Source organism: Peromyscus eremicus, chromosome 17, assembly GCF_949786415.1.
Source record: "Peromyscus eremicus chromosome 17, PerEre_H2_v1, whole genome shotgun sequence".
NCBI classification, from domain to species: Eukaryota; Metazoa; Chordata; class Mammalia; order Rodentia; family Cricetidae; genus Peromyscus; species Peromyscus eremicus.
The window spans coordinates 39,801,475-39,873,563 of NC_081433.1; positions in this window are offsets into that span (position 1 = coordinate 39,801,475).

Here is a 72,089-nt window from a genome sequence, read left to right on the forward strand (position 1 = left end):
TTTAGATGATTTTTCTTATTCACTCTTCTGATTATCTATACCCCTACACACACACACACACACACACACACACACACACACACACACACACACACAGGGACATACAGACATATGCATACATACAGATATACACAAAGAATCAAATCTCTGTACCCTCATATGTATCATTTAATAAGTTATAGCTGGAAAAGAATCGCTTCAGGAGAAGTATAGATTCTCCGGTCTCCTTCTCTCACATAACAGACGAGAACAACGAACCAAGAAGATTAACTGATTTGTCTGGAATAACACTGGAGTTTGTTTCCCTATCATATTTTGACAGCACAGTTTAGCTGGGATACAAAATCAGCAATAAAAATATGGCATCTCTGTCTAAAGTATCAACAAAACTAGAAAAAAAATCATGCAGTAATTATCATATAAACACAGAACAAAGTATTTACTGACATTTGCAATCATTGGAAACAAACAATAGGACTTGCCAGAATAGGATTACTACACATTTTCCTCCCAATTTCATGTCTCTACATACAAAAAGTTTTACAACAATTAGTATATTGTATTTGTGTTTTCAGACTGTCAATACTGTCTGTATTTACTACTTCATTTGGGAAAATACCTCTGCTGGGTACAAAAGGAGGGACTTTTTTATTTGTTTGTTTTCAGACAGCCCTTCTAAGGCTTGCTAAAATAATTTATATTTTGTGGGGAAAAAAACAAAACAGGTAGCAGTGCTTAACTTTTTCTTAAAGTATGCTCAAGTTTGATTTTATAACATCCTGAAAAATTCTTAAATTACAGAAGTGTTTTCAGTAATAGTGGTACAATCCTTCTTTCACACACAGAACAGTGCCTCTAACTTTAAGCATCAAATATTATTAATGACTATCTAGCCAGTGTAGAAATAAAGCAAAATGATGCTTTCACAGGATAAGATGAAAATGAGAAAAAAGACAAAATTTATCTAGTTCTCCCATCCAAGGAAGGAAAACATCACCCCATTAAAACTTGTACTTCTAAGTTCCCAATCATTAGAACAGGCAAAGGATGAAGGTCACATTTTCAAGTTTTTATAATTTGGATTGGATGGTCAGGAAGCAGGAGTCAATATTTCTTTGTAAAGACCCAACTTCCAGGATACATTAAATGAAATGAATGGCATAAGGAGACAAATTACTAATGCAGAAAACTACAAATTAATGTCCACTTTCCTGGCTTAAAGCAAAATCATACATAGAATAATAACCTTTAATGGCACTCATTTTTGGTATCTTTCCACAATGAATTTGAAGAGAATCATTACTTACCACTATTCAGCAGCCTTCAAATGTGATTAATTGATGGGACTATCTCTATTTCTCAAAAACGTCCTGAAATACAGACTCCACATAGTGAGTAATACCCTCTGTTGCTTGGCTTGTTATGACATGATTTAAAAACATATATGGCATACGTATGTAGTTCAGGAGTTTGAGGCATGACTTATTTCTCATTATCAGTTCTTAAGGTTTATTTCTGAATGTGCGTCAAGTGGAATGGGGAGAAGGCATGATATGTAAAAATAATTTTAAACAAGCTCTACTCTATTAGAGCTTACTCATTTACCTTCTAAGGTATTTTACATTTATGTATATAATGTGAAAATGATTAATCTTATGAAATTATTATAGTGACCTCACCTTTTATTTCACCTTTTATATAAAACAGACAATCTATAAACTAAAAATAAAATTAGGCTTGAAGTTTCTGTTTTTCCCTTCCTCCCTCCATTCCTTCCATCATTTCTTTTTTTGTGTTTCTGTTTTTAGACATCTTCACTGTAGCTCTGTATGTTCTGGAACTCAGGAAGGACCCTAGGCTGGCCGAGAATTTATGTTCTTCGTGCCATTCCTTCCCAAGTACTGGGTCACAGGAATATCCCACTCATTAAGCTTTCTATTGCTTTTGGATAGAAGGACAATAAATTTCAAACCTACATAAAACTTAAAAAAAGTTTCCGTTAATCTATACATTATTTTCTTAAATTCCAGAGTTCTTGACGGTATCTCTGTTATCTTGTTATTTGTGAGGCCCAGCTCACAAATAACAGTCAAAATTAATTTGAAGGATATTACCAAGTAATTTTAATTTTAAGATGCATTAAGTAGCCAGTTTGTTTCATTGAAAAAAAAAACCATAAAATTGCAGTGGGCTAGGGATGGAATGACGGGTGCCTAGAAAATTTCAAGTCACTTGAGATCATGCTACTTGAAAAATCTGAAGACAGATGGAAAATTATTTGCTCCATAGCACAACACCCAGGAGACTCATCAAAGGCGAAAGTTTTACACAGCATACGTCTCATTATAGATTCTCATATTTTAAAAACTGACGTGTGATGATATGCTGATAACAGTAGCAATCATTGTTTATATATATATATATATAAAACACATATATAACATATATATACATATATAAAGTATATATAAACATATAACACATACACATATATATGTAAAACCATTGTTATTATATATGTAATTAATAAGCAAGATGCTCCTGCTGAAATGAGTTTCTGAACTCTGGATGGGAATCATTACAAAGCAGCTATAATTTCTGTAGCTCTTTCTGGAAGTCTATATGTGGACTTCTGTTGATTCTTTCCTTCTGCCCCAGATTAGGGCAATTAACAGTGTGTACTTTCTGAATGGAATATTCTGCCTTATCATCTTCAGCTTTGTCAAGGTAATAATAATGGATGCTGTTTAAGCTCATGAAGATGTTTGCAGTGTTCGAATTGTCCCAGATACATTACTGACTGGATGGATGCCTCGGCACCTCCCTGTGGGCTGTCACAAACTCACAAAGCAGGCAAAGTGGAGCCTGTAGATGGCAAAGTACCATCTGGTGTCACTGTGTATCCCCAGGTATATATTAAAATATTCTCTCATCAAATTGAAGGCAAAAATCTAGTTTATTGGAATATGAAAATATAATCAGAGCTCCACATGTGCTACATTACAAGCTACAAGATTGTGAAGAATTGTATTTAACTTATTATCAGATAAAGTGGGAGTGCTACAAAAATCATTGCTGAAACATATGTGTGCTCCATTGGATAATATAGATATGGAAATTTAACTAAAATATGTGCTATGTTGAGCTGAAAATAAGCCCCTTTATGACATTTTCTGGTTTTATTACAATTAAACCAGGTTTTGAAAGTAAACATAGTTACCTAGGAAATCTTAAAAGATGATAATTTGCTATATGTGAGTTCTAGTCATGCATAGATATATTCACAAACCCAAAACACATGTAGCTTGCTTCTACTATTACCCTATTTCATTGGTGTAGTCAAATATTTTATATAGTGTTTTTCATGTAAATACTCTGGTTTTTCTAGATGGCAGAAATAGAGGCTAGATCAAATGTTCAAATATCTAAGGTAGGGAGTGAGACTGTAAATAAATCATTAAAAGTGAGGGACATATACAATTTTCACTTAAATGGTTTAATTCTCATACTTCTTATAAATTCTCATAAATCACACACACACACACACACACACACACACACACACACACACACACACACATTTGTAGTCAAACATGTGTGCACATTACAAGAGTGCTTTTGTGAGCCCAACCGGGTTTCTCTGTCTATTTCTAAAATTGCATCAGGAACTTACACAGAGCTTTATAATAGCTGTGGCCTACGTGAAATTTGTCTAGTGAAAGGAAACTCAGAATGACTGTAATTAGGGATTTTTTTTTCCTAGAGACAGTAAAACCCTAAGATTCAGTATTGTTCACGGAACAGAGAAGTCATCAGATGAAAGGGGGCTATGTGTTCCCAGAATCATGATGCACTTATCCCCAGATGGATGAATGGCTTTCTCAGCACCCTGCAATGTCTAGTAAGGGTCCCCTCTGGTCACTGCCCACTGGGTCTGGCAGAGTTCTCAAGAGTATATTATAGTAAGGATCTGAGGACTTTGATCTCATCATCAGTGGCTGTGGTGAGAAGGCACAGCTCCTCAGTCTTCATCTCTGCTAGAGAGACCACTCAGCAAGCTTGCTGATGAGGCCACTATCGCTACATGGCAAATATTTCATCTTGACAAATGTGCTGAGGGTAATTTGGTGGTTCAAAAACTGTGCTCTATACACATAGCTTGCAGAATAAGGACCCTGAATGTTACAATGCGCTTGTGTTTGTTAGGACATGCAAACAACTCTGTACAAGCAAAACAGAAATCTAACCAGCAAAGTTGGCTGATTAACTGTAAGTTTCCATGACATCCAGTATAATCTATCATGTTATTTAAAATACCCATTGTTTTTAAATGGTCATTTATGTGGCTACAAATTAACATACCTTCCAGACGGCTTTGCAAATTAGACTAACTCAAGTTAAAACTGACATTTTCTATAGTTTTTTTCTAATTCAGAATTAATTTTCTAGGAAGTGCTTTGTTTACTTGTAAAAGGAATCTTTTAATGAGAAAGATGATTTTTAAGCTCTATTTTGCTTCCCAGAAATCTCTAAAATCCCACTCAGATGATAATGTAAAGGAATAAAAGGTTGGAAGGACTTGGAGACGATCTAATGGAAAAATAAAGATTTACCATTGAATTGAGACATTACCAAACACACCCAAAGGCTGACAGTGTCTCCTTACTTTCTGTACAAAGTGGGTAGTATATTATATGAATGTAACATTTTATCTAGATTCACAAAATCCCAAAACAAGGCTAATATTTTCCACACTTGTAGAAAACAGGTTGAAGAGAATTTAAATATTATTTCAGTTGGAAAACTAAGAATTCAGCAGGGTTATTACTGCACAGCCCAGGTTTACTACACAGCTTTCTTCTAGAGCTCTGCAACTATCTACAATGATCATGAAGTCCTAGACCAGCACATAACTCAAATCTTTGATGACTTTTCAGAGTCAGTATCGCCTTAGGAGATTTAGGAGCCAAACTATCAGAATACGAAATCTTTTGTCCACATTGTTTCTCAAAGGCAACCCATAGAAACACTTTGTAAATTTGGACACCATACTTACCTTGTCCTGGGACCTTTAAGGAGCATTTAAGAATCTGAATATAATGAATCCAGTACAAACGGGGTGAAATCAATGTTGAATGGAATCTCCCAGAATCAATTTTTAGGACTCGGTGTCTTCAGCTGATAGTTACTATAACCATCAAATATTTGAGAGATTTACTGTATTGTTATGGTATTAATGCATATCCCTCCATAAAATTTATATGTTGTAATTCTATCTGCCACTGATATAATATTAGGTATGTCCTTTGGGACAGAGATTAGGACTAGACAGCTAAGCCCTTATGAATAGGATTAGTGCTCTTATGAAAGAGACCCGATAGAGCCCTCTTACCCCATATACAGCTAAATGCGTACTGCAAATGTGCTGTCTATTAATCAGAAAGCTGGCCTTCATCAGACCCTGGACTTTAATCTTTGGTTTCTCAACTTCTAGAAGAGATAGACTTTCTATTGTCTACAAGACAAGCCGGTTTGTGTCATTTGTGACAGCAGCCCCAAAGATTCAGGATTGGTGTTTATCAGAGACCCTCCTGACAGTTCAAACATCACCTTTAAAAAACAAATTCTCAAACAGAAAATGACCATAACGTAATCCACTGAGCTGTGCTCTACATATACATATTATAATCTTGTCATTATTTGACTGTGCATCTTCTGGTTGAAATGTTTTGTATTCTCTAACCATAATACATACACACACACACACATACACACACACCTGAAAAGTTCATGTGATACAGCTTCCCTTTTTTTTCACAATGTTTATATGCTAAGTAACTAATTCATGCACTTCAGGTAATTTATAAATATGATTTTAAACCATTGTCAGCTTCTCCTTCCTTGTTTAGATAAATTTCATCTATTGCGAGTCTTATTTATATTTTTTGTTTTGGTCACAAATTAAAAAAAAATCTCAAAAGCATATATTTTAGAAAAATACATGTAAGTTCCTGTTTGCAGATTATATATTCAAAGCCATCTTAAATCATCAACACAGAGCAGATACAGATATTGGAATTTTCTATTAACTTCAAATTTTAATAATCGAGAATTATGTGGATATTATTTTCAGGCTTATTTTCTGGATATACTCTACCGTAGTGCTTTTCTTTTTAGTCTAGGATAGATTTGTACGTGAAAGAAGCTATGCACCTTTGAAAACAGAGTTGGTAATGAAAACTGTGACAGTATTAGCTGTGGTATTGTAAATGGCAGTGCTACAAACCTACAAAGACCCATCTAATGTAAGTACATAAGAAAGGGCCCCAAAGCTTAAAAAGGCTTAACTTACCCTATTTGATTTTATCTGCAATACGTTTAGCCGAAGATAAGACAAGAGCAAGCTAATGACCTCCTTTTTTATATATCTAATTTTCAGTTATGGTTCAGTATTATCATATACACTTCTAAATGAGCCATATTCTTCACAGCTAATTGGTGGGGCCAGTGAAGTGGATCAGCATGCTACACTACTTTGTCTTATTCCCAGTTTGAGTCCTTACTGGGTATTTAAGCTGACAATGTGAATGCGGCAAGCCTCCAGATTTCAGCTGTGCTGGCAGCGAAGGCCACTCTGAGAGATGGGCAGCATGGCTTCTGTGTGTGCCATTCATCAGAGCAAGCACTAAAGGGAGCCGAGTGTGGTTTTCAACCTTCTGTACCTGGTGTGGACTGCCTTCATGCTGAGGTGTGTTGGGGGAGTGAGGTCTGAGTCCGGTGTATTGTCAAGGTGGTGGAGTCTGAATCGGGTACCTTGTCAAGGAATGAAAGGTTTTTTTTTTTTTCTTTATGCGAAGTCTTTTCACAAAACAGTGTCTTGAATAACCTCACACATGCACAAATTTCTTCTTTCAAGTTTTGGAATGGCATCTTAATGTCTCTTCATATTTAAGAGTTGTAAATCTTAGAACAGAATTCTTCACTCATGGCTCTGTATATAAATTAAACTTTCCAAATAAGAAATGTTTAAATCAAGCATTTTTTTTTTTTAATTTGAGTAAGAATAGGCTTATTTTAAACAGGTCTCTAAATCATTTGGAGTCATAAAGCAGATTCTACTTTTTATTGTTATTCATTATATTAATTTGTGATATTCATTGCTTATATATTTTTCAATGAATTCAATGTTGATGAACACTAAGTGTGTTCCATTTACCCACTGTGATTAGCCATCAACGTAATATGGATGTATTAACTATACTAATTATCTCTTCCTGCCAATTTCAAGGGTTAATGATGTTTTCCACATTACATACCTAAGATATTTTCAGTAAATGAAAATACACACTAAAATATTTAAAGTACCCATATTAAAAACAAATCTCTTCTTTTGTTTCTGGTCATCAAATACATTTTAGTTAGTTTGTTTGTGTTTTACAAAAACTGAAAAATAAAAGTCATACTTACAAAAAAAGAAAAACCAAAAATCCTCCTTTTTTTTTTACCTTCAATCCAGCTGATATAAATTAGACATATGACAGATAGCAAGCTGGGAGAAACCCTTCCTTTCCCACTGGTCTCTCAGTTTTATACAGAAGTATTACTACTTCTATCTTTGGTAACAAAAATGTGTACGAGAGATCTGCTGGAGTATGCACAGGTTAACATGCAGCTTAAAACTGCCATTATTTCAATGGTTAGACAACACTTAGAATAAATTAGGAAAAATTATGAACTAAAATTCAAAGTGTGTTCTGATTTAAATACATAAAAACAGAATATCAGCGATACCATTTCCAATCACTATGGTCAGTTTAAAATTGGTTTACAATTTTCCTTTATAAGCAAATGAATAACTTTGCTGAAAGCCAAACTTTTGAGTGTTGCTTCAAATTAGCTAAAAAAATACTTCATTTGGGGTAATATTTCAGTTTTCCCTCTGTGAAAGAGATTTTGAGCTTTAAGGTAGAGATATACTATTGCTGTTTTTCCATTTGCTAAATAATCCTTGTAGAAATACCATTGACTTTTAATTTTCATAACTCTATATCAATATTTAGCAGGCATAGGCAATCATTTCTAGCATGGCTAGCTTGGCCTTACATGAAATTAGGCAGGGTAGGAAATTACTTTCATTACTGACTCTTTTCCTTATCCTTTTCAAAGAGGAAGGAATTAATTCATCTGTTAGGCTACATATAAAAAAATTAGTTCTGATCTTTATATAGTTGTGTAATTTAAATTAGTACCTGATTCTCCAAAGTCCACAATTTAGGACAGAACAGAATCTACTACAGCAGCTAATTAAACACTTACTGTAAGGTTAAGTTTTTCATTAAATCAATAGGCCCCCAGTGTCAGTTACGAAGCCCTAATTACTATGCAGTAAATTTAGATTGAATTTGAATTAAGGACTGATTTCAATCTAACCGCAGCATGTAAATATTGTAAATTACTAGAATTACAGTTCAATAAAATTGAATGGATTTCACTTTAGATAAACCAAATGCAAATGAGAAGAAAAAAGACCTGATGAAATTCCTCCAAACATCTTGCCAACAAGCGTTACACATCGGATGGAAGAGGTTGTTTTGGCAATGAGCATGTCACAGCTCAATAATTCCACCTCCCTTTACGTTAGCGTGTTTTAATATTTGATTATCTATAGTAAAAATGAGTAAGTTTAATCTCTCCCGAGTGATCAAGTAAAATGATGGTTAATGTGACCGCTTACTGTGTTGCTTTAGTGTGATGACTGTATTATTGTGCTAAAGCACAGTATGATATCAGGTTATCAGGCCATAACTAGCTGGGATAAAACACACACACATATACACACACAGGCACACACACCAGAGCTGCGAAACACAAAACAAGCCACATTCTAAGCATGCCAGATCATTTTAAGTTAAGAAAAAAAGAATGAGAGACAAAAAAAAAATGTGCCCACCCTAGTTCTGTAATTGAAAAACATAAAATTAAAAATAGCTGGGGGTATGTGACCATTATTTTTTTTGTGTGTGTGTGTGCATATTCTATGAAGAGAATGGAAACATGAAAAAAATGAAATCAAGACATCCAGATAAACTTTGACTGTTCAGTGCCGATTGCCATTTGGTTGGTTTTGATAAATAAAGGCTTGCAAGGTATAATAATCACCTTTTGAAATATATTTTGATGAAATGTGTAACATGAGTGAGACTTGTGTAGACACACTCTTAACCTACCTCTGCTGGCATTTGGTCGTAAGAGAAGAGTTAAATCACAATGATCAGATGCTAGATTTTTTTTAAGTACCTCTAGTGGCAATACTTAAAGAATACCCCCATATTTTGTTTTCATATTCTCTATATACTTTGGTAAAACTTTAAAAAAAACTTACTAAGTCCTGTAGGGGAGGCTTAAAGAATTCTACTTTATGAAATCTAAGGATTTAATCCATAAAACAACTATGATTATTTTTTTTCTCTCTTTTTGATGAGGTTCAGCTGATTAGCATCACAGGGTGAACACACTATTTGTACTCACAAATGATAAAGTTGTGCTTTTGATCACATGGAATGTCACAGCAGTCTTGAATGATAAAACTAATAATTAAAAATACTTCACACACAAAAAAGTAGCATTCACCAGCAAGTAAGATACTGTTTCTGGACAATTTAGTCTAAAAGTACCAGAGGGATATTCGTTCAATATCAGCCTAATGATGAAAATTGAATCCTTTGAGGATAAAGACAAAAATTATCTTTACACAAAGAAGAATTTAAGATTTATATACAAATGTAGATTCACATTTTTTTGGTACAATTTTGCCTGAGAAGGTCAATAATACAAAAAATAGCGATCAATATTTTTGGCCATAGGGATACCTTGTGTTTTTCTGGTGTACAAGGTAGATATTTTGTAGGTTAGGTATTGGATCATCAAAGCCAGAATACTCTTTGCTTGTAAATGGCCTTCCTCTAATTCTTTTATACTTAGATTACTCCTTTAGATTCAGTCAAAGGATGGGAATACAAAGAATCAGAAATTGTGCAGACATAAAAAATAAAATGCTACTAAAACATAGAGGCAGGAAATATGTACCAGAACTTCAAGCAAGAACATGGTAAAGAGAGAATAACAACAAAAGATGGGAATGTCTTTGGGGTGAAAGGAAGCCTATTTTAGAGGGTTCAAGGGACAGAGATTTCTGTGCACTCATCAACAAAGCATCTATTTAAGTAAAAAAATTATACATATACATGGACAAATATCTGTTATGTAGGAACTCATAATGCAAAGCAAATCACACATTTCTACATCCAGGGTGCAGCTTACAGTGTAGTATGTGTTACTTTTCAGTGTTGCTGAAAAATGTCGCTGCTTATTTTGTATATAAACTTGAAGATGACCATAAATAACTTATTTATTGGACACAAAAACTAAGACAAACTCCTAAACATTGATAAATTAAGTGGCTATAGGGTAATTAATCTCTGTAAACGTGCCTACATGCAAGAAGGAGAGAATGGCATTTGTTCTTAAAAGATCTCTGTCATATTTTCCCTGTCATGAGAAGGAATCAAGTTGAATTTCTTAAGGACTTGTTATCAGTCATGACTTTCTAGATGTTTTGAGGTTCCTGCAAGTGGGCTTGGTAACTTCTCTTTGAAGACTGACCTCAGAGTAAAATAGATAATGTGAAATATTGTGGCCTGGCCACATTGCTTGTAGGGCTCTATTTACTAGACATTCTTGAAGGAATACAATAGTCTCTATTTGTAAGTGCATTCAAAACCCCTAGTGGATATCTGAAATCTCAGTTAGCAATAAGCTCTCTATAAATTATATCCTTCCTATTCTTAACTATGATGGAATTGTAATATAATAGACATAGTAAGAGGTCAACAAAAAAAGTAAAATAGGACAATTATACTAATATACTCTAATAAAAACTGCAAATGTTCTTTCTTTTTTACATACATCATATAAATATGTGTGAGTTTTTTTTAACATGTGTAGCATATTGTTTTGTTTTGTTAGTTACTCTTTTTCGTTTTGTTGTTTGGTTGCTTTGGGTGTTGTTTGGTTTGGCTTGGTTGAGAACGAGTCCTGTCAGGTAGCTCAGAGCACTAGGATTGCTGGCCCTGAGTTTGCCCAGGAAGTTACCACACTCATTTGCCTCTTTGCCTTGATAGTCTTGAAACTAGTTTTATTTCCAGACTGTGGTCCATTGTGAGAACATGGAGAGCAAGGAGAAGGGGAGCGACTATGCAGAAAGATAAATGCCAAATTAAACTGACAAGTCATCATACATCTGGAGTCGCAGATATTGAGAGGCAAAAGCAGGAATGAGTTCAAGTGGCTCCAGAGTGAGTTCCTGACCAAGCAAGGGTACAATAGTGAGACCTTACCTTTAAAAATAAAGTCAAATGAATTGTAGAGATAGTGAACGCTACCTTTCACTGATGTTTTTGTTACATGCTACATGAGGGTTAATGATGGTCTGGTTCTGCACACAAGAAGACTATGTGTAGAGCGAAGGGATAAACTCGGTGCCTATAGAGCCACAGATGTCCTGAGGTTCCAGCCCCACAGCAGCAGAGAATACTTACTGAGAACACAGATTCTAGAATCACATGGTCTCAATTGCCCACTTTCTGCTTATGGATGTACACAAGTTAGCAAATGAAACAATGGAGGAAGGATCTTCACTGTTAAACTTGGAGGACAACTATATGAGCAGATTTCAGCATATGGCCAGAGCAGGTTCATTGCTATAGATAGAATTAGATTCACCGGACACATCCTTAAAGATATCACAAAGGGAAAATACCTTCCTTCATGGATGTCTATACAAGTAGAAAACAAAACCTTAATATTGTCATATCAAGCCATCTATTCAAAAAAGGGGCCTGGTCAGATGCACTTTGATTGTTCCTGTGTTATCTTTCAGAAGAGTGCTAGGTTTGTGGTGGGAAATTTGACCTTTCCCTTGGAAATTTCTGTAGACTGTTATTTTGATATTTAAGTAAAAATTTATTGTAATAAATCCTAGGAAAAGAAGGGCCACTAACAGCTCCTTTCTAGGTTATTCTCATAAGCCATATTTGTAAACTTTTAAATGTTGTCCGTACTCATGGTTTTACTAAGATATTTAATTTTGCCTCCTTATGGAGAATTTTTAAAGCTAGATTTATTGTAGCAGTTTTATGGTAAATAACTATTACCATATAAAAAGTTTCCAGTTTTGAAGATTACAAACATTTATATATGATATATATTTATATTCTTACTTATATACTATATATAGTAAATTATGTACTCTAAAATTAAAAAGCATATTTATATGTAATTTTATATGTGGCTCTATAGTATATATCTTTGCAGCTATTCTTACATAAAAATAGTATACAGCCATCTATATATAATTCTAAAACTATGTAACTCTATCTGCATTTATATCTGTATATAGATGAAGGTTCCACTCAATTTATAATCTTAGATTAAAATGTTTGAGGGCTCTTTGTACATATGTTAATTTTGGCAGAAAGAAATTAAAAGCCTTCCATTTAAATAATGCAGCCAACTTACTAATAGTAGATGTCTATTCTAGAATAATTCTAACAAATTGCAAATTATCATCCAAATAAAAACTGAATTTTATGTATAATTCACATCAAGCATTGATAACAGGTACCAATAAAAGGTAAAAACCATTTCTCAGTTTCCTTGTTGATTTCTAACATTGTCCAACTTGTTTTTTTTTTTAAATGTACATTTTACCATTGTATACAAAGGGAAACAGAATTAGAAGCCATATCCTCTCTTTCTTTCTCTCTCTTCTTTTGGTGTATGTATGTGACCTTCTGAATAAGGAACTACTTTTTAGTGGATTTCTGAATAGATAATACATATATGCATGCCTGGTGGTGCACACCTTAAATCCCATCAACATTTAGGCAGCTGAGAGTAAAAAACTGGGTCAGAGGCCAGCTTAGGCTATGCAGCAAGTTTGTGGCTAACATAAAATAAAAATACCACATCAACAAAAAAGTATCAAAGCAAAGCCACCAAACAGCAACCCCCATAAAAGCATACCTTTATTATAAATACCAAACAGGAAAAATAAGTAAACAAACATATGTCGCAGGTGCCTCAACAAATTAAACAACTGATTTTGCCTTCTATGTAAAATAATTCTCACCAAGTCATAGCTGGGCCTGTAGGAATCTCAAAATTAGCTCTAAATTGATTTTATTTGTATGAACAAAAGTGATGTTCATAAAATTAAAATGTTATTAGTTATTGCAATTACTGAGTAGAGTTTCAAACCCACAGCGACACTGAACTCAGCTTTTACAAAGCACATCCCTAATTCATTCAGTCTCATACTTACCCTATGAGACATTCTAATTATTCCCGTACCATAGCTGAAGGAACCAAACTTGCATCCTGAAATGTAATTTGCTGTACATAGAATACCCAGTCATAAGAATTAAAAACTATAAGTAGAAAATATGCCAAATGATATCTTCTCAACATTTACAAAGTAGGGAAAAGGCTGATGTTACAAATCCTATTAACTATTTTTCATATGGAATTACATTCCTATTTGCTTTTTGTCAGAGTGTAATAAAGCATGGGAACTTTTATTTTTATTTTAAGAGAAAGGAAGCTAGGGAAGACAGTCTGGGTCTATAATGACTTTTTATTTTAAAGGGGTTTTTATTTCCTTCTGGCAAAGACCGCAGGGTTTCTCTCTAAAACCCTGTTCCTGGTATTCAGAGCCATGCTACGTGTAGGTAATTTGTTATTTGCTTTGTGATGCGTGGTGAATTGAAGCATGGGGTTCTAGGAGGGAATGCTTCCTAGGAATCTCAGCCCTTAGTGACACTTCTACCAAGGCAGATATTATCTACTCCCCCAATTAGCATTTTACAGGATATTCGCTTTGGTTACCTAACATGATATTTGAAAATGTCATGAGCTAGAATAGTGACACCAAATAAAATGTTAATATTAGGAAAGGCTTATTGGAAAAATACATTTAAATCTGGCTCTGAAATTGGTTTTGAAATGAAGTATATTAATTGGATGGTATACAACAGCAATTATTTATTTACTCACAATGTTTTGGCCATCAAATCCTGAATCTTTTCAAATTCCTCTTTCTCTCTACTATGTGCAAAATCTAGAAAAGATAAACTTGGATGAGCTTGTGGAGGGCATTACTTATTTATATGTAAAACCTTTATTCTATTTTGTTATTTTAGATTAAATCCCGTTTCAATTCTATTCTCTCAGGGAAGCATTAACAGTTTGAGCTCAGCGTGAAAACCATCAAACACTTGAGCTGAAATTTAGATTGGGCAATTTTGCCTGGTGAAGTAGAAAAGGACATGTGGAATGGCAGGGAACAGAATGGCTTATGGAAAGGCAGATGTTTTAATAATGTGTCATCTAGTGGGAGCTTCGGATATCTAAATTTAAATCTCTTGATATATTTAAAGAAACTGTGTTGAAGAGAAATAAGTTTCTTTCGCTATGAAAAGTAAGGAAGAGTGGACGACTGAAAATGGACAGAGTATTTCCATACGCAAAAGTTAAAACCCAAGCCACTTAGAGCCAGAAACTAACAAAAGCGACAGACCAGTGTGGCTCAGGATTTTGAGGTCTCTGATGTTGGACAATCTAACCCCAATATCTTGCTACAGAAGGCATGGGGATAGTTGCTGGACATCAAACGCAACAAAGATAGTAAAATTACAAAAGAAATTCTGAGTCCACTTGAAAGATGACATTTTAATGAAACACTGCACTAATGGATGTCTGGAAATGATTATTTTTATAGCTTTTTCAAAAGGAAATAGCGAGGTTATTATAATACCGTATGATAATGTTACATTAAAATAAAACTCCAAGATTGTAGCCCATTTGCATTTTATGAACTGGTTTCCACCACCAACACTATAATTGTTGCTTTTCCAGGAGAATGGCTACACATCAAGTACAAGCCATCTCCCGGTCTGCTCATTTATAAGCTCTGTCCCATTAAGGATAATTGAAATATTTGCTAGTAGCATTTAATTGATATGATTATAATTTTATGGAATGTTTGGAGATAACTTCTAATGCATATCCAGTCCGTTTTTCATGTATATGAGTGAGCTGCAAACATTTTTTTCCATCATTAATGGCTTAAAGATTCTAACCCATTTTCCTACAAACACTGTTTTCAAATCCCTAAACTCACTCTTCAACATGGAACACCAAAACTAGGGATTCTTTTGCCCTTGTAAACGTTCAGATAACTCAGGATTAGAAACACTCATGAGAGTTTGGACCTTTCATTAGTGACAGTGACTCACACACAGCTGCTTCTGTGTTTTGCTTTTCCAATTAGTTGGATCCCAATTTTATTTTTCCTTGTGATCTCAGACAAATTACCTCACCTTTGTCAACTACAAATTTTTCAGCTGGCAGCAATTTTACGAGTGAAGATTCCAAATTCCGATTTAAAAAAATATTTTACCTATATTAGACAATCCTCTCTATAACATTTTCTCCATTTAAGAAGAAATGCCTGATCATATTGGGCATGACTTTAAGCAATAGCCATGGGAAAAGTCATCAAGATAGCTAAAATGTGCATTCATGAATATACGTGCTTTCAAAATATTTTGTCAAACTATCAAAAGAAGTTGGATGGGATTTAATCTTAGTTTCTCTTTAATTATCTGCTGCAGAATAAAAGTAGGGGACACAACTCTGTGAGGTGCATCTCAGTAAATTAATAGGAAGAGGGAAACAGAAAAAATGCAGTAAAATATTATATGCAATGAATATTGTGACTAAAATGGATTACAAAAGATAACTTACCACAGGCCCTAATTTTTAATGTTTTCTAATTTCTAAATCTTCCTATTTAGAGACTTTTAAATTTGATTTTCAGTTTTGATATTTTGAAGGTTGGGTCTCCCTGTCTGTCTTAGTCTGGCCTCGAACTGTGATACTCTTCCCTCAGTCTCTTGAGTTCCGGGATTATAGGCATGTGCCTTGATGCCCAAGCTTCCTCTCCAATTCTTTTTTGAATTAACTGGATTATAGAAAGGTTTCAAAATTTGCTAAGAGCCCCAGAACTACCCAGCTGTAGAAGAAACAGTGTATCTGGCGCAGAACGGAATGGATAAATTTTCTTTGAATTGGTTAAGTGGATGAATGAATGAATGAACAAATTAATTAGATTTTACTGTCTTCTCTTGGGCAAATTACCTGACCTTTGCAAATCACAGTTTTCTTCTTGGTAAAATAAGGCAAATAATGTGGAAACCCCAGTGGCTTCTTAAGTCAGAGCGAGGAAAAGGGTGGGGGTGGGAAGCATGTTTCTATAGAATGTGCTGCACTCACAAAAGCTGTAACGATCATTGTCGGTCTTTATTTTAGAGATGACTTCAAAGTCCTAGGTTGGAACTGTCTTTCTGCAAATGCTTCCCAGAAACAAAAGGCTTTGTTGGGTGTGAGGTTTTTGCCTCAGCTTCTCCACATGAACAGAAGAGGTAATTTTGAAGCTTCAGAAACTTTTAGTGTACCTATCACCAATTCACTGCAACTGTATTTATGGGCACATTCTTTAGGAAAGGGTAACAAATAGTTCTCCAGAATGGCCTGCACATTCTGTGAAGCCGAGCACATAATTCTCTTCCTCCTCTTGAATAGGATGTATAATTTAAGATTATTGCATGCTCTGTAGGGGGGAAGTAAGGCTGTTTCCACTCTCGTTATCCTGCAGCACACTAACCAGAGAGTTTCCAAAGATGGCTACTACATTTCCGCCAGATGTTAATGTCAGGGTCAGAGCGACTCAATGAATAGATTTATCACAAACTAAAAATATGAAGTCATAATGTGATAGCACTGCCTGTCCATAACTCAGTGGAAGGAGAAGCAGACAGTGACGTCCCAATAACCCTCTATTAACAATCAGCCTGGGTGCATGGGCTCAGGAACCATTTGCTGCTGCAGTCCGCGCCAACTTGAATAACATCCATCCCACTTATCTCGCATTTCAATTTAATCTTCGTTGTGCTATGGTTGCCTATATTATCAATGTCAAAAAAAAAAAAAAACAACCTAAAAGTCTTATCTTTAACTTTCATTCCAAGGCTTCAAACAAGCTTTGAATTTGCATCTTACTCTAGGGAAGATGCAGCTTAAAAACATTTTTTTTGCCTAGCTTGCTCCATTAATTTCTGAGGAAAATGCACCTACTGCTGTGACTATGACAGTTCTCAACCTTGGTGTTTTTGCAGGATGTCCCTCCCTAGGGAATAGTCAGCACCACTCTGACTTCCCTTCTGGAACTGAATCGCCTGCTGGGTAATCAGTTTGTGCACTGCAAAGGAAGATCTCTGTGATACGAGCCCAGTGCAGCAAGGGTACCTGGGCAAACGAACAGCAGAAAACTGCCGGCCTTGGCCACATGTTTTAAGTGATCACCTATGTTCAGTTTGAAGGATAATCCACTGGCACCTATATAGTAGCTTGGTAGTTACAAGCATTTAGCCCTTTTTGTGTGCTAGACAGGTTTAACTAAGGGAATTTTCATCATAGATATGAGATATTTTTTCCCAATTACTTCCACAGAGTTGGGAGCCAAATTCATTTTGTAATGATTACCTGACTCAGGTAGAGCCGATTTTCTACGACTCCAGGCTGCAGCCACTGACAAGGGCACAAAAAGGATTAGTTTTCAGCAGTTTTCAGCCAAGCTAAATCAGCAGATAATGGCATCTATGACGCAGAGTGATTCTGACCCGAAGCCCCTCTCATTGTTAATGTGCCTCTCATCTCAAATACACCACACAGGCAAGAAATAGTCTACAGACACTCTACTATGCCTAGGGAGCAAAGGGCCAGACTCAGGAACGCCTGATTTTTATGCATTCAGCCAATTACATGACAGAAGTGCTCAATAAAATCTCCAAAGAACTCTGCTCTTGTCTTCGCAGAATCTCCACGTGGAAGAATACAAGCTAATATATAGGTAGACGGTGGATTTACTTGGATGACTTTGTAACGTTAGGCCCTAACAGCATACAGAGTCCAAAGATAGAGAAAGACACCAAATGGAAATGAGAATGCTACCATTCCCTGATAGTAGGTACTCTAGCATAAACCTGCACCTGTCTCCAGATTTACCACCAAGAGGGGGGAATGCTTTGGGAAACATACAGATTACATTTAAAAATAACCATTACTTCCTCAAAAAATTAAGCATGAGGTAAGCATACATATTTTTATGTGTTTCCATTGTTACATATTTTTACAGGTTAAACACTTATTGATAAAGTGATTTTCCCCCCAAGCATTTGGAGTCCAAAGACTCTTTAGGCTAAATGTGTACATGAAGAAATAGGAATGTACATGAAGATATGGAATTCCTGCCTCTATTTTAATTAAAACAGCCCAGAATTTTTAAATTCTTTTTTTTCTTAATGCATAAATTTGTTTATGTATATATTCACTGTTGAAAGGTATTTTCACAGTATATTTGAAATTTTTAATTTATTATCTCCTTCTCCTCTGGGGAGGGAAGTTTAAGATGGGAAAGAGATGGCAGAGTAGGAAAGGTGAGGTGATGAGGAGAAGGATAACGTAGGATGTTTGAAAAGGCTACATGGGGACCTACTGTTTTCTAAGCCTCCTAAATATATATAACTATATATATATATAAAACTATATATATAACTATATATATAACTATATATATATATATATTCACATAAAAGAGTTTAATTGGAGTTGCTCTACACAGAGAATAATGCTCCCTCCAGAAGCCATAGGTTGTCAGAGAGATAGCCCAGTATCAAGCCCGAGACAATCCCTTTTGAATTGTTCCGGAGTGTCTTAGAGACCCACCAAATCACACAAGCTGTGGCTGGTCATCTTATCTGCCCACTGTAACCTGATGGTGCATCCCTGTTACTGAAGACAGTACAGTTTGTTTACTTGACTTGAACAAAGCAGGTTGGCACTGACCAGCAAGCTTATTTCCTGCAGGCCAATTTTCATAGTACCAGAAGGCACTATTTGGTTGCTAAGGGAAAGAAATCATCAATAATTTTACTCAGCTGTTAACCTAATGAACTATAATAGTGCCTGGCTTGGCAAAATATGCCCATGGGTGCAATATTGGCATCAATATTATGAGGGTAACAAACCACTTTCTGGTTGGATTTAAGGACTGTTTCACAGAAGGAAATGCATGTAGATCTGGCCAGGAAGCCATGATAAGGGAACTCCCAGACCCCAGGGGCCAAGCAACAACTATTATTCTGCTAAATCGACATAACATCAAACTGCCCTCTAAATTTGTATCTCTCTAACTGAAAATTAGTGATACTCTCAGACCTCATTAGGGAAGTTTCCTTGTGCCGTAGACATTCGTTAATGCAGAAACTTAAACCTAGTCAAAGTGGAGAGAATAAGTATCAGTGGAATGCGCAGCCACAAATGGGACTGTTTATCACTCACCCTAAGCCTCCAAAGCCATTGTATAAGAGGGGCTGGAAAGACTGTAAGAGCCAGGTATCAGGGAGTACCAGAGTCAAATAGTGTCTTCTGGACGTGTTAGTACAAGTACACTCATGGACTCAGAACGGCTGTGGTTGCTTGCACAACAAGGTATGTACAAGCTACTCAAAACACTAAGATGGAAAATGAGGGGCTCACAAGTCCCTGCCCCTGACTAAGAAAGTACTGAAAGTTGACGGGATCTAAAACAAGGGGGAGTCAGTTATTTTTAAGGGTATGGCCGCTGGTAGGTCTACCACAACCATGAATCTATGGTTAGTATATTATGAACTAACTTTTTTTTTTTAAAGTCCCTGAAGTTGGAAGGGGTAGGGAAGGTAAGGGTGAATCTGAGAGAGGAGTTATGGGGGGAAATGAGGGTGAATATGATAAAAATACATTGTGTGAAATCCTCCGTTAATAGGAATATTACATTTCCTATTTAATTCATTACAGTGTTTTATGGTAACTTTCTTTTTGTGTAAATGTGTATGCACACCTACACAATCACAATGATGGCAACTCTTAAATGATTAGGAAGGTGTATTAAACTCATCAGCCAGTAGACATGCCAGTTTACTCAGAGAATCTTACTCAAGAAGATCCAGATTGCCCTTCAAGAAGGATATCTTGGGGCCAAGAGATGGCTCAGTGGGTAAGGTCTCCTGAAGCCAGGCCCAAGGAGAAGTGAGTCCCTGGGCCCCACATGGTAGAAAAGGAGAACTGACTCCTGAGAGTGGTGCTCAGATATCCACACATTCCACACTGGCAGTTATGCTTCTACACATAAGGCACATGTGTGCATAGAAACACACCAAACAAAAACAAGTTAAAGCATACAAAAGTATTTAAATTAAATGAGGATGGCTTTCTCATTCAGTATTTCATGACTACGGTAAACATTTTATTTAAATTTTTGTTTTCCATCTTTGTCTTCATTTATAACTTAAATGTTTTTTCCAACATCAACATTTACATGGATCTTTATTTTTATTTCAATCAAATATTGTTTATCCTGTGTCATACACAGTGACTTCTCTCTGGCTGTGAAGAAACACCATAACCAAGGAAACTTACAGAAGAAAGAATTCATTAGGGGCCTACCGTTTCAGAGGGTGAATTCATGAGTCCATGACCATCATTTTGGTCAGCATGTCAGCAGGTAGGCAGACCTGACAAAGGAGCAGTAGCTGAAAGCCTATGTCTTGAGACATCTACTATGAGGCAGAAAGAGAACACTAGGTAATTGTGGGCTTATGAAAGTTCAAGCCCACCTCTAGTGACACATTTTCTCCTGTAAGACCATACATCTGCTAATCCTTCCTAAACAGTTCCACCAACTGGAAATCAATTATTCAAATATATGAGCCTATGGAGGTCATTTTCATTTAGACTACCACATCATGATTACTGACTTAATGACATTACTCTTTCATTTTGTACTTTATACAAGTACCTCAATTAAAATCAAGAATAAGCAAAAAAAAAAAAATGATTTCTGGATTGGTTACAACCTAATTGCTGTTAATATGACAAAGATTTGTGCAAATGCCCCTTTAATACATTAGCACTCATCTAATTTCCATAAGAACTATATTCACGGTAGGTGATATATTACTGCAAGGATCCTTAGGCAAGACTATGTTCATAACTTCCCAGAATATATGTAATTAATTAGTAGGTGGAAGTGACCAGATCCAACAAAGAAAGGCAGAGGCCAACACTCACAATTTGGGCTGTGGCACTTCCATAGTACTCCAAACAAAATGAAACAAACAAACAAAAAACCTGTGGTCCAAAAACTCAAAAAAAATGTGTTTATCCCTCCACTTATCTGCCTAGATGATTCTTCCCTCCTCTTTTTAAGCTCTAGAGGTCACCTCTCCAAAGCTCAGAAAGATGCTTTATAAGTATTTGCTTTAGCCTCTCCCCAAGAGAACCGTACTACTGTAGCAGAGGTCTGTTTGGGATTCTGTGTTCATGTTCTCTATTCTGAATTGAAGAAATCTATGATGGATTCATTGGAATACTCCGTTGTTTCATGGCAGACCATACTTCCCCCTTAGGTGCCTAAATTCTCAGCTATTTGCCTATCTTTTTACAAGGGTCCTCTGACCTTTACACCATCATACTAGTATTTTATCCCTTTTACTTTTCTCTCTTAGCTCTTTCAAGTGTTTGTTAAAAATCCTCTTATGAATCCATGGTGACGTAGATAAACAAACTAACTCTCATGTCTATTAAGTTTTTGATAGATGACTGTAAAGGAAGCCAAGGCCCTTGTCCAGGCTCAGAGCATGATTTTCCATACTACAGACCATTGGAAACTGAGAAAACAAGAGAAGGAAATCGTGTTCTGACCTCCCTCCTTTCTACTGTGAATACCCTCATAGAGTAAGCATAAGGACTCTTGTGCTTTTGGGCCTTGCATGTGAAATGTCCCCCAAATGATTGTATATTGCAATACATGGTCCACAACCAGCAGCCCAATTTAGGACATTGATGCTGCTTTAGGGATGGAGCCTGACTGACAGAAGTGAGTCACAGAGAGTCCTTGAGGTATTATAGCCCAGCCTTACCTTTCCCCTTTCAGCTTCCTGACTGCAGATGTGTGAGCAGCTGCCTTATGTTCCTACTGCTTTGCCTTCCTTGTGGTGGTGGACTCTATCCTTTCTTGAATGGTGAGCCAAAATAAAAACCTTCCTCCCTTGTTTCATTTGGGTATTTTGTCACAGCAATGAGAAAAGCATAAAGGAAAATCCCCAAGGGGAGCCAGGAAGCCAGGCTTTCCTATCCCCCCTCTTGATTGTTACTCCCATTCTCCAATCACACTTTCACATGGATATTAATGAAGGTAACAACTTCCATTGAGCCTTGCATTCTTCATTTCTGGAAGTTCCCATGCTCCACAACTCTAGTTCAACAACTTTCTTATAGTTCGATCATATTAATCTGTTATTACAGTGTATCATTCACCAATCTTTTGATGGGTGAGAAAACATGCATTACTTTTTGTCCCCTAAAGTCTTATATACCAGGCACATATTAGGCTTAGCTGGCCTCTGCACCTGTAAACACCTCAAAGAGGGTGAGGCCAAGAGACAAGAACAGTACTGGCATTCAAAACTTGAAAACAGTTTTCCACAAACTGTATTTAAATATCTTTTAGGATTGACCTCACCACAACTGGAAATAGCCCATGCAACTTCCTATTCTGTAGCTGAAGGGAAGGGAGGTTGGCTCTGAATTTTGAATTTTAGACACTGCCACAAAATAATGCTTCTCATTTGGTACTGTAGAAGGGTGAAAGATATAGAAATAGATTAATCTCTAAAAAAATGTGGATGCGGGATTTGAGGGTCCTATTGAATTATCCATACCATATCTACACATTTCTATACATCTAAGCATCCTATGTTACATGCAGTACCATGCTCCATAGAAGAGTGTTAAAACCAGACTCCAGGAATATTTTTATTTTTTGAGGTAATATTTTTGTCAGTCATCAGATGATGTGATACCTACAGCACTCTGAAACTGAAGGTATGGATGCTAATAAGATAATTTGTCATGCTAGTTAATGAATGGGCACAAGAAAAAAAAATCAATGCAAATGCCTCTGCTTTATTGTCCTGTAGTGAGGAATCATGAAATCTTTCTAATTTCTTTAAAAAAAAAATAAACAGAAAAGCTAAGCGAATTAGGCCATACCAGAAGAAATCAATGAGGTCAAAGGCATGATAGTAGTACAAATAAAAGTAGTTTTGCTTTATCAAAGAGGGAGAATTTCAACCTACTATGCTGCCACGGGGTCAGCATGCACTCTGGGTATGCTGGAGTAGAGGGGTATTTCCTAAGCTAATATTTGCAGATACTGTAAAACACAAAGATAATGATTCCAGCAAATTGTATCACTATAACTTGTTAATTATGACCTATTTTCAAATATTAAAGGTTTAAAAGCTTTAAAACAAAGAATTTTGACAGGTAAAAGAATTTGTTCTTAACCTCCAAATTCAAATACTGATGACAAAACTCTTTAGTGTATTCTCATAACTATAGTCCTGATCACAGGCACACACACACACAGCAGGGGAAGGCACACACAAATCAAAATGCTGGAAAGCTGGGGGATATTTAGGGCAAATATGTTACAGTCTAAAAGAACAGCCTTATAATATCCATTTCAGTGCTTAACCTGTTCCATAGTGATCGAAAATAAATTTTTATAAATGAATAAAATAACTTATCACATATCAAGTACATGTTATAACACACATACATATAAACAAAGACATATATTGTGGTAGCAAAATGATAAGGAACTCATTGGAGGAATAAAGCTGAAATGTGCTTTCTGATGAAATGAAGTTTCTCTTAAAATCTACTTCAAAGCAAGTAACGTATTTTACACATTCTGTCTCTGTGTAAACTAATTTACTGACTCTTTGGAAACTCCATGCGAACTAAGTTATCTTTAGAGGGAATAAGATGTTATTGTCTGCCACTGCACAGCGGGGTGACCATAGATAACAATAATATATAGGATTATGTCAAAAGCTATAGGAAAGGACTTGGAATGTTTACAATTATACATCCAGTCACTGTGACGCACACCTGTACTCCCAGCACTTGGAGACAAGGCAAGGGGATCCAGAATTCAAGGCCATTCTTGGCTCCATGACAAGTATAAAGCCAGCCTGGGCTATGAGATATTTTCTCCAATGAAAAGATAAACACATGGGTAAATGAGTGGCAAATGTGTGAAGAGGTAGATCTATTTGCCCTGATTGGAACACTGTACGAAACATTCACCTCTTGAAATAGTACATTGTGCTCCATAAGCATGCTTATAGTTTTTATGTGAAGCTTAAAAATAAACTTCAATTAAAAATAAAATAAAAAGGAAAACCAACTTGATGTAAATTGTTTAAAACACCTAACGGATTTCCTTTAAAATGATGCTTTAGAGTTTTCCTAACTGAAGCTCTCTGTCACTTTTCTCAACTGGGAAGTCTTGCACTATGAGTTGGCAAAAGGCAGACAGTCACATATTGGGATAAAAATTTTCATCACCTGTGTGACATCTGTGATAATCATATTTAACAGATTGATCAGTATGCTGTGTACTTAATAAGACTTAATAAAAATAATATGTAGGATGTAAGATTTTTGTACTATACATGTTTACAAAATGATTCTGAGGTCATAATTAAGTCATATTTTAAGCATATAAGAGTCCAGGTTTCAGGCATCACATTTAATGAAGCAGACTTTTATTAACTAGCTTGTTATGGGATGAAAATAATACAGTTGAAAGGAAAAATGAAGCATAATGTTATTTAAAGCCAACAGGAAAGGAAGCAGACAAATTAGCTTTTTACTTAATTACTCACAACAATTTTCTGGAATTGCTATTTAGTTATATTCGTACAAAACTACAGTCATTTAGAAATGGCTTCCATTATTTTTCTGTCAGCTTGCTCTTCTGGCCATGAACCATGGCTTGCTACCCTGAACTATAATGTATGGAAAACTGTGCATGGGTCCAATTTCTAAAATCATAAGTATGCAAGTGTATTTCAAATCAAAATTTTAAATTGACTGGTTATAAATAAGCTTCATTTCTGTCCAAATAGAAATATTATAAGATAGTTAAGCCAAAGTTAAAAAACATTGTTCCCTAGATGCCATAATAATTTATAAAAGTAGAGATATCTCAAGTCAAATTATATATAAATATATGGAGGAAGAAGGAAAATGATGACTGGTTATGAGGCTTAATGTAGTTTGTTGCTGTTCAAATATAAATTAGATGATACTGAACTATGATGCCAGCCAGACTATCATTGCACCCCAGTCTAAAGTGTTGATAAAACCAATGGGAAATGTTTGCATGATAGTGGAGAACGGGAAAGACATGTCAATAAAATTCTTTAAATCCTTTGTGTCTAACACAGACTAACTTATCAGTTCTCTAAACACAATGGCTCGATGGCTCTGTTTGTCTTGAAAACCATCTTGACATCACTGCCAGGGCCTTAGATTTACAAATTAAGCGTCACAAGGAAGAGAAAGCCATTTTTTCCCCCCATGGGAGTGTCAAATAGGTTCATCAGAATCAAGAGGTTGGTAAACCTTAGTGACATTTCCAGGAGCCGTGTTTGTAAGGAAAGCTGAGGATTCCCCGGGCAAGCACGTTAAAATCCGCGAAGGCAAAGGGAAATGCTGGCCAAAAAAAGAAAACCCCATAAGAAGCTGAAATTTAGATTGGAATGATAAAGAGGATAGGCTTCCATATCAGGGAACTGGCAGGAGCCTGGAGTGAGAAACAGCCCCAAGGCTTCATTTGTGTGCTCTAGAGCCCGGGCACATAGAGAACACGAAGGCTTGTGCCATCCCCACAAGCCACGGGTGGCCAAGCCCACTAGGAACCAGACGCTGCAGACAGCACAGTACCGTGGGAGGTCCAAAAGATGCTATGAGCAGCGCTTCCGTTTCTTGCTAGTCCGTCCAGGGATGATGTGTACAGAGATGGGAAGTGCCTCACGTTTGTCCTTTATTATATGAAAGAAAATGCAGAGAATCCAGGCACCTTTGTAACAGACAGACCAGATACGACAAAGACGGTGAAGGCAAGGAAATTAAAAGCCCAGGGCTAAGCGACTGCTTTGTTATTCAGGTGCATTTCTAATCTTGTAAACTTCTATGATGGTATAACTGCAAATCGAGCCAAAGGATGGACCAAAGGTCTCATTTTGTTTGTTTTGTTTGTTTGTTTTCCAGGCAGGGTTTCTCTGTGTAGCTTTGGAGCCTTTCCTGGAACTCACTCTTTAGCCCAGGCTGGCTTCGAACTCACAGAGATCCACCTGCCTCTGCTGGGATTAAAGGCGTGCGCCAGCGCCTCCCGGCTTGTCTCACATTTTTTAATCAGAAAAAAAAAAAATCTCTAAAATATGTAATGTAGAATTAATACTATTTCCTGAAACTAATGATAAAAGTACTGAAAATAAAAATATTGTTGCTTGCCGGGCGGTGGTGGCGCACGCCTTTAATCCTAGCACTCGGGAGGCAGAGGCAGGCGGATCTCTGTGAGTTCGAGGCCAGCCTGGTCTACAGAGCGAGATCCAGGAAAGGCACAAAGCTACACAGAGAAACTCTGTCTCGAAAAACCAAACAAAAAAAAAAAAAAACAAAACAAAAAAAAATATTGTTACTTGAAAACACAGACATCACTAACTTACATTTCTAAAATCACTTGCATCCAAACATTTTTAAAACATAAATAAATGCAAATGTGTCCCCAGACTATTTCTCTGTTCCTTTGGGTCATTCACTCACCCTTCTCTGGTGAAGCCACGTCTGTCCTCATTTCTCTGTCTTACACTCATCTTCATATAATATTTTTTTTTTAAAGAAAATATCTTGAACTTGTTATTTTGCTATCCTCTTAAATTGTTTCTCGTCTGTTAGTAAATTTTAATTTGCTACAATAGGACCGTTAATTAGTTGAATAGACAGCTGTCACATGTTCGTCATCTAAGAAGCCTCGACCTTAAATGAAGTGACAATATAAGCCTGGAGCAGTAAAATTTCACCCCATTCTCACATAAAATAGAACATGCTAGGAACTTTTATATAAGATTGATTGCAGGAAGATTGCAGAATGTTAAACAGGGTAAAGTTGATAAATGAAATTAATTACAGAAAAAAAGACCATCTATGGCTTTCTCTAAAATTAAAATAGCACTGATGAAAATTTTTGAGAAAGTTACTAGAGATGAATTACTCTATGAATTACAGATAGATCAAAATAATATAATATAATGCAACCATTGTGTTAATATTAAGTATTTTTGTAAATTTCACTGATATACATCTGAGACTATTTTATTTCAACTTATAAATGTTTAAAGGGCAGTATTTGCATTTTAAGCAACTATTTTCTTAATATCAATATCAAAGTATGTAATAGCATGTTCATTCTCAATTATGAAGTCAGAAAGGCATATAAAATGTGTAAACTACATAATTGTAGAGGGCTTATTTGTCTAATATAGAACAAACTGAGTGATTTAAAACGGTCTAAATAGTTATTACCATCTAGCTGTGAAATGTTCTTCCTTCTAGCTCCCTAAGAATTTCTTGTATTATAATAATGGACTCTAAAGGACTAAATTGCATACACACAATCAGTCACTGAAAAGTGTAGGTGGCCCTCACAGCATGAGGTGATCACACTGTCCCACAGGGTTTCTTGTTGACATTAAGTTCCATGCAACTCAGTAGTCTTATATGTGAACTTGGCCCGCCCACATGTTTAAGGGGATGTCAAGGATTTCAAGTAATTGCTTGGAACAAACTCTGGCATGTAGGCTGCAGCTGATTCACCATCTGAGGGTAAATGCAGAGTTTACTGAGGAGTTTCAGATGAGGCATTTTAGAAGGGAACATGTAATTAATTACCCAAGCAAATACAAAAAGCACAGTGTTGCAGCCTAAGTCCACCTGTGGGCCCTCCTCCCCTCTGCCTTGTGTAGTGACAAGCTGCAATATGTACCGGAGGTCACTTCCTCCTGTGACAGTCCCTCCCTGTGTGCTCAAGTAAGTTTCATGCTGTAGTGATGGAGGGCCTGAGTTTCCCAGACTGGATGCTTTCTTTCTGTATACGGATCCCAGAGAACTTGAAGATATTTAAAAAATACTTTCCTACAAAAACTTTTAAAAGTAGTTTTATGGGCTCTAGAATTTGTGTTGTGAAAATAAACAGTTGCTATATACATATTCCTATATTTTCCTACATATTAATAATAAATACTTGTATGTATTTTAATAATTGTAAGATGGTTACTTTCTTTGGGTTTAGCATTAGCTGACAATATCTTGACAGCATACTCCATTTTTAGGTGAGAGAAGTGAAGAAAACTAATGCAAAGATCATTTCTAAGTGGAAGCCATCAGCTAGGTACAACATACTTGGATGACCACTGTCTCAGGAAAATTTCCTCTAATATCTGTAAATAAATAATAAAAGTATATTAAAATAAAATGTGATAAATTGTAATGATGACAACTTTTCTTCCTGTTTACTTTTCATCTGAAAAAAATGTAATAAATAAATTTTTAAAATAAGTTGCATGAACATTTTTTTCCTTCAGGAACATAAAACAAATTAACTCAAAATGGATCATGGTCTTGAATTTTTGAGTTAAATGTATAAAGCTTTTTTTTTTTTCTTTTCTGAGACAGGATTTTCCAGTGTAGCCCTGGCTGTCCTTAACTTCCTCTGTAGAACAGGCTGGTCTTGAACTCAGAAATTCTTCTGCCTCTGCCTCCTGAATACTGGAACTAAAGGGATGAGCTGCCATTGCCCAGTTGTATAAAACTCTTAAAATAGGAAAAAAATTGATTGACTTTGGAGTAGAAAAAAATTCTTTATTTTATTTTTTTCTGGTTTTGAAAATCAAGCCTGGAGTGATGTGTACACTATGCAGCCACTCTATCATGAATTACAGCCCTGCTTGACTTTGTGTTAGGAAACAGTTTCTTAGACATGACACCAGAAATATCAGCAAAAAGTACAAATTAACTACAATTAAAAAATATAAAATATGCATTCAAGGATATCATTAAGAAGATGAAAAGATAGCCAACAGAACTAAGAACAAAACTTACAAATCATATAGCCGATATAAAACCATGGCTAGAAAAAACAAACCATAAGCCAACAATAAAACAAAAATAACACAATTAAAATCTTGATCAGCTTTTTCAGTAGATCTTTCTCAAAAGGAGACAGGTAGATAGCCAATAAGGAAATGCAAACATGTTAAATAAAAAGAGACATTAGATATCTGGCACTTTTAAAGATGTTAAGTAATGATTTGCCCTGTATCCTCATAGAATACTCTAGACATAAATACAAGAGAAATAAGAACACATCCATACAAAACCTTGTACAGGAATTAACCAGAATATATTTTTAGTATCATTACTCAATATATTTAAAAGATAGAAAAACTCAAATGTTCAACAACATATATATTTGTTTATATATGTTCATACACATATATGTTCATACAGTGGACTATTTCTTGACAATGAATAGCAGAGGAGTGCTGTTACTTTCAATAACATGAATGAATTGATGTTTTTGTTTCAAGTCAAAGGTGCCAGTTACAAATGTGTTATTTCTATTATAGAAATGGCACGGTTCTATTGTGTAAACTGTATGAAACAGCAAATCCATAGACACATAAAGTGGGCTGGATGAGTAGGAGACTGAAGAGCACAGAGGTTTTGTGGGGGAGATAATGCAAATATTTTAAAATTAGAAAATTATGATAATTACAGCCCTCCTTGAGCACACTAAAGGCTATTGGTAGGTACACTTTAACTATTTTTTTTTATGGTATCCTGACAGTGGTGGTGCACACCTTTAATTCCAGCACTTGAGAGACAGAGAGGCAGAGGCAGGTGACTCTCTGTGAGTTCAAGGCCCGCCTGGTCTACAAAATGACTTACAGGATAGCCAGGACTGTTACACAGAACAACCCTGTCTCTGTATAAAAAAAGCAAAAACAAAAACAAGACAAAAATTATGGTGTATGAATTATATCTCAATATATCTGTTAGATTAAAAATGGTTCTGACAATTATAGCTATCAAGAATTTTCTTTTTTTGTTTTCACAGTTTACTCAGCAAATAGTTATTGGATGTTTATTCTTAAGGAGAGGTCCAAAGAACAGCAGCATACATTTTTTTTTTTCACTCAAAGAGAGATAAAGCAGCTAATTAAGAGAGGACAGCTGGATGGGTTGTTGGTAAGACTGACATAGACAAGGAATAATGTGACAGAAAATAAAATACTTGTAGAATAGGACACGCATAGGTTATGATAAAATAAGTAGAAACATACCGAATCAAACACAAATTCTCTGTGATTAACCCGAACCCTTGGGGAGGGTGCATTTGACCGATGTTGATGGACCATAGTATTTTTAAACATAGGGTCAATGGAAGAAGAGATTTTAGGAAGAAAAACCTGTAAAGTAAGATTTAGAAGCAGAGAACTATGAGTTCTTAAAATTGGTGCATTCCCTCAGCTTTGCTGGACCCTATGGCTCTTACAGAGAAGAGTTTAAGGCGGCAACAATGTCAGGTCATGTTAATGCAATCTGGGAAATTAGCACGAGATATATGGACCTAAACCATAGACAAGGCAGAATAACTCCAGCTGTTCACTGTGCAGCAGTGCTTGATAGAGTCAGTAAAATATAGGTGATGAGCTAGGATACAAGCCATGGAGATGAATAAATATCAATTCCTACCCTCATGGGTAGCATTATATGGTGAGGGAGAAAAGCAAATCAACACATGGTATGTAATATAAAATAAGTGTCATAATTGATGGAATCGGTGTGAACAGAGATACACTCAAGGGGAAATTGTCTTAGCAGAAAAAAGGTAGGGAGCAATAGTAGTTTCTAAGTAAGGATGGCATATGAATTATGTCTTAAAAGAAGATAAAGAGAACAAAGAAATGAAAATATCTACTTCCAGAAATAATTTTCTAACATGGAACAGAAATGCTATCCTGACTTAAAAACAAACAAGCAGGGGGCTGGAGAGATGGCTCAGAGGTTAAGAGCACTGACTGCTCTTCCAGAGGTCCTGAGTTCAATTCCCAGCAACCACATGGTGGCTCACAACCACCTGTAATGAGATCTGGTGCCCTCTTCTGGCCTGCAGGCATACATGCAGGCAGAACACTGTATACATAATAAATAAATAAATAAAATCTTTAAAAAAAAAAAAAAAAAAACAAGCAAAAAAAAAAAAAAAAAAATGAACCAAACAGTGTACTGGGAGTAATAGTTGAAAAGAATTATCAAACTTTGGCTGGGTAGGAAGTACTGGATTCTAATCCCCGAGAGATGGAAAATAAGAAAGGGAGTCCTAGGACTGACCAGGTTTCCTACCTCCAAGCATTATCCATCACAATCTAGAGAGAGAAACAGAAAGACCAGCTACCTCCATGAGAACTTAGGTGAGAACGTCCCGGGTAATTGTAACACACACTACAAAGAGTTAAAGAGGACTCAGTGTCTGCCCAGGAGCCTGGCCTTTTGGTCTCTAATTTGTATGTTCAAGGGAAGGAATTACCCAAATCTGGTGAAAGAGTAACTGCAAATCCCCAGCATTAACACCGACAAGTCCTAGAAATGTCTCAAGTCTACAAAGAGTGCATGTTCCCATCAGCTAGATTAGAAAGGTTATACAAGAAGAACTTTATGGATTTCTTAAGTGAAGCTGAATTAAAAAAAATGCTATCGGCAGTGGCCTGGGGTAATTTAAAGGTGAATATAACAAGAATGCATTAAAAAGCTCAAAGGAAGAATTATACACTAATAATAAGTAAATGAATGCTATAATTAAGACAAAATGTGATATTAACAAAAATAAAAAGCCAATAAAGTCACACATTATTCAATGAAGATAGTATACACATTTTTCCATGTCCTGAGAAACAACGGATACCCACATGGAAATTAGAAATGAATGTTCTTAGCCAGGTGGTGGTGGCATTTGCCTTTTTTTTTTCTTTTATAATTTAATTTAATTTTACATATCAGCCACGGATTCCCTTGTTCTCCCTCCTCCTGGCCCCCCCCTTTCCCCCAGCCCACCCCCCATTTCCATCTCCTCCAGGTCAAAGACTCCCCTGAGGACTGAGTTCAACCTGGTAGATTCAGTCCAGGCAGGTCCAGTCCTCTCCTCCCAGGCTGAGCCAAGTGTCCCTGTATAAGCCCCAGATTTCAAACAGCCAACTCATGCACTGAATACAGAATCCAGTCCCACTGCCTGGATGCCTCCCAAACAGATCAAGCCAATCAACTGTCTCACCCATTCAGAGGGTCTGATCCAGCTGGGGGCTCCTCAGCTATTGGTTCATAGTTCATGCATTTCTATTCGTTTGGCTATTTGTCCCTGTGCTTTATCCAACCTTGGTCTCAACAACACTTGCCTTTAATCCCAGCACTAAGAAGGTGGAGGCAGGTGGATCTCTGTGGGTTCTAAGTCAGCCTGATCTACAGAGCGAGTTCCAGGGCTTCCAGGGCTACACAGAGAAAGCCTGTATTGGAAAACAAAGCAAAACAAAAAAAAATAAAAGTAAAAAAAAAATCATCCCAGATCATAAAGTTTAAAAAAATAGCAAACTATTTAATCAAACTTTAAAACTTACTCATTTAAGATTGAGGACAGAGCTCAGTGGTAGAATGCTTGACTAGCACATGTGTGGCCATAGGTTCAATTTTCCCAGTACAAAAAAGTGAAAATTTAAATTAAATTTTCGTCCTATCTACATAAAGTTTAAGGGAAACCTAGGGTACATGAGACTCTGTCTAAAATCAAAAATCAGAACAAAACATGTGCACTTTAAAAGACACTGTTAAGAAATTGAAAAGGAAAGTTACTCAGTGGGGAAATTTTTTGCAGGGTTTCTGTGTGATAAAAGAATGGAGGAGAAATCCAGTAATAAACTACAAAATGGAAAATATTTTAATGGAATTCTGGGAATAACAACAACAACAATAACAACAGTAAGAACAATACCATATTCTAACAGCCAAAACATATAAGCCATTGTCTACTACGGCTATCTAATTCTGCAATAGCCCTGTGGTAGCTAAAATTAGAAAGACTGGCAATCACAAGACGTTGAGAAAAGCAGGCCCAAGTGAGTTCCATGTAGGAATATACAAACAAAAAGGTACAGGCAATTTGATAATTTCATAAAAGCAAACATATACTTAGTATGTGAATCTCAGAAGAAAACAAAAGACAGATGGAGAAACCCTACTTTGTAGATATTTGCCAAAGATGAGTGAAATATATATCCACATAAATACCTGTGCTCTAACACCCACAGCATCTGTACTCAAAAAAAAATTAAACACCAAATCACAACCAAAAAGTCTGCCCTTTGTTAAATACATCAATATATAGCATATTGTCATTTAATGAAATATTGTTCAAAGTCATACAGGCACACATGTACAATATAGCATAAAATCTTCTAGTGAAGCTACAGTTGTGTCTGAGCAGCCCATAGTGGAATTGTAAGGATGGAGACGTAGTGGAAGGATGTGTACTGCAGGTGGTTGTAAGATGTCAAAATAAGGCTAGGCTGGAGAAAAAGAATCATGGCAGTCTGTAGCTGTTGGAGTCAATACCGAGTGCCACCATGTGTCTTTTGACTGTAAAGATTTTATTTATGTGTATATTTATTTATTTTAGTCTGTGTGCTTGGGTGCCTGGTCCCCACTGTGCACGCAGAAGCCAGAGGAGGACATCTGTGCCTCTTGTATCACTCTCTGTTTTACCTTTTGAGGCAGGGTCTCTCCTTCAATGTGGTTGTTTGCATTTCCTCGGCTAGGCTGGAAGCCTGAAAGCCCCAATGATCCTCCAGTCTCCACGCCCCACAGCATTTGTGGAAACACCTGGCTTGTGATATGGATACTGTCGCCCATACTCTGGACCTCATGAATGCCAAGAGCAAGTACTTCTAACCACGGAGTCATCTCTCTAACCCCTGTGTGTATAAGGTTTGTTTGTTTTGTTTTCACAAATAGGATTTCTTTTTTTTCTTCAATTAACTTTTTTTTTTTTTTTTTTTTTTTGCATTGACTTATATAGCATGTGTGTTGGGCTGAGGGCAGGGGCATGCCTGTCACAGTGTGCATACGGAGATCTGAGGAAAACTTGCTGGAGTCAGTTCTTCCCATTCCCCTTGTGGGTACCAGGGACAGAACTCAAGTTGTCAGGCTTGAGCCTTCTCACCCACCCACAGATTAAATTTTTCCCTGGCGATACAGGCAGATGTTTTTCAAGCAGTTATAGTAATAAATTGTGTCTTTCATGATAACCTTATAATAATGTACTATTTGTGTAGACATTGGGTAAAATATACAAATTCTGACCTAAAGGGCTAGATGTCAGAAAACAAATTGACTATTGAAATGAAAAATCTCATTTACAAATCATATTAGCTTTGTATCTCTGATTGAACAGTAATATTTTATCTTGTATAGCAATTTAAGATGTGTTACTTCAGATTCTTTGTGGAAGAATGAATAGAATGTTACTTTGACTTCAAGCTAACATACAAGAAGATAAAGATTTTCAAGTTTAGAAAGCTATTATTCTTTTTATACACCAATGGTTTGCTGTTCAGTAGGATTTAATTTATGTTACTTTACAAAATGAACTTCATTTTTTTCATGTTTTCTTTAATACACAGGTATGTAGAGCTCAGGATATTTACTAACTACACACACACACACACACACACACACACACACACACACACACACACATTGCAAATGGTATGCAGTCATAATAGGACCACAAAATGAAATTATTTTTTTAAGCTTCCATTTCACACAAGTTAATACTGAAATTCACACTTAAGAGTCTTGCATTTCTCATGTGAATCAGTAGTGGCATGTACACCTTTGCAGTAACCAGTAGCTCTCTAATTGAACTCAACATCTGCTCAACACTAGGGAAATCATGCCTAGTATCTGAAATCAGCCCACTGCCCAGGGCTAGTGAAGACATGGATATTGGAGGAGAACCCACCAATGCTACTTTACTAAATCAACATAATCCCTGACTACATTCTAAATATTTATTCTTATACCTACAGATAATTCCAGTCCTCGACCATTATAGAAAACCACAACCAATCAACATACAGAGTTGTGGGGCCCAGTACCAATAACTATGTCTACAATGCAACCCTTGCATCTAAGACTCAAAAAGCATTTCAGAAGAGGGGACAGAAAAACTATAAGAGCCAGATAATCAAGGAGTTTGCTGTGAAACCGTATCTCCTAGGAATGTCAGAAGCTACACCCATAAAGTCTCTGCACCACGTCTGCCTAAACATGAGCTGAACAAGAACAACACAATAGACATGCTAAAGTGGATGGGAAGAGTCTTTGAGTCTTCAATCCTAGACAAAGAACTATAGTCAAGAATACTGACAACAGGAGAGATAGTCTTTTCCAGGATGAGCACACCACTTGGTTATCCAGTACCAAGTGCCCAGTTCTGATAGCACATGCACAAGAAACATTTTACCAATTGATAAGATGGTATTTACATATTTAAGAGCATGTGTGTATGTGTGTGTGTGTGTGTGTGTAACAACATTTAATGAAAAAAGAGGTCATAATTTTGAAAAAGCACAAGAGGAGGGTATATGGGAGGGTTTAGAGGAAAGAAAGGGAAGAGGAACATTATGTGATTATAATCTCAAAAACCGAAAGAAATAATTTTAAAAGAGGGTGTTAGGTTGTCTCATGTTATCTGTAGAGGATATTAAAATAAGAGGGTGGCATATTAAATCCAAGGAATTTTTCCTCCTTTCAAAACCTTACATTGGATTGTTTTCTTTGTAATTGAGCCTTTTTGAGCAACAGATTTCTTTAATTTCACCATAACTCTTGTGTCACATACAGAGTTTCTGCCACGTTTTCCAGTAGAAAGAAACTCAATGAAAATAGCATAAGGGGCCCCAGTAAGTCCGTTTTGATGAATTATGTCCTTAAAGATATACCCTGTATGTGGTTCGAAATGTATTGATCAGTAGCAACTGTTTCTGTAATGCACATTCTCTTGAACTTCCTCTGAAGTAACAGAATTTTTTAATCAAGAGCCCTGAACAAGGATTGACTATCAAGAAGGAGACAGTATAATGGAGTTGGCCAAAACTTCCAAAATAAATGATGATTTTAAACGCGCAAGAAACACTGAAGTCTGTGTTTACACTGCCTTCTTTGATTTGTATCTTTCATAATAATATGCTTAACAAAGGGATTATTATGTGACTGGCTTGAAGCTCCTATCAAGCCCTTTGGCATTTACCTTTCTGTGTGCTATTGAATATTAGGAAATTAAATATGAGCATAAAGCATTTTTGAAATACCACTTGCACTATTTTAGAATCTGAGCTTCTTTTATTTTGTAAAATACGTACTCCAAATAAACTCTCTATATGAAGTTAAAATCACTCTCTCTCTCTGGCCTTGGTTTGTCCCATCTTCACTCAGGCTATTAAGAAACTCCAATACCTTTAGGATTCCTGTATGGATGTCATTTATTAGATATGAATTAGTTACTCTACTAAATATACAAACAAAAAATGAATTGTCTCCCACAAAGAAATGAGCAATGCATAGTTACATACTTCTCAAATGCCTGTCAATCTAGGATAATTCCAAGGGAAATTCCTAACTGATTCCAAGAATATACTGTTATGATGTCTCAAGCCTAAAAATCCATGTTACTCTTCCAAAATATTTTAAACAGAAACAATAAACAATGTGTGTTAGGCCTTACCCTCTCTGAGGAGTGGATGGGGATAGGGTGGGGTGGAGGTGGGGGTTGAGAAGGAGGAGGGAAGTGAGAGGGAACTGTGGTTAGTATATAAAATGGAAAAAAGGACTTTTAGATTAAAAAAGTGCAATGAGAAAAAAATTCAGAAGAAAAAAAACAATTTTAATGCTATTCTGAAACATTATAACTTATAAACTGTAACAATAACCTTCAATCACCAATAAAATTGAATATTTAATCTCAATACTAGCAAGACTTGCCTTATCTACTTCTCAGTTCATAATGAACCCAAGTTACTATGATGGAAGCTTTGCTGTATGGTCTTAGACTCCTGTCTCCTGGTTTGTCTGTCTAAGATCCTCCAAAGAAAATGACAAATTTTGACAAAATTTGCTTCAGCAGCTTGAATTTCCCCAGAACTCATAAATCACTTGTTCATTCTTTGCTTTTAAACTCTTAACTACTTCATCTCCATTATGTCAACATCGGAATAAATTGGTTTAAGAACTTGCATTGAATAGGTTAATGGTTCAGGCCTCCAGACAATCCAAAAATGGATTGAGATTTCATATGTCAGCGATCAGAGTGTGTGCTTTGCCATTCCACAGAATCCAGTCTCAGTTCTGTTATTTAATAGCTAGCTGAAGATCTGAAAGTTCAAAATAAACTTCATTCAGTATTTTTTTTTCATAATATAAAAATCTCAGAACAATAGTGAATGAATCACTATCAGATGGGATAAGCCTTGTGCAGTATCCAGATGCCATTTCTTTTTTTTTTTTTTTTTTTTTTTTTTTTTTTTTTTTTTTTTTTGAGACAGGGTTTCTCTGTGTAGCTTTGTGCCTTTCCTGAAACTCGCTTGGTAGCCCAGGCTGGCCTCGAACTCACAGAGATCCGCCTGGCTCTGCCTCCCGAGTGCTGGGATTAAAGGCGTGCGCCACCACTGCCCGGCCCAGATGCCATTTCTATATAGAGATATCTTCAATAAAAACTCAATGGTTTTCCCTTTCCTAATCTTATGACCCTGTTGTTATTGCTGGAAATGCCCATGTTCTAAAATCTCTTTTATTATTTACTTTTCTTTTTACAACAAGGTGTCTCTCTCTATATGCATACTTGTATGTTTATGTGTTTGTGCATGCATATATATGCATATTGTGTGTGTCTATAAGTTAAGCCCATTACTTTCATCCTTTTGAAATTTTTGTGGAGTTTTTAAAAACTTCAATGAATACATTTTACAAGAATAAACTAATTACACCATCTTTCATCTCCTAATGCTTCCTTACATTAGATTAGCACTGATGATATCTATATGACACACAAGTAACTAGATATTACTTAATTTAAGTATAATTTTAAAGGGCTGAATTTTTGCTCACAAGGATCCCACTAGGAATAGCAACTTAAAAGGTGATACATTTGGATAATAATCCAATTATTAAACTTGGAAATGCTAGGTCTTTTAATTGTTTACTTGGGTTTAATGTTTTATAGGCCTTTGTTTAATGTTCTCCAAAGATCTTTTTATTGTATTTAAAATGTTGCCAGACAAAGGCCTCTGCTCAGTAGGCATCATGTGTGGGGCTTGTTAGAACATTTCCATTTCTGAGACTGATTATTGTGTTTCTTGGTTTTCTAACTTCGTAGTCCAAAGTATCAGAAACAGGACTGAAAATGGGTGACAAGGAGAATCTTTCTCTTCTTGATCCACCTAGAGTAGCAAGCTTCCCTTCTCCGGTTCTGGACTTGTCCTCACACTATGTGAGGATAAAAACAAAACATTCTATATTTCCAAAAATAATGTATTACAGGTACTTTTTTTTTTATAATTTGTAAGTAAATTTTGTTTAGTACCTATGCTGACACAGGTTCTTTCTCAGACACTGTCCATGCCATTAGATAAGGTTGTCTGTGTGACTAGATGTTAAACCAATAAATATTTGGGGCTGAATGAACTATAGGCAGGTTTAATTTGGTATTCCAGCCAGATGTTGATAAGGGACCCCTTGATGGTATCACAAAATTCATGGCACCCTGGAGGCAGGATACGGTGTGGTTTTCTTTAGGGAGCTCTTTTGAATGATTCTGCTTAACATATCGGCATACTGGTTATATAAGACGTACAGCAGAAAAGTCATAACAATAGTTGCATTAGCATCTACTTGCTAGATACCTCACATGGGACAGTTAATGTCACCCTCTTCTATTCATCAAACTTCATTAGCTCAAATTAGAAACTTTTACTTTTATTCCCATCATACAAGGGAGGAATTTCAGGGATGACTGTGTCTTTAGCATTCCTAGGAGGACTAGCTAAGAGTGGTATAACCACATTTCAAACCCTAGACTTCACGATCACTCAACCCGAAGGATCAGCTGGACAACTCTACTAAGACTGTCCAAAGAGAATTAGTGAAGAGCTTGACGCCCATGATGAATAAGACTGACTGATGGGCATTAGTTAGATGAAGGGAAGACTTGCCTGTTCCTTCTCAAGACACTCAACATAGACATGCACGGACTAAGAAAACAGAGCTCTATATGAGAGATCCTATTTGTGCAAGCTTATTGACACTATTCATACATGTTTGTACACTTTCTATTTGCTTTATTATGGCAAGAGGGGCTTATATTTAAATATCTTTCTAGTTAACCATGCCTCTCTATGCTTCTTTTCGTTGCTATCAGCAACTGCAGACATTTTCATGAGCTTAAAGTTTTAGCAACTGACTGTTCCCCTGCCAATCCAATCATCACCACAATTTCATCTTTGTTGTTACTGGTGGTGTTTCTTTTCTTTTTTTCTTTTCTTTATTTCATTGGTTGATTTTGGAGCCAGGATCTTGCTATGCAGCTGAGAATGAATTTGCGCTTCTAATTCTCACAACTTTACCTTCTGAATGCCAAGATTACAGAATTATGTAGTACTGAGTGTAGCTAGAGTTTTCTTGCCTGGCCCACGGTCAGGACAAATCTCTCTCACTGCCAGTCCCACAGCCGCTCAGACCCAACCAAGTAAACACACAGAGACTTATATTGCTTACAAACTGTATGGCCGTGGCAGGCTTCTTGCTAACTGTTCTCATATCTTAAATTAACCCATTTTTATTCATCTATAAGTTGCCACGTGGCTTATGGCTTACCAGTATCTTAACATGTTGTTTCTCATCACGGTGGCTGGCAGCATCCCTCTGCCTCAGCCTTCCACTTCCCAGAATTCTCTTCTCTGCTTGTCCCACCTATACTTCCTGCCTGGCTACTGGCCAGTCAGCATTTTATTTATACAGAGTGATATCCACAACAACTGAGGATCAAACATGAGGTTTTGCAAATGCTATTCTGACACTTTACCAATTGTTCTAAAACATCAGTCCATCCGTTTCCTGATGGTTACATTTTTATTGGTCTTTTCCATCATTCCACTTTAGGTACTTACTCTCAGTATAAAAAAAATCAGATAGTAGTTACCAATTTTACTTTGTAGTATTAAATTGGGACATCTTGATGACTAATTCCAGTGCTTTTCTACCTCATTTGTTTGCTCCATTCTTTTATCTACATCTATTCCAGATCCCATCAGAACTTTCTCATGAGGTGCTTTCACATTTTATTTGCTATTATGTTATGTTTATGGTCAATCACTTTCCTGTTGCCCTGTGCAGCTACATATCTTCCCATTCCTTGTACACTTATATGGAAAATTCCCACCCTAGAAGAACAGATCCAAAAATATGGAGAAAATCAGGTAGAACTTCCTACCTAGAAATTACAGCTTCTGTCTTTAATTTCACACCCAATTTTAGAAAGTGTTGTCTAAGTTTGCTGATCCTGCTTCTTCCTCTGTCATTCATGGACTAATGTCCCTTAATATGGATTCCTGGCACATTCTTTTACAAAAGCTCTGTTGCAAAGGTAAGTAATGATAGCCTTGTTTAATATGAGGGATACCACATAACTCAATGTGTCTTTTAGAACCTTTTTAGAAATATTGTCCCTGCCCCCTTGCTTTTTTTTTTCCCATGGTATCTCTTCACTCTGTATTTCTCCTTTTGCTTTGTCTATTCTGTCTCAGCTTCCTTCAAGGCTACTTCTCTACCTAACAACTAAAGAATGGAGATAGTCATAGTATTCTCTGTTTGGGACTTTTTTATCTTTCTACTGTCTCTTCTTTCATAATCTCATTCTCCATCTTGGCTTTAGTTACTACCGAGAAGTCAGTGATTTCAAAGTTACTCATTTGGCCCAGATTTTTGAGGTTCAGGCTGCAGATGAGATACTCTTATGGTTATATCTAGTGTGGCTAACGTAGAGCCATTTCATGATGAACATAGCTGCAAATATGGCAAGCCAGAATTCAAAGAGTTGTTCCTGGGCCTCTTTGTTCACGTCTTTGCTAACTCCAGTCAATTATTTTTCTGAACCAAGAGTGGAATTCCTTTATTTGTCTTCATCTCATTCTTAGACCCATACAACTTTATTCTCTTCTCATATCTGATTTGGTATAAAAAAATTTCCAGATACATCTTTCTATATGCTCTCTTCCTTTTCATGTCAGGCCATCAACCCCAGGTTATATTATTAATGGAAACCTGGCTATATCATTTCTAAGGCCCCACATGGTTTTTACTGGACTTAGATGGGATGTCAGTTTTTCTTTGGGTCACTAGGACCCTTTGTGACTTTCTCTTCCCTCTTGCACTGGTACGATCCTGATTCCTTCTCTTCTCCACTTGTTCTGCACTTTTCTGTCACTGCCCCATGTGCCTTTTACTTCCCCAATCATGCCGGCTAGTTCTCCATCTCAGGAAATTGCCCATACACTTTTGCTTTCTAAATTCAAGTTCTGCTTTCACTGAAACTCAAGCTTTACATTATCATTTCCTCTTCACCTATCTGATATTGAGAACTTTTCCTGTTACATGCAAGCTTTGGGGAAATTTGTGCTTTACTTCTTCTAACACTCAGATGAACTTGCAATGATAGCACAGAATAGGTGTAAGCTTTAGGACTCCTGACACCTACCAACAAGATTCCTGGCACATAAATATTTGTTAAGTAGAAGAGCGGTGCTTACATTAAACTTCTTTAACTAAAGACTAAAATTACTTTTCTCGCCCATTTCCTTTGTTGCCATCATTCACATTAATTATAGCTTGTAACTAAAAATTATTAAAGTGATGCATTGAAAGTGAGATTTTCTTTCTTCCCAGCGACACCACATATTATAGCAATATTCGTTACAGAACTGTGCATCTGAGCTTCAAAAGGAAGATCCACGAGGTGCATTTTGATGTTTTCTCTACTTTCTAATAAGAGAAGATGTCAAAACATAAAATGAAATTTAAATGATAATAGGAGCTATGAAAAGCCTGTGTCCTCCGAACAAGCTCCATTTGAACTGGATAGTCAAACTCCCAGAGTAGCAACGTGATATAGCACTGAACCTCCCTCGCCCTTTTCCACATAGTAAATTACTAATATCCAGGGTAAAATGAAAATCGTTAGGGAAAAGGATAGTTTTGCTTTTTGTTTTAAGGTCTTTCTATCTCTAGAAGGAAAACTGTTGTGTGCCTCTGAGTGTTATTTAATCTCTGAAAATTTAAAGTGCCTGCAACACATGTATCTTAGATAACTAACTACAAAGATGCCGTCATAAATACTAGGAACCCTTGTATTGATTCACAAGGACATTTATATAAAGGAAATACACATCTGATTAGAAATGATCACACACCCGATCACAAACAGGCAGATGTCAGAGGATTCTATGCAAGTTTATGGCTTGAAAGGGGTAAGCTTCATCTGTAGCAAGAAGTCTCGTATGTTGTTAACTTATTTATGTATTCTCTGAGCAAACTGCATCATTTAAGGGCAACATTGCTACTTATTGCTAATTTGATGACTCATTTGACTTAAACATTCCATTCAATACATTGACTGTAAATATACTTTACTCATGTATCACTTTATTCAGGAGAAAGATTTTCCTTAAACACTGGAAAACTTGGATTTCATCAGTGGAAAAATATTGTGAAGGCTTTATTCGCATCATCAAAAAGTCTACAAAAAGTCTAAAGAGATGGTACAACAGTTAGGAGCACATATCTGTCTTTCAGAGACTTAAGTTTGACTCCAAGAACCCAGGTTGAGTAGCTAACAATTGGGTAGCTAAAAATTGCCTGTACTTCCAAACCCAGAAGTCCAGAGGATCTAACTCCCTCTTTTGGCTTCTGCTGGCACCAATATTTATGTGTACACTCCCTGCCCCCACCACACACATATACACAATTAAAGGCAATAAAATAGATCTTTATGAAAGGACATGTGAAATGAACCTCTTCCTTAAATATATGGTTTTTCTAACTTTGAATTTTTTTTTTTTTTACTGACACTTGCTTTTCCTCTAACAATTTTATTACACATTTCTCTTCCATTCCTTTTTGAAATGATTAGGCTGCCTGCAGTACTTGTTTCTAAAATCAAATCTATTCTACGTTTATTAATTTGGCTCAACCCACCAGCAATATTGAAAGTGACATATACCATATTTCTTAAAGATGGTAGTGAACCTGGACTCCACGTTTCTGCCAAAGCACTCCTGTTCATGATTTTATGATGGTATTTTTAGTTTCTAGTAATTTGGGAAAAGGTGATAGGTGACAAGTCAGAAATAAAGTGTAACAATATGGTATCCAGCTCCATCTATATATAACACCTAAAAAATGTATAGAAAATGCATTTCCATTCCAATAACACCTGTGACATTTAGACATTCTATAGAATTTCTGCTTTCAGTCTTTGCCTATATCATATGCAGGAACTAGTTTTCTCTAAATATAGTCAGAGACCTTAAACTAGTCAGACACTCAGGGGGTATATGGTGCAGTGAATCATAAATTTGTGTGCATTTATACCCTTTATAATTCTGGTTTATAAATGGGTTAATAAAATCAGTGTCATATTTGGAAAAACTTAGAAACTTCAAACCAAGAAACTCGGTGGCAACTTGAGCTATATAAAACTTTCACTTTACAATGTAATTATGATCTTTGTGTCCAACAATACTCCACCAATAAAAGTTATATTTGCATGATTTACATATCATATCTTCTGGGATACATTTCCTTTTGTGTAGTTGGAGACAATTGGCTCACTAGCACAGCAAATATCCCTGATTTACATTTAACAATCACGCTAGCAAATGGCAGGTTTTCATTCACACGGTTCACCACTTCTTCTAGACTTTTCTCCTGGCAACATTTTATCTTTCCCTTTTAGGAAGCAGAGCTATTCTGCATTTTATCACTCTTCTATATAAAATACTAGTAAATAATTACAGGGTCTCAAAGCCCTTGGCAACTGAACCCTTGAAAATCGCTGTATTTAAATAATTTAAAAATATATGTTATGCTAATTTTTACTTATTTATTTATTTTTTATTAAGTAATTTTTTTATTCATTTTGTATACCAATGACAGATCCCCCTCTCTTCCCCCCTTTCTGTTCTGCCAGCCTTCCCCCACAATCCTCCATTCCCTCCTCCAATTTTAAATGTACAGAATAGCCCCTCTCTCTCCTTCTAGCTCTCCATTTCATTTCTGAAGTTTTGGTTGTAACATTACGCACATGCTCAAAACATGGTAAAGTGAGGTATCAATTCATTTCTGAAAGGAGAGTGATTGCTAGCAAGGTATAGAGCAGGGAAAAAGAGAAGTGGTAATATGTTGACAGATCCTGTTGAAACAAATGACCGAAAAATCCAATAAAGAGTTCACCCAGCAAACAAGGCTATCATAGCACCTGCCCACACACAGACACTTACCTCTGCAAGGCCTTCTCTGGAGATTCTTGCTCAGTTCCAGTGTAGACCGTCTGCCAGCAAACTCAGCGTGTTGTGCCTCAGTCTGCTGGCCTGTCACAGGGAGAAAATGGCGGCCACTTGGTCACTCAGCCTAGGGTATTCTTTATAGGTATCAGATCTTCACCTGGAGAGAGAAGAGCATGACATATGTAGGGACTGGTACTTCAATATCTTGCTCGAGAATTACGCACAAATAAAAAAGAAAAGGTAATGATAATTCCTATTGCCTGTATCATAATTTTATGAGTTTCAATGTTTTTTTAATGAAATATAACTGTGCATTTGTGGCTTTAAACATTTTTCACTGTATATGAAAATAACACACCAAAAATGTGTTTGGTGGTAGTTAAGTAGCAAATCCATTAAGACTCTGTTTCTTGTCATGTTGGCACTGGAATGAATCTTGTTAGCTGTCCAAGTTGCAGTGTTGAGTCTAATGCAAAGATGTATTGGTATGTATCTAGCCTGCTCACTTTATAATAGTACATTAAGATTCTGTAACAAAAAAATGAAAAGAAATTGGGCATAGAACAAAAGATTTTCCTCCTAACAACGATTATTACTCTATAAGAATAAGGAGAGGTCACACTCCAACATACCAGAGAAGTCTCTTCTTCTTTTGCATTACATTCATGGTTATGTCTTTGGTATATCAGGGTACCTCCACCCTCTCCCATCCTCCACCACAAGGAAGGCAAAATAAATTCCCTGATTGCCTGATGAGTTTCCTTAAAATGTGAGTGATTCTAGGACTAGAATTCTTTTTTTTTCTCTCTCTTTTTTTCCCTGAGAGTTGGCTTCAGAAACTATACATTCTTTGTAGTTTTTTCCTTATGACATAGGTATATTCAGAGACAAGTACTATTGGTGATAGGTGATAAAGATGGATAAGAGGAAAACACAGTTGTTGGTGTGCATTCAGCTCAGGAGAGAAATGGAGATGGCCAATGTCTGATTTCACAGTCGTGGTCATGTATCTCCTCTCTCTCTCTCTCTCTCTCTCTCTCTCTCTCTCTCTCTCTCTCTCTCTCTCTCCATTCACATGTGCATGTATGCATACTTGCACATGTGCACGTTTGTATAAGTGTCTATGTCTTGTCTATGAGGTAATGTGGACTGACCAGACATTAACCTGCAGGATGTCTCTTCAATTGCTTCTCTACCTTATTTTTTGATATTTGGTTTCTCATTGAACCTTGAGCTTGTCCTTTTGGGTACACTGGTTGGCCAGCATGACTCCGGGATCTCTCTTTCTTCACACCCTCACTTGCACCATGTTCACAAATGCACACCACAGATTATATAGAGTTGCATATGGTTTCTGGATACCCAAACTTACATTTCAACAATAAGTACTTTCCTCATTGAGCTCCTAAAACCTTTCTTTTTCATGGACCCTTAAGACATTAGTGGAAGGTTAACATAGATAGGGATATATATTGTTAGTCAGCTCCTAGTAATATATTCTGTGGTAGAATTTTGATGCATGCACACAGTAAAGGGTTATTATTTTTAGTTACTTATTATATATATCACTTTAAATACATATAACTGCCTTGTTATTAAAACATTCAAAATTTTTCACCTAGCCATTTTGAAATATACAATATATTAGTGGCTGTAGTTACCCTACTTTGATATAGAACTCAAAATTTATCACTGTTATCTGTAACTTTGTATCTGTTGGCTAATTCTCCCTATCTCCTTCTCAGTTCATCCTTTTAAGATGTGGGTTTCCAGTTTATTATCAAAAAAATTTTCCTGAAACTTAGAGATGCACTGCAGCTCTTCAATGTAGCCTTCCGTTCCCTTTGAATATTGGAAGTTAGTATTCTTTATTAAAGTGAGCACAAAAGAATAACTAGATCTGGTGCAGGTAAAATAGCTCAGTCAGTACAATGCTTTCCATGCAAGCGTGAGAACCAGAGTTCAATGACCAGAACACATGTAAAAGGCCAGGTATGGTGGCAAACTCTTCTGATCCCAGTGAAGAACGAATACAGATAGAGAATCCCTGGGGCTTAGTGGCCAGCCAGCTGATCCAAACTGTCAAGCCCAGAACCCAGAGACGAGAGATCCTATCTCAGAAACAAACAAAACAAAAAACAAAACAAAAACCATGATGGATGGTACCTGAAGAGAAGCGACACCCAGGGTTGTCCTCTGTCTTTCAGACTCACATTCAAGTACACACATTGACAACATACTCATACACACGTGTAACTGTGCACATGCAGAAAAATGTCCTTACACATACACAACTCAACAACAACAAATATAAGTGCATCAAGAAAGCAATAAAATTACTAGCTTCAAATTCATACAAAGTTTTAACATATACTATATATATATATATATATATACACACATACATACATACATGTGACACTTGAACTCATTTTGGAAAAGGAGTTTCACCACGCTGTTTGTTTTCCTAATATATGCATGTGTACAACATAGACAAAAGCACCTCACTGTTCTTTACTTCCAAAGTGTGAATTCCTGGACAGATTGCTGCTCTCAATCCCAGTGAGGCAATGAAATATTGGGGCCTTCATGTCATTTTCTTTTTCAGAGTTTGGGTACATTGCCAGCCTGTAATGAAGATTATAGCTAAATAAATGACTCAATAGTCAACCTCCTAGTAATGGTTGTATTTAGCTTTTAGGGTAATCGTAACTTCACTGTGGTATTAGTAATCTCATCAACTTTTTGGTTAGGGATGGATAAATAACTAGCTTTTAGTATGTAAATTACCAACAAAAACGTTTTGCAGAAAATGGGTCAGGTTAGAGATGTAAATGAGGCCTAAAATGTCTCATTAGGTTTTGAATTGCCTTTTTTTTTTTTCCCCAAGCATTATAAATCTTGTGAGCTTTTGGGGTAATTTTCTTGCTTGAATAAGTTAGTAAGGTCTTTTCCAATAATAAATGAACAAAAATACCTCTAAAACTAATTCTGCTTGAAAAGACAGAACAAATTGAATGTTGAAGTATCATTTATTAGAAAGTTAGCCAATATTTCTGTTTCCTCGTATTTTCAGATAATAAGGTGCCCAAGGCACGAACAAAGATGCACAGATTTCACCTGCATCACAGTGCTCAGGTAGGAAGAGAAATCTCCATCAGTGGCTCATGTTTAAAGTCAGTTGTCCAGTTGAATGGTGCTTGTCAGACTTAGGTACAGATCATTGGGGACAGAGTATGAATCTTACATTTGGTGAAGAAATAGATCGTCTTTGATTGTGGAGAATGTCTCTTTTATTGTCTTCTACTAGGGCCCATTTACACTGCTTGTTACTAAAACATGTTTTCAGAATGAATGCTCAGTAAAATTATGATCTCCCCAACAGTGCAGCTCTTGGGCCAGTGTACGCTCTGGGGTGATAACTGTGGGCATATAAACCAGGCAGGTCTACTTTAGGTCTTATGAAACAGTGTCATACCAGAGTAAGACTGGCAGCAGCAGGCAGTTTAACACGTCCACCTTTAACCATGCTAGTTTCTACTCCACAGACCTCTAATTTACAGTGGTCTAAATTGGCCTTGTGTGACAAATGCATGAAATGTTAGTTGGGTATGTGTTTATCTGTCACAGCATTGCCAATGTTTTGGACAGTTTAACATATCAAAGTCATGACAGGGGGGCTGAATTTGTTGTTACTGTGAAAGCTGTAACATGTGAAATATGCAATTACAGCAACTACCTGTATTTAACAAGCTTAAAAATATCTAAAAGGGCCAGGCGGTGGTGGCGCACGCCTTTAATCCCAGCACTCAGGAGGCAGAGGCAGGCGGACCTCTGTGAGTTAAGGCCAGCCTGGTGAACAAAGTGAGTTCCAGGACAAGCTCCCAAGCTACGCAGAGAAACCCTGTCTTGAAAAGAAAAAAAATCTAAGAGATCATCAATAGACCTGCTGTCATCATTTGGTTTGTTTCTGTTCAAGGGCCAGTTGAGGATAAAAAAAATTCCATGATTATGAAATTGCATTAAGAGAGTTTTCAGCCAGTACTACTACCTGGACTGTCAAGAAAATCAGCTCTGAAATGCCTACTGAAGTGATTTCCCACTTCTCCATCCTTTATATTTCTCAACAGTAAGCCTTCTAAGGGATCTTTGCAAAAGAAGTGTGGTGGTTTGAATAAGAATGGCCACCTTAGGCTCCTATCTGGGAATGCTTGCTCATTAGGGAGAGGCACAACTTGAGAGGAATTAGGAGGGGTAGTCTTGTTGGGGTAGGTGTGGCATCGTCAATGGAAGCATGTCAGAGGTTTCAGATAACCAAAGCCAGTCCTAATGTCTTCAGATAACCAAAGCCAATCCTAATGTCTTCTTCCTGCTGCCTGCTGATCTAGATACTGAACTCTCAGCTACTTCTCCAGCACCATGCCTGCCTGCATACCATCTTGTTCCCCATCATGAGGACTAAACTTCTGAAGCTGCAGGGAAGCGCTTAACTAAACACCTTCTTAAGAGTTGCCATGGTCATAGTGTCTCCTCACAGCAACAGAACACTGACTAAGACAAGTTTTTTTTCCTTTTCTTAATATCTTTTATCTTATATATCACGTTCTTATAGTTGAGATTTTACTATTTCATTATTTTATACACAAAGAAAAGATAGGAGATAATATTCTTCACAAAGTCTTTTCATCATAATTGGCTTGTATTGCCTACTAAAGTTTTATAGGTAAGTAAGAGGTATCCCCATGTGATTTAGAAAAGGATAAGGGAGGAGGTGACAGAAGACAATGAGGATGTTCAGAGCCATCTAAGGGGGTTAAAACAAGAGAGCCACTCAGGTGTTCTGCAACTGTGTCAGGGCATGTACTATGATGGAAGACAGTTCAGTAGACAGGACAGATAATTTGAGAGTGAACTATGCATCCCAACATATATTTATATGGTCTATATACCATCATGTCACCTTTTATTCTCCTCCCTACTAAAATTATACTGTTGGCCTCCTGAAATTTCACACAGATTTACTTCTCATTCCTGAGTCCTCAGAGTATTCTTTACATTTTTATGCTAGTTACATGTTTCAGACGATCTGGAAATCTCTTTCACGAACTTGTCAGCACCTTCATTCAAAGTCCAAATTTCTAGGCTTCAAGGGAGCAAGAAGCACAGTTCTTTATTATGTTACTCACATTCACTTACTTAGCTCTCTTTCATAAATGCAGAAGAGATCAGTAATTATTTGTGCAATTTACTACCTATCATATCCCAGGCATCCATTTTATCTCTCAAACATTCACCCAATAAGTGTCATTGATTATTAGCCCCATTCTGTAGAATAAGATACAGAGAATGTAGGTTCCCTAACCAAGATTATGTCCTATGTGGTGGTATTAGAATGAATTTGGGTGAAATGATTTCAATCAGGGCTGCGTTATACAGGATAAGCACAGAGACTCTGCAAAAATACATGTTCCTTTAACTCAGTCTGGCTTCTAACATATGCTTCCCCACACATTGGGAATCCATCCTTGCTATTGGTTCTTAGTCACTGTGCTTCACAATATAGCTGGTTCTCTCTCCTCGATATACACAACATCAGGTAGATTTGATGATCCATACTAAAAACTCAGTGCATATTTGTTGCACTGATGAATATTCCATACTCAAAATCAGCCTGTTATCAAGGGGAACAGATACATAGAGAATATCTTTCTCTGTCTTCCTCACTTTGGGCTATAGGTCTTCAAATTGAACACCAGTCCATTACTATTGTTCCTGTTACAGCTTGAATGTGAAATGTTCCCTATACAGTCATGTGTCTGAACACTTGGTGTGTTAGTACTATTTTATAAAGCAGCAGACCTTTTGTGGCATCATAGACCAGGGTAGGCTGGCCTTGAGGATTATCGTGTATCCCTGCTTCTGGTCCTGTTTCTGCCTCCTGATGTACCAAATATGGAGCTGTTGTCTTGCTTGCCTACCACCATAACTCTTCAAAGCCTTTCCTGCCATGATGGGCTGAAGTCATCTGCTGAAAGAAGTGTTCTCTAACTTGTTTAGTCACAGTGACATGAAGGTGACTAATATAACCAAAAATAAGATTTATCTTTTCTGTCATTCATTTGTCTTTTAAGCATATAGGTAGCCCAGTGGTAGAGTTGATCAGATCCTATCTGCTCACTGGTTGGAAAAAGTCTGTCAGGCTGCCTGAGCAGCCATGTGATCAGATTTTCAGATCTGACTTAAGTCCTGCTCTGTAATACAACTGTGGACATTCATAGAATTAAAGATCTACATTTAAGAGAAGATGGAGTAAAATGCCCACCTTCCCGGTATGTGTTCATTGCCAGGACTGTAACTGTAATCTTATTTTTAAAACATGTGCTCATTTACTTGTGTGGATGTGTGTGTTCCTTAGGGTGTCTATGTGCTCATGTGCATTCAGGAGCCTGCAGAGGTCAGAAAAGGACATCAGATCCCTTGGAACTGGAGTTACAGGCAGCTATTAGGCATCATGTGGGTGCTGGGAATTGAACACAGGTTCTCTGCAAGAAAATTAAGTATTCTTAACTGCTGCCCCATTTCTCTAGTCCTGTAACCCAAATAGTATTATTTTAATACTATTCCTGTGCGTACTTCTCATCATGTTTCACAATACAGAGTAGATCATGGCTGGGTGATGGCACACATCAACAGTAGACATGACATATGTCTTGGCTTGTTCCATTTTCAGAATGACCCAGCTTAATTTTATTTCTCAGTGTAAATGCTTATGTTAATGCATATCTAAGTTATTTTCCAGGGATCTTTTAATTTTTCTTAAAGATACTAATGCTTTTTTTTTGTTGTTGTTGTTTTCCGAGATAGGGTTTCTCTGTATAGCTTTGCGTCTTTCCTAGAACTCATTCAGTAGCCCAGGCTGGCCTTGAACTCACAGAGATCCACCTGGCTCTGCCTCCCAAGTGAAGATACTAATGCTTTGGCTTATATGATTAGTTTAATTGCACCCAAACTTCCCCTTATCAAGGATTTAAAGTCCATATTTCATGCCAACAGGTGCTTTACTGTAATGGGTATGCCTTATGGTTCTCATCTCTTAGATCCCAGGAACTAGCAGATAAAATGGTGACAGGATAATTCCTGGGAGCTAATTCAGCCAGTTAAAGCAGGAAGAAAATATGGGACACAACTGGACAGAACAGCAGGTGCTTTAAATTTGCTCCATTTACGTTTATGACATGGGTTAAGAGATTTAACGTCTCCCAAAGTCAGGTCCTTCATCTAAAAAAAATAGGCTGTTAGACTTGCTATCCCTAAGGTGTCTGCTAATTTGAATGTCCCACTGTAGGGGATTCCAGTTACCACAAGGGACTGGAGATCATTAATTGCTTCAGAAGTATGTCCACAGACAAATTAGGTCACTTGGGACTGAGAATGCAGCTTACCTCATAAGATGCTGTGTGTGACTGTCATTTTTCTGTTTTCTATTGTGGCATTTAAAAAGTTATTTCACTGGATGTATGTCTCCTTTACCAGGATAACTACATTTGCTACTCAAATGGGAAGGAAAACAAATAAAACAGCACAAAAATAAAATCCCTATACTGAATAAACACATTGTAAGCCTGATACTGTGATGTTAGGAGTTGGTCAAAGGAATATCCTGAATTTATATGGCAGCATAACTTTTGGTGAGAGAACAAATTGAATCACACACACGTTCTGACACCCTAAAATGTTTTCCTCTGTTGTTATCATTTTAGTGAGCAAAGTTAAGAGTAACCATTCTATAAGCTGTTTTGTTTGATATGCATGTGTATTTGCAAATGCTCCAACGAGTTGTTGAGTTTAATTTTTATATTTTGGAATTATAAATTTATTTTAAAATTTAGTTTGAATGCAAAAAAAAATCCATTGGGTCCTAATGTAGTTTAAATTTTGTGAATATAAAAGGAATTTGCTCAGCTTTTTGGTTATTAGCATTCACATAATATTATAATCATTTATGTTCAACTGTTTTACATTTTTAAAACATTTTGATTTTTTATACTATATTTTTTAAACTGAAAAATTTTTGAATGCTGTAGATTAGGGCAAAATGTATCACAAATTACCCATATACATTTTGGACATACTTAAATTTAAGTTTTTATTAACTAATTTTTTTCTTAAATTTTTATTCATACAATATATTTTTATGATATTCTTTTCCTAACAGTATGTTTCCTGATATAAGTCAAAGTTGGAAAATCATAGAATAAGCAGAGATATATTCATGACTATCTTCTGGCCTGAGTGATGATATGTCTATCATTTTCTGATGATTCTGATTAAAAATAAAGATATATTCTTCTTTTACAGATTGCTAAAACCTCAAAGATTATAGGTACACTTACATACTAACTAAGATCATAGATATACTGGTATACTATCTATCCCAACATGGGACAGATTATAAGGCTCTGTGTGAGTAAGAATGAGAGAGCACAAACACACACACACACACACACACACACACACACACACACAAACAGAGACAGAGACATACAGAGATAGAGACAGAGAGACAGAAAAGGAGAGACACAGATAGAATTTTTGGAAGTATTGTAAAGTTACAATGAATACATGACTAGAGAGGAAAGAAAGGAGTGTGCCTTTAAGAAGCAAAGAACTGAGAATTCACCCCCTTGGATTATGTTGGAAAGCCCAAACAGACTAAACTCCAAACTACCCTTCACTATTAGCAAAGTTTTCTCTAAAGAGCTTAATAAAATTTTAGTACCTTTACCTAAATCTTTGACCTCAGAATGTGATGGGAAGTGGAAGAGACAGAGGGAGGGAGGGAAGGAGGGAGGGAGGGGAAAAAATGAAGATGCCCTCTTTCTGGTAACTCACCCTCCAATCTTGGACATGAATCTATAAAAAATAGATACAATTCATGTCCTGGTAACAGGAATGTCTTTTGCCACAATGATTTATATGTGAATATGTACCAGTTCTATCAACCTAACACATACATTCCTAGATCTTAAATATTGCTTATGACTGATGCTATGCATAAATGATTCTTCATTCATTTGATCAAGAATATTTTCCAAATCCTTCTTTGGAATCCTGGTCCCATTATCTGATCAAGTTTCAGAGAGGCATCAAGTTTAACCAAATCTCTTTTCATAAAATGTATATTGCTTTTTCTGCTGAACAAAAACTTAGACAACCAACACTTTCTCTTGTAATTTATCTATGACAGATATGTAATCCACATATTAAAAATGCCTTTATTTACTCCTTTACCACATGCTATTTATTAATTTATTTTTCAGTTATCAGAACCAATGTCTAAACTGCAAAGTGGAAAAAACACTAACAAATAATTATTTTCCCTTAAGGATGTATTGTGAATGAACTGAGAAAAGTAATTATATATATATTAAATCTTCTAAAAATTAGAAATAAAACACACAAATGCCTCAAAGAACTAGATAGTAGTTATTAGCCCATAGGATATTTTCTACTTCAATATAGTATATTAAAATAATAAACTTTCTTGAAAAATCTAATCCTGTACTTATTTTTGCTATTTTTAACTTATTTCAATGATCTTCTGACTGCTTGAAATGTTCCAAATATTTTAGATTGAGTTTAGGTCCTCCACCTTAGGCAACCAGTCATCCCTGATCATGACCTGAATCATCTCGATATAAAGGCACTCATTCATAACACCTGTGTTCTGTGGCGGTCCATGCTGTGTGATGTGTTTTACCAAAGAGGTAACACCAAAGAAGACATTATGTTTCCCAGGCCATCTCTGTATCTGGGTCTTGTGGAAGCTGAAAGCACTGTCCAGCAGAAAGGAGGGACCTGCTCAAGACACTATTTTACACCTGATATGGTAAATGGCAGCCCTGAACTTGTCACTAGCTCAGGTGGCAGTTTGCTTAGCTGACACAATGCCAGAAAGGAGGGGGAAGACTTGCTGGGAGAAAGGGAGCTGATGGCTACTCTCTAAGGGCAGGGGAGAAAGAGAAAGTAGGGAAACTGTAAATAAATAATACAACACAGTTCTGATGTAAATTTGCAAAAGATGTCAGGAGGGAATGCAAACCGAACACAGTAGACCTTTGTTTCCAACCCTGTGTTTTGACATTTCAGATTCCTCTACAACTTCAAACCATCAGATGCAGCAGAGTGCGACAAAACTTTCTGAAAAGGCACTTTTGTTTGATTTTTCTTTCAATGCAATGCAAAGAAAGCCAATTAAAAAATTGGTGGTTATACTACAAAGAAACAACACAATGATAAATTATTTTGTTTTACTGTTATGAAAGTATTGATGATAATACTTATTTTTACTAATTGGACAACTGTTCTCATAATTAAAACTTAACTTGTTTGTGCTATTACTGCATTAACAATAAGAGGGTTACAATATTTTAAAATGCCTCTAAGTGTGAATTTCACACTGTCAGAAGGGGTCCACCATCCTGCACTGGGATGAGGTAGTGCATATTACACACTTGGATAACTGTAACTTCATAGACTTCCAAGCAGCACATTCTTAAGGCATGAAAACATGTTTGAAGGATAATGCTAAGTGGCATGAGATATAGTTTCCAAAGACTGCACAATCAAGGATCTAAGAATAAAGAAATAAAATTCAGAAAACAGCATGCTAAAAGCCTGTTTCCTCTTTGGTTGTAACAGAATTATGGGGGCTGGGAGGAAAAGAAGGAAAGAAAAAATGAAAGAAAAAAGAAAAAACAGGAAGGAAATTAAATTTCTATTTTCACAGGCAATAACATGTCGTACAATTTGCAATTAAAAATAAATTAGGCACAAAATCTGCAACAGATTGTTTTTAAACTTTCATTAAACCTCTTGAGTTATGCTGCTAGATGCAATGTGCTAACAGAAATGCTAGGGTTGAAATGAGTTTTTGGCATATGAAATAAAACTATGTCTTCAATCTAAAAAATTTAATTTACAGCTTAGCTGATTGGATGTAGCGCATTTTAACACCACTTTGGAGGTTGAAGAACAGCAAGCTCCGTAATCCGCTGAGTATTTTGATCAGTACCACACAACCATGTAACATACTTTGTGTTCAAGGGGAACCTTTATCCAGGATGCAAAGCTGGTGCTGAATTATAATCACATTCAAAAAGATTGCAAGCCTGTGGGTATTAAGCTTTGCACTCCCGAGCTTAGCCAGGATTTAAGCAACCTACTCTGGGACCATACAGTTGATCTGATAAGAGTACTCAGAGACCTTGAAGTTTATTTTTATTAGAAATTTTGCATTCAAGGTCTCAAACATTAGACCTTTTTAGTGCTAATCAAAAGTGTTTTTGTACAAGCTCCAGCAATGACACTTATAAGCAGATGGAAAGAGAGAGAGAGAGAGAGAGAGAGAGAGAGAGAGAGAGAGAGAGAGAGAGAGAGAAAGGAAGCACAGACACAATGCTTTGCTGCCTGAATGAAAGGAAATCTTGAAGGTCCAAAAACAACTTCTGATGTCTTAGATGTTGTTCCAGATTTCTTTGCTGTATTTGTCTGAAAAAGATTTGTCAGATATTTTCCCTACTTGATTTAAATAACTTATTTAAATGACAGATGCCATCTGCATCAGAAAGAACTCCACTCTTCTGCTGAACTTTTTCTGTTCTGATGAATCAGGGCGTTATTTCTGGGGCAGGTGCTGCTCACATACAGTCTCTAATATGTGATCAAATGGTACGAAGGAAAGAGAGAGCTCAGAATTCAGTTTCATATATGCTTTTATAAAATGATTATTAAACATTTCTGGATGAAATCTGGTTGAAGAATGACATTAAATAATTATACCAAGGTGGTTCATGCAAAAGTCTTCAGTCTAACATCCTGTATTCTTTTTGTAATCTTTAATGTCTACTGAGTATTTGGGGAGTTAATTCTCTTATACTTAGGTCATTATGATTGAAAAGTTAAAGATATATAATAATTACATAAAAGTCTATTTTTTTACTCTTATTTATCACTTTTTTATTTTCCTTTTTTTCCCATCAGTGAAATTCAACTTACAACTTTTTCATAAAGGCTCAATAAAAATTTCTTTTCTTTCCACTAAAATAAGGTAACATAGATGTTTTCCAGTCAAAGTTTTTATGGATAGAGACTAAGAAATGAATATAATACCTTATTCTGAGTCATTAGGATTAGGTGTGATAGGTTTAAGTATATTTTCCCATTATTTTCTATCAATGTAAGAATGTGCCGTCCTCATGATTTCTGTGTTTTGTAGCTTCATCTGCTTGGAGAGAAGATTGGGTTTAATATAGTCAAGAATCTGGAAGAAGGGGTGGTTAGGCCGCCGTTGGATCACTGGTAAAATGTATCTGAATGATAAACAAGTTGAATGGAGTACGCAGATGGATTGCGATAATGGTGGCAATTCCCTGAGCCTGGCTTGAACAACCATATTGTATAGCAAACCCAGTGAGGGTGCACTTGGGGACATGGTCTTCGTTAGCTATCCGTATGTACACATAAGACAAGTTGGAAAGGGTCCGGGTTTACATGAAGAGTTTGGAATTCATCGTAAGGTGACTGGAAGACTTTCAGAATCTTGGACAACTATCTCTTGACAGAATCAAAATCAGCATACATTAGAGGTACCTGTATGCCTGTGCTTTTTGTGGCAATATTTTCAATAACCAAGTTATGGCATCATACAGCTCCCCAGATATAGATGAAGGAATAAAGACAATGCTATGAGGTACATATACCCAAATGGAGTTTAATTTAGCCCTAAATAAGTGACAAACGACTTTCTGATTGGATTAAAGTCCTGCTTTCCAAGGTGAAAACAACACTAGGTACAATTATAGGGCCTAAAACCTATGGATAGACAGGAAATGGTCACTATCAGAGAACCTACCACTATTTCATAGCTAAATGGAGATAGTATTAAATGGACTTTTAGTGGCTTATCGTTAAACCCATAGATCCGTGTCTCTCTCAATCCTCAACTCTGAGAAGCTTCTATTTGCAGTCTATGATGATTGACACAGTAACCCATAACCAGTAATAGTTTTCAGAGGGCTGATGGAACATATATATATCACCACCTTTGCTCAAGCCTCACAGATCATCACAGAAGATGGAATGATATGACTGGAAACATAGAAGTAGGGGGATGACTTCTAGTCAAACAGGGTCTTCTAGTCACAGTAGAGCAGCATGCATAAACTCACAGAGGTTGCAAGAGTGTACACAAACCCTGTGGAAGACCACATAAGACCAAATCCCAGCATGAAGATGGGAGTTGAGTACACAATCTCATCCTTAGCCAGTGAGATATTAGATAATGTTAAATGCTGTGAGGGATAATCAGTTTTCTCTATGAGTGAAGTCCTGTTAAATTGACCTTAATCCAATAGAAGGCCACATATCCAAGAATATTTGGGCATCACAAATTAATATCTATAGATTTTTTAAAAATGATGCAGAGTTGGTTGTGTTCAGAAGTTAGTACATCTGGGAAGAGCTAGAGGTAACTATTACCAAAGCACATCATAGGAAACTCTCAAAGAATTAATTGTACACACACACACACACACACACACACACACACACACACACACACCACACATGGTGTGTATAATATAAAAAGAAAAATAAAATTATATTTTTGTAAGAAACAAGGTGGAAGTATAAATGATCACATTAAGCCTAAAAAGCCAGATTCACAAAGAAAAATATCATGTGCCTTTCTTTCATGTGTAATCTAGATTAAAAACAAAAACCCAAAAGACATAAAAGTAAAATTAGGACTACTTGGGGAAATGGAGGGCATTATCAGGAAGGGGAACAAAAAGAGATGGGCAAGAGACAGCAAATTGTGCCGAACATGATGAATGCAATATATACATGTGTGACATCGCAATGAAGCCTATTATTTTGTACAACATATGCTGATTCGAATAAGCCTGAATAATGGACAGCGTGCACAAGTGCGTGCACACAAACAAACATACACACACACACACACACACACACACACACCAAAACCCAAACAAAACAACTACAACTCCTATAAGTCTATAAGCAGCATACTTCTAGTCCTAATATCCAGCCGTCTCTGAGGCATTATCAAGTCAAGGCTCAAAGGAGTCTCATTGCAAAGAGGAAAAGATAATCTTCAAGGGCCTGTGATTGCACAAAAGCTTATTCCTCAGGGATGTGTGCAGCTTTAAAAGGATGAGCTTGGTGGCTTGAAGCATTCTATAATAAATTCAAGAAAGATTAAAGACATGTGGTAGCTGATGGAGGGTATACAAGATGTCCAGCAGCTTGGCTATGCTCTAGCTGAATACAGTAATGCTGTGCCCTTACCATCAGACTGCTTTAAGTTCTCAATGTCTGATCTCTCTAAAATAAATGACACCATTTATTATGCCGTGATCTTTAATCTTGGGGCTCTCATTTTCTGGAACTTGGCCCTCTCCTATTCTTCTTCTACCTTTCAGATTATTCATTTTTAACTTCCTTTTCTGTTTGTCAACATCCTCTTTATTTTAGGACTCTGCTTAGGTTCTCTGCCTTTCTTAACCAAAGTCCATTCTGGCGTCTTTTGATTTTTCCCAGTGGTTTCCACTTCATGTGTCACTGGTGATTTTTATCTCTGGCACTAGTGATATTCTAAGAGCCAGAGCTGCATTCGCATGGCCTACTAGCTATAGCAAACCTAGATCCTTTAAGGAAATTAAAGCTAAGGTGTCGTAAACTGTAGTTGGAAAATTTCCTGGGTCCCCACAATATGACTACAAATGGTACCAAAACGTGAGACAAGAGTTTCCACCTAAAACCTGAGAAACCTTTAAAAAAAATTCTAAAATGGAGCTAAAAGCAGCTTCCTAGTTGTCTTTCTCAGACCTGCTGCAGTTTGTGGGCTTGAGCTACTCTCTGGCAGGTTTGTGACCTGTGGGCTTGACCTGCAGCATGGTAGATTCCTGCCATGGTACACAGAGTACATGGTACATGTACATGGTACGTGTACATGGTACATCTCTAAGCTGCACGTTACATTGTGTGGTAGATTTAGCCTTTGCTAGTACAAAAAACATATGGCATTTAAAATATTTTAAAAACTTAGACTTTCTGGACAGTGAGATACATCTGCTCCTGGCAGCACCAATTTACTTCAAAGAGAAAGATGGGCATCGAAGACACTCAATGTGAAGTTTATCTTCTTCTTGGCAAAAATAACCATTTGGGCAAGAAACTGTTCTTGCCTGGACTGCTTGACAAAATGTTGTATAAACTGGACATGCAGGACCCATAAGAAGGTGACCACTGAACTTTGCAAGGGGAGATGCTCCTTCACGTTCTTCCATTGCAGAAGAAATTGCCAGATATTCTACAGGACACAGAGAGAAGTGACTGAGAGACTCTAGGCCTATAAGCTAAAGAAGGATGTCCCAACATGGCAGAGGAACTTTGGGTAACTCTCCAGGTAGCCATCTGTTTCTGTCATTCTAGATTTTTAAAAGTTGCTTACAATGCAATTCCTGTTTATCTAGGTAATGTTATATCCTTCTGGGGTCTTTGAAGTAGTTTAAGAGTAGATAGTTATAATTTTCTTTGGTTATAATAAAAGATAAATTTGATATGAAACCTTAGACTCACAAATATAGGATATACAGAAATTTTTTCTTTAATTTTATAAAATACAAATAAACTAGATATTGTAACTGTAATTCTTGCATGGAAACTATTTTGTTATATGTAATTTTAGTAGGTTAAAGTCAAAACATTCCTTTTATTTAGACAGAAAAGGGGAAGTGGTGGGGAATGTCTTTCTGGATGCTGCAAATATGTGTTGCTCTGATTGGTTGATAAATAAAGCCATTTGGCCTATGGCAAGGCAGCTTAGAGGCAGGGAGGAAATTCAAAGAGAGAGACAGGAAGAAGGCGGGGAGAGACGTCAGTGAGCCGCCCAAGGAGCAACATGTAATGGGACGCAGGTAAAGCCACAGAACATGTGGTGATACATAGATTAATAATTATGGGCTAATTTAAGATATAAATTAGCTAGCATAAAGTTTGAGCCATGGCCATGCAATTAAAATTAATAGAAGACTCTGTGTGTTTACTTGGGGGACGGAAGTGGGAGAGATTTGTTCTGACCGTCAGCAGGCCGGGACAAAGGAAATCTTCTGACTACAATAAACTGGATTCATTTTCTTCCTTGGGTTTTCTCAACACCCATCCATTCCTACACTTTCTTCATCTCCTATATATTTCATTTTGATCCATAAGACAATTACTTATACAAAGTGGATATGCCGTCATTTTGAAAACTCTCTTCTTTACTATGAACATCCAATGTCATATGACCCTGCGAATTCAACCGAAAAACACAAAACGGTTCTTAGGTCTGACATCACTTTTCTTGCAGCTTCATTGCTGCTTTAGTTTTACTCATCTCTTGCCTTCAGTCATCTGCAATAACTCTGTTATCTGAATCCAGAAGGACAGCGGTAATCTAAATGTGTTCTTGAGGGTGTCAACACTGGCATGACAGTTGTTAGGAAAACTCTCAAGTCACACCAGACCTATGGGATAACAAACTCTGGGTACAGGGCCTGCTGCTCCTCTGTGTTTTTTAAACAAATACTTTTGTTGCTTTTGATGAATGTTGAAATTAAGAATCTTAAGGGTCTGGTTGATCTGTATGTACTCTATTGGCTAGCTAAATCTCTGTGTAAGAACCTCAGTTGTTTCATTTCCTATATGTGTAGATCCACTGCTAACTCACACTAGGTGGTGTCTTTGACAGACCTTTTAGGGCAGTCAGTAGTTCAGCTTCCCACTATTTTCCGTATTTCTTCAGTGCAATGCTAAGTTTTCTCTTCTCTGACTCGTCTGAATGTGGCTGTTTAACATGCCCACGTACCTGAATTTGGTTTACGGAATGTGAAACTAAAAAGATGGGTTCGACAAAGTATCTTTAAATAATCAGGATACAGCTCTCTATATTTCTTGCTACATACCTTAGTATGCACTAGCACTAACATTCAGACACTGTGAGACTCGTCTTGGACTTTTTAAATTTTTTTAAATACATTCAATTAATTTTTTTTTTGGTATTTTTTATGTGCACATTTATCTATGTGAGGGTCTTGGACATTTGCGTGGCAAAAATGAGGAGCAGAGCTGTGAGTTGACTGGGATAGTCATAAAGTGAGGGTTTCAAGCCTTTGAGACTAAGGACTGATTATTACCGCAGGACTGATAATACACTGATTATTATGGTATTGTCAAACCTATCTGAACATTTGACTTTACCTTGTCACCCTTGGCCCCTCTTTGGTAGTTATTCTTTTCTTTCCCAAATGCCATTCACAAACAATTATAAATACTCTGTCAAATAAATCTGCCTAGCATTTTCAAGAACCATGACTTTGCAGATGTTCGTCTCTTCATGGAAGGCTTAATTCTAAACCCCTTACCCAGAAAATTCCAACTGTTCATTTAATTCAATTCAAATGTTCAGTTTTCTATTTGTCTACTCTTGACTTCCTAGGACAAAGTCAACTGCCTTGTATTCTGCTCTCCCATGCTCACTTCCAAGTGCCTCTGGAATTTCATGAGCACAGCTTACTATAATTTACTTCCCTGACCATTCCCTCTGCTTACCAAACAGCAACTTTCTCAGGACTGGGGCCACGATCTTCATTTGTACACCTTGAGGGATAGCATTTTTAAAAAATATTCCTGCTGGTTTTCTTATGCATTTTTTAAGAAGCAAAGTAACCAACTTGTTTGTCACAATAGTCTCACTGGCCACTTTGTGTTAAGTAGCTCTTTAAAACTTTTCCTCATTATTTTCGGTATTTGTTTGGTTGTTTCACCCCAAATCATGCGAGGTTAAGGTCTCGAGGAAACCATCTGCAATAATCCTTACATCTTTTGCTTAGGTGGCAACAATGCCTTGGTGTTAATTAACCCCTTGAATATTGAAACTACAAATTTAGGTAGCAGTTTGGACAGATTTATGAGAGAACTCAACAAGCTAAAATTATGGTTTTTATCTCTTTCACCTGGAGGCATTATCTATGTGAGCACTGCATCATTTATCTGCCAACTTTCTGCCCAGTCTACAACTTGGGAGGACTTCCTTCCATTCGTCCACTCCAGCTTTTCCTATGTCAGTGTCTTAGGCATTTGGTTCAATGTGCTTGGAGATGTTTCATCATGCATTTGCCCTTCATGGATCAGAAGTGAGACATCTCAGATATATATATGCCTAATACCTTCTCCAGGTAGATTTGTTCATTGTTGTTGATAATATCATTTTTTTCTGAGACATTCAGTACCAAGGGTACTATTCATCTTTTTGACTTCTCATAGTCAATCCAAAGAAAAGAAAAGAAAACAACAAACCAGTATTCAAGTATTCACCTAGTATGAAGTAGGCCTCAGTAAGTTGTAGTTTTTTTCCCTCCTTGGTAGAAAAGTTCTATGGTCAACTACAATCTAAAACTTTCCAAAGGAAGTCCACAGATGCATAACTCACACAATTTAAATAGATTACTGTGCAGAGTAACAATAGATCTCATCTCACCCCTCTTAGCACTGCTCTAAACTCGAATTGCACCTTCTCAAATATATGTGTGCTGTATTTGCAACTTGTCTTTTGGTTCCTTAGTAAATGTCTTCATTTTCTCATAAAATGTGTTATCAGAATGTTTGTGATTACATATCCCTATCCTATTTAACAATGGCACTAGCATATATGAACAATGATATTGACAATTCAAACATGTAGAAAGGAACTCAAAAGTGTATCTTTAAGTGACAGCTCATGCCTGAATAAGAAAAAGATATTCATGCCATCCGCTAAGGTTTCTATGATCTATGGGAGAAATGAATCTATCTGTGAAATTGTGAAGAAAAAATGAAACGTCTGTGCTTATTTTGCTCTCACATCTCAAACTGCAGAAGCAATGACCATCATGCATGACAAATGCTTAATTCTGATGGAAAGGCATTAAAAGTGTATCTGTGTATTCGTATGCATAAATGATAGTGCGGGTGAAGTGTCTATCTGTGGTTTTAAGCAGTCCCTGAAGTTTCTGGAAATATATTCTTTATGAACACATTACATGCTGCAATCCTATATATACATACCTATGGAAGTAGGTACAGAAAGAGATTAGCAGCAACAACCCATAGAAACTAAAACTACAAAATGACTACAATAAAATTTCTTTGAATATGTTCCTTCTTGTTGTTCTCAAAATACCTACAGTACTTTCACTCTTTTACTTAGGAAACATGATAATATTTCTCTTCAGCATACTCCTTGGCCAGAATCATTTCTCATTTGCTTGGAGACTACTATTAGAGACAGGAAGTTACTTGAACTGAAGCATCCTTAACATTAGTCTGACCAAAATGGCTCTAAGAAATTCTAAGAGACAGGTAGCATATACAAAATGGATGTGCCCAACAAGGGCTGAGTCACATCCTAGGCAAGACATGTGATGATGTAACATTTTATCACAGCACAAAGTTCACAATGTGTGAGTTGTTTATATAGAGAAATTTTCATTGAGTTGGATGGTGTATCTCATTGCAGAAAACTGAATATATCAAAAAAACCAAGAACCATAGATCCAGAGGTATTCATATCCAACAATGAAATATTACTTTCCCAACCCAACAATAAGTTGTTTCATATAATAATGTACAGCAATGTCTTTAACACCCTGGCTCTTAGGATTGGTGTATGATGAAATCTCTCTCTCTCTCTCTCTCTCTCTCTCTCTCTCTCTCTCTCTCTCTCTCTCTCTCTCTGTCTCTCTCTGTCTCATGCACGTAAACACACACACACACACACACACACACACACACACACACACACACACACAAGTAGAACATAACAGAGAAGCTATTGTGACCAGAGCAACCCAGGTCAACACAAGTCTAGGTCCAGGTACTATAAGATGGTCAGCTTATATCTATGTTGGCAGTCTGCCTTGGCTTCTGCCTTGTTTTCAACTTATTGGAACATGGTCTAAGAATGGAGTCCTGTGAAGAGAATTCTGTGTGCTTGTGAGAACACTCCAAGAAAAGAAGAAAGAGTCTTGTGACTTCATTTTCTTCAAAACAGAATTGTTCTTGGAATGTGTTTTTTGTGCTCCTCCCTGATGTAGCAGATAGGAGTGAGTTTACTTCAGATTCTGCTGTTACTCAATGAAATGCTTAAACTATCCTTTATATGCCTTTGTGGAAAAACATGGTTTTTGCCACTTGAGGCTTGTCCTTGTGATTTTTATACAGCTTGAACTCATGAGAATTTTCCTTGGGTGACTTTTCTTTATCTGCTGAATAAAGTTGGTGATTGCATGAGACTTTAGGCTGCCTCATTTATTGGCTCAATTCTCTCAGGTTTGACCACCTCTAGAGTGTAGACATCAACCTAGAAACCTACCAACTGAGAATGCTTTTAATTTAAATATTTTTAGACTAGTATACCAACTAATAGGTTTTATTGTGGCATTTTCATATGTGTGTGCTTTGGTGTACTTTTTCCTGTCTCCTTCATTGCCTCCCCAAAGAGAACCTTTATATACAGAATTGGTTGTCTACTCTATAAAGAGAACAAGAAGGGACATGGAGTTGGGCCAGTGGGAAGGAGTTTGGAGCAGAGCAAAGAATATTCATAATATATAGTATAAAAACATTTTTTTTCAATCAAAAAAATGGATGAACCTGCTGCAGTATCCAGCGAAGGGCAGGGCCAGCTATCCCAGGGCCAGTGAAGGGTGGGGCTGGCTCAGCACCACATGGTTCCAACGATCCCCTGTGCTAACACAGGCCAGGGACATCATCAGAGACCCAGCTGCAGCAGGACCAAGGACCCAGACATGGAACTAGGCAGCTGACCAGGTCAGGACATCTCCATGGGCCTCCTGGCAGTTCAGGCCATCCAGATCAGTACGACTCCTTCAACAGCGTGCACCTCAGGCACGCACAGGGTCTGAGGTGGCTGACCCGACCCCAGGCATCTGCAGAGATCTAGGTAGTAACAGTGGCCAAAGACATCAACTCGGATCCTGGCTGCTGTAGGACTACAGCAGGAGAGCTGGCCCTGTCCTTCAGGGGAGAACTGCCCCTCCACCCTCATTCTCACTATAGGTGTGAGCCTCACCTAGGCAGCACACTAGAGCTGACCCTATGGTCAGGAGACGCAAGTCAGTGGACCCTGAGGGTGTGGGAGCAGGAGAGCTGACCCTGAAGCCCCTTGTCTGCCATGTGGTGGCATGGGTGAGAGAAAGATGCTCTTCCCCCTCACCCATTACCACCTGCAGCCAGCGAGAGAGCTGACCCCAGGGTCATGAGACTAAGGGTACTAGCCTTGCCCTGTGGTGGAATTGTATTCCTCAAAATATTGTGTACCTTAATAAACTTATCTGGGGTCAGAGAACAGAAAAGCCACTAGGTACTTAAGATAGGCAGTGATAACCTTTAATCCTAGCATTCCAGAGGCAGAAATCCATGTGTTCAAGGATACAGCCAGGCATGATGACTCATCACTCCTTTAATCCCAGAAAGCAAGCCTTTAACCCCAGGGAGTGGTGGTAGAAGGCAGAAAGATATATAAGGCATGAGGATCAAAAACTAGAAGCATTTGGCTGGTTAAGCTTTCAGGCTTCTGGCAGCCAAGTTCAGCTGAGACCCATTCTGGATGAGGACTCAGAGACCTCCAGTCTGAGGAAACAAGACCAGCTGAGGATCCGGCGAGGTGAGATAGCTGTGGCTTGTTCTGATTCTCTGACCTTCCAGCGTTCACCCCAATAACTGGCCTCGGGTTTGATTTTATTAATAAGAACTTTTAAGATTCATGCTACATTACCCCACACAAGCTGCAGCACACAGGAAAGTGGGCCCTGTACCTTGCCTGGGGAGCACACTACAGTTGATCCTGTTGTCCAGGGTGCAGGTGAGCCAGCCCTGAGGGCATGAGAGCAGGAGAGCTGGAGAGTTGATGTCAGGCTCCCTTCCTCTCATATACCCCATACAGCAATAGGGAGAAAGGGCCCTGCACCTTGCCTGGGTGAACAGTAGAGCTGGCCTTGGCGATATGAGAGCTGGCCCTCACAAATGAGGGTGGGTGACCCCGATCTCAGGACTTGAGAGCAAGAGAACTGGCCCAGCTCCTTGCTTCAGGCTGCGTTGTGTGAACAAGCCAAGGCAGTGCTGGAGAGGGTAGTGATGATGCTGGAAAGCTCGAGACTGACCAACCCAGCTACCATCCAGACTCAGAACTAGGGCTATGAGTTGGCCTATCCCAACACCCACACCATTTATGAACTGTTGGAGCATGTGAAGGGGATGAGCCTACAGATCCAAAACAGCAGGATCTCCATAATACAGGATCCAACAGGATATCCAAGAGGAGACCCACTGAGAGCCCATTGTCAGTGGTGTAGGAGAACGAAGAGGCTTTGAGCCAAATCAATGATTCCTAGCAATGAACATTTGCAAGTAAAGATGAAAAGATGAACGGAGTAAAGAGTAAATAATGTGACTCAAGGGGTCACGCTACAGCTTTCATAATACAGCTTTCAAAATTTCTCTGTCTGTCTCTCTCTCTCTTTTTTTTTTTTTTTGGAGTGGGGCAGGGTTTCTCTGTGTAGTTTTGGCGCCTTTCCTTGATCTCACTCTGTAGACCAGGCTGGCCTTGAACTCACAGAGATCTACCGGCCTCTGTCTCCTGAGTGCTGGGATTAAATGCATGCGCCACCACCGCCCAGCCTCTCTCTCTCTTCTTTTTCTTTTGTTTCTAATTTGTTTTGTTTGGTGTTTGGTTTTTCTTTTAATTTTTTTTTTTTTGAGGATGGTTGCAAGGACAGAGGATAGACGCCAGGTGGAGGAGAGATAAGTAGCATCTGAATGCATGATATGAAATTCCCAAAGAATCAATAAAAGTTTAAAAAATATGAATCCCACTTCACCAGTTAGTATTAAAGCCAGAAGTAAAAAACCAAAAAAACCAAAAAGCAAACAAATTTAAAAATCTCACATGAAATCAGAGTTAAGTGTGCAGTGATTTTTGCTTTAGAAAGAGAGAAGAAAGTTTCAAAGGAGAAACACAGAAGGCAGAATACATAGGACAGGGTTAGCTACTTGCTCCCTGAGCAGCTCCAAGAGAATGTGGAAGGATAGCATGAGTCAGGGTTCTCTTCTGTGTGAGCCACAAATCTTTCTGAGTATTTGCTTAATGTAATTCAAAAGTTTTGGCTCTTGTTTTGTTTGGAATTCTATTTCATATTTCATGTGTTGTTTCAGATTTGCTCTGATATAACTATCAAATAAAAGTCTATATATGTTAAGATGTTCTGATTTCACAAATGTGTATTTTGGTCAACGATTACTACCATCACGTCAGTTAAGACTGCCAATCCCAATTCCCTTGCATATGTGGGTGTCTGTATGTGCCTGTGGTGTGTGTGTGTGTGTGTGTGTGTGTGTGTGTGTGTGTGTGTGTATGTGTGTGTGTGTGTGTTGTATGAAACATACAAACTTACAGTTACATGATACAAAGAAATAGGAATCCAATGTAAAGTACAGCATGATGGGTAATGCTGCATGGTGAATGGTGCTGTGTTGTGCTCTGGGCTTTGCTATGAGTAGATCTTACACAGCCTCAGATCATTTTATCACTGACTTACTTCTTGTCTAATTATCAAAACAGAGAATGTGGCACCATTAAGGTTAGGTTTTGGAACAGTCATAGTGAAGACGGAGACATCAGGGCCCATGGGCAGTTTAAATAAGAACCATAAGCCAAAATTGAAAGTCAGCATCATCCCCCCCCCCTCCCCAGACTCAGCAAAGAGAGGTTCTGGGAAGAATTAGCCAACATGAAGGGAGAGGAGCCAATGCAGAGCGGGAAACCACGAAGAAATGTCAGAAAAAGAAGAGACAACAACAGTTCAGGAACTCAGAACAAATTCTGGGCAAGAGACAGGGACCAGCTGCATCAGACAGATTTCCACGGCAGTCACAAGACTTTTATAGATTCATTATGGGAAATCACAAACAAAGTGGTATCTTACCAAGGATGCTCAGAGAGGATAATCAGTCATTGCTGCGTGACAGAATCATTTGGTGAATGTTTGTAAAATATGAAATCTCCATTCTCCATCAGAAAATCTAAGCCATGACCTTGAAGTGGAGGCAAGGAGATATGTTGTCCTTTTTATGAATATCTTAAAAAAATATTTCTACTTCATTCTATTTCTCTTTAATTCTGGAAAGACCATCAATGGAGTAATAGTTCACTGGAGGTGCTTAGACACAGAAACTCAGTATGGAGCAAGGAAGCTCCAGCAGCGCCTGGGGATTATTGCTGGTCTCCCTTTTACCATCTTGGATGTCAGAGACAAAGACTGCAGAGTCTATGTAGGAATAGCAGTGCTAGCTGCATGGTGGACATTTACCACTATGTGGCTGGAAAAAATGCCCTTTCCCTAGCCACATTATGTTATGAAAAACCAACACATTGCCTGGCTCATAGCTGAAGTAACACAGGAAATAATTTGCAAATAGAATGGATTTCTAACAGGGATTGACATTTGGACTCAGATTGATTTTAACTGAAATCTACTGTGCATTGGTAAAGCACAGGTCTCACCTCATTAGATTTTCAGAAATAATCTAAGTCAGTTTGAAAAGATTTGAAAGAGCATGAAGTCACATGGTTTTAAGTTCAAGTGATAATACTTGCCAGTTACTAACCGGGCAACACTGCATTCAACATTCTGATCAATTTTTCTGGTTTGCAAATTTAAATCACAACATCAACTTGGCATAATGTTTAGGAGGATTAGAGATAAGTAAGTAAAGTCTTTATAAAAGTAATTCATGACCCTAACTATCATCATTACTGATAATAATAACTATTAAATAGCTATATAATAATAGTTATTACCAATCATGGTATTTCACCCATCAGTCTTATGCATGTTCCAAATTTATCAGGCAAAATGTTGACAGGGATCAATGCTAGCAGTAAATTAAAGAAATTATAAACTGAAAGAATGGGTGTTCATTACTAGGAATAGTGCATCCCCTTTCATCCTCTTTATAATATACTTAAATACACATACACAATGTGAAGGCATTTTTCAAGTTTGGGATGCAAACATCTCCCCTCTCTGCACATAGTCTGATGGTAGATATTTGAAATAAGAACAGGCAGCTATATGTATTATGCAGAGATCTTAGGAGGGGGGTCTACAGAATATCCATTCCTTGGGTGTTCTTAGAAAACATGACACAGTTCTGTTTGAAAAATTACAGTCAGGCAGTTTACAAATGTGTGGGCATGCTTAAAATTCGGAAGCACTGCAAGTGTCATAAGAATAAGAAGTTAAGCACAAGCCTTAAGAAAATATTATGAAGGACACTTTCCATTCCATAAGCCTAGGTTTCCCCACCAAAGCAAAGGTTGTGCTTAAAATTTGTAAAGAGAAGTTTAAGAACAATAAATCAATGAGCAAGGAGTAGATGTTACAAACACTAAAGTATTTGCAGGTAACCTAGACATTACTCAATAATTCCATTAATGGAGAATAAATTCTGACTGAATTTGTGATAGAAATCTTCACAGATGAAAATTCTGCTTTTCAGTGTGGCCTTCCATGGAATGGCAGGATAGGAACTTCAGAAGCCAAGCTGGCCACTGGCTTACCAAGTTTCATCATGTGCATCAGGGAAGGAAAATGTGATTAGTGATAACAGTCACAGGGAGGGAAAGCTTGGGTCTCTTGAGCAGTAGCTGCCCAGCTGATAGAAGAATGAAAAACAGGAAGGGGCGGGACCAGAGAGGCAGGCTAACTATGGCTGTCAGCTTTCTGAAACCTCTGCACTGTGAAGTAGCTTGGCATGTGCTTATGAAGATCCATTGTTAATTAGGGCAGTAAGGTAGAGACATCTCAACACAGAGATGCCTGTGGTGATAAAACGTATCAGACCAATTGAAACACAGACTATTTGGTGAAATTAATGTGAAAAAGCCTGTCAATTTTGGCTGATGCAATGTTCAAGGCTGGTGAAATAATAAAAATGGTAGAAGAAGAGCTGTTATAGGCCAGGCTAGACTGTGTCCTTAGATAATCACCAGTATACTGCCAACAATACCATTTTTTTTTCCCTGACAGAAAGTTAGAGAAAAACAAATAGTAGTTAATACATGGATAAAATATAGTATTTCAGTACAATGGGTATCATGAGGTATCAAAATTATTTAATTTTCATAGATAATAATGTGCTAAAAGTTCATAAGAGTTACAGAGAAAAAGTATACTAATATAGAAATGTATTATATAGAAATGATAGAAGGGTAGATTATTGAATCTACTCTGATAAGGAAAAGGGGAGGATATAGACATGATAAGATAAAAAGGAAGATTATTGAACCTAATTTTAAAAAGCAATTACTAGTTTTAAATATTTTACATTGGATTGGACTTTTGTCTATTGTATACAAATTGTGTATATTGATACAAATTTGAGATTATTTTTGTTAGAACATACTGTACATACATTTCTGTACAGTTCATTTAACAATGTAATGCAAATTACTAGTCCTTGAAAGTTATTACCAACTAATTAGGATATAAAGACACACAAGTTAGTATTTAGTCATCTGTTACAATTGAAATTATAGTCATATTAGGTATGTTTTCAAGGCTAAACAGAAATATATTTTATATAGAAAGGTCATCTTCAAACACTTCAGAGATCTACAGAATATGGCATTTAAGAAGTTTTAATAACATAGATTCTTATTTATTTTTTATGACAATGAGACATGTCTGCTCCTGGCAGCACCAATCTACTTCAGAGAATATGATGGGCATTGAAGGAACTCCATATGGAGTTTTCTTTCTTTTTTGGCAAAGTTAGCCACTGGGCAAGAAAGTGCCCTTCCCTTGACTGTTGACAGTATGCTGTCCAAAACTGACAAGCAGGACACAAAAGAAAGGACTGCCAAACTTGGCCAAGACAAAGTAGGAAAGCCCTTCAGAAAATCCTCCTTCACAGATAAGTCTGTCAGATATGCTAGGCCTGTAGGCCAAAGATGGATGCTCCAATATTGCAGAGAAAGCTTGGGTGACTCTCCAGGCAGCCAGCTATTTCTGACATTCTTTACATTTTTTGGAGGTTGCTTACTTGCACATCCTGCTTACTTAAGTAATATTATTTTCTTCTTGAATCTCTAAGGGAATTGAAGATTAG